This window comes from Macaca fascicularis, chromosome 20 (assembly GCF_037993035.2).
Source record: "Macaca fascicularis isolate 582-1 chromosome 20, T2T-MFA8v1.1".
Classification (NCBI taxonomy): Eukaryota; Metazoa; Chordata; class Mammalia; order Primates; family Cercopithecidae; genus Macaca; species Macaca fascicularis.
Window position 1 is genome coordinate 31,828,585 of NC_088394.1, and position 72,089 is coordinate 31,900,673.

Here is a 72,089-nt window from a genome sequence, read left to right on the forward strand (position 1 = left end):
TGTTATGTATGAATTCATCCCACAGAGTTACACTGATGTTTTCATTGAGCAGTTTGCTAACAGTGTTTTGTTGCAATCTGCAATGGTATATTTCGGAGTGCATTGAAGCTTATGGTGACAAAGGAAATATCCTCAGATAAAAACTAGTAGGAAGCTTTCTGAGAAACTGCTTTGTGATTTATGAATTCATCTCACAGAGTTACACGTTTCTTTTCATGGAGCACTTTGGTAGCACTGTTTTTGGAGAATCTCAGAAGGGATATTTTGGATTGCATTGAAGTCTATGGTGGCGAAGGAAAAACTCTGATAAAAACTAGAAAGATACTTTTTGAGAAAACTGCTTTGGATTTTGTGGATTCATCTCACACATATACGCCTTTCTTTTCATGGAGCAGTTTGCTAACACTGTTTTTGTGGAATCTGCAATGGGATATTCCTTGAGGCCTATAGTGAAAAAGGAAATATCCTCACATAAAAACTAGAAAGAAACTTTAAGAAACAGCTTTGTGATGTGTGAATGTATCTTACAGTGCTACACCATTCTTTTCATTGATCAGTTTGATTACACAGTTTTCGAGGAATCTGCAATAGGATATTTGGAATCACAATGAAACCTATAGTGACAAAGGTATTCTCCTCCGATAAAAACTAGAAAGAAGCTTTCTGAGAAAGTTCCCTGGATGTGTGAATTCATCTCACAGAGTCACACCTTTCCCTTCATGCAGGAGTTTGCTAACACTGCTTTTGGGGAATCTGCAAAGAGATATTTGGGAGCGCATTGAGTATTATACTGGAAAAAATATACCCTCAGATATTAACTACAAAGAAGCTTTCTGAGAAACTATTTTGTGATGTGTGAATTCATCTCTTCGACTTACACGATTCTATTCATGCAGCAGTTTGGTAACACTGTTTTTGGGCAATGTGAGAAGGGATATTTTGGATCATATTGAAGCCTATGGTGACAAAGGAAATATCCTCAGATTAAAAACTAGATAGAAGCTTTCTGAGAAAGTTCTTTGTGATGTGTGATTTCATCTCACAGAGTTACACATTTCCTTTCATGGAGCAGTTTGCTAACACTGTTTTTGTGGAATCTGCAAAGGGATATTTGGGAGAGCATGGAAGCCCATGGTGGAAAAGGAAATATCCTGAGACAAAAACTAGAAAGAATCTTTCTGAGAAATTTCTTTGTGATGGATGAATTCAGCACACAGAGTTACACCTTGGTTTTCTTTGAGCAGCTTTGTAGCACAGTTTTTATGGAATCTTCAAAGTTATATTTGGGAGCTCCTAGAAGCTTATGGTTAAAAAGTAAATACCTTCAGGTAAAAACTGGAGAGAAGCTTTTTGAGAAACGGTTTTGTGTTGTGTGTATTCATCTCATAGAGTTTAACCCTTTTTTTAATGGAGCAATTCAGCATGACTGTTTTTGTGGTACCTGAAAGGGGTTATTTGGGAGTGCATTGAAGCGTTTGGTGACACAGGAAATATCCTCAGATAACAACCAAGAAGAAACTTTCTGTGAAACTGTTTTGTGATGTGTGAATTCATCTCAAAGAGTTTTACCGTTCTTTTCATTGAGAAGTTTGCTAACAATTTTTTCGTTATACTTCAATGGGATATTTGGGAGTGCAATGAGGAATATGGTGAAAAAGGAAATATCCTCAGATAAAAATTAGAAAGATGTTTTCTGAGAAACACCTTTGTGATATGTGAATTCATCTCCCAGAGTCTCATGATTCTTCTTATGGATTAGTTTGGTAGCACTGTTTTTGGGGAATATCAGAAGGGATATTATGGATCGCATTGAAGCCTATGGTAATGAAGAAAATATCCTCAGATTTAAACTAGAAAGAAGCTTTCTGAGAAACTTCTTTGTAATGTGTGAATTCATCCTACAGAGTTATACCATTCTTTTAACTGATCAGTTTGCTAACACTGTTTTCGTGGAACCTGCAAAGGTTGGAGTGCATTCAGACCTATGGTAAGAAAGAAAATAATCTTAGATAAAAAGTAGAAAGAATCTTTCTGAGAAACAGCTTTGTGATGTGTGAGTTAATCTCACAGTATTACACTGTAGTTTTCATTGAGTAGTTTACTAACACTGTTTTCTTGGAATCTGCAATGGGTAATTTTGAAGTGTATTGAAGCTTATGGTGACATAGGAAATACCCTCATATAAAAACTAGAAAGAAGCTTTCTGAGAAACCACTTTATGATGTGTTATTTCATCTCACAGAGTTACATGATCTTGTTCATAGATCAGTTTGGTAACAGTTTTTTGGGGGAATCTGAGAAGGAATATTTTGAATCACATTGAAGCCTATGGTGACAAAGGAAATATCCTCAGATAAAAACTAGAAATAAGCTTTCTGAGAAAGTTCTTTGTGATGTGTGAATTCATCTCAGAAAGTTACACCTTTCTTTTCATGGCACAGTTTATTATCACTGTTTTCAGAAATCTGCAATGGGACATTCTGTAGCACATTGAGGCCTATAGTGAGAAAGTAAATATTCTCATGTAAAAACTAGAAGGAAATTTTCTGATATACAGCTTTGTGATGTGAATTCACCTGACAGAGTTACACCATTCTTTTCACTGAGCAGTTTGATAACACTGATTTCGTGGTATCTGCAATAGGGTATTTGAGAGGCCATTGAAGCCTATGGTGACAAAGGAAATATCCTCAGATAAAAAACAAAAAGAAGCTTTCTGTGAAACTGTTTTGTGATATGTGAATTCATCTCACTGAGTAACATCCTTCTTTTCATTGATAAGTTTGCTAACACTATTTTCGTTTACTCTGAATTTGGACATTCAGGAGTGCCTTGAGGAATATGGTGAAAAAACAATATCCTCAGACAAAAACTAGAAAAAAGTTTTCTGAGAAACTGCTTTGTGATGTGTGAATTCATCTCACAGAGTTACACTGTTCTTTGTATTGAGCAGTTTACTTACACTGTCTTCTTGGTATCTGAAATCTGATATTTCTGAGTGCATTGAAGCTTATGGTGACAAAGTAAATATCCTCATATAAAAACTAGAAAGAAGCGTTCTGAGAATATGCTTTCTGATGTGTTAATTCATTTCACAATTTTACATGATTGTTGTAATGGAGCAGATTGATAGCATTGTTTTTGGTGCATCAGATAAGGGATATTTTGGATTGCATTGAAACCTATGGTGACAAAAGAAATATCCTTAGATAAAAACTAGAAAGAAGCTTTCTGAGAAAGTTATATGAGATGTGTGAATTCGTCTCACAGAGTTACACTTTTCTTTTCATGGAGCAGTTTGCAAACACTGCAATGGGATATTTTCGAGGAATCTGCAAAGGGATATTTTGGAGTGCTTTGAGACCTATGTTGAAAAAGGAAATATCCTCAAATAGAAACTAGAAAAAAGCTTTAGAGAAACTGCTTTGTGAGTGGTGAATTCGTCTCACAGAGTTACACCTTTCTTTTCATTGAGCAGCTTGGTAGCACTCTTTTTGGGGAATTTGCAAAGGAATTTTCTGGAGCTCTTAGAGGCCTATGGTGAAAAAGGAAATATCTTCTGATAGAAACCGGAGAGAAGGTTTTTGAGAAACTGTTTTGTGAGATGTGTATTCACCTCAGAGATAAACCATTTTATTGATTGAACAGTTTTTCATCACTGTTTTTGTGGTGTCTGGGAAGCGATATGTGGGAGCGCATTGAGGCTGATGGTGGAAAAGTAAATATGCAAAGATAAAAACTAGAAAGGAGCTTTCTGAGAAATTTATTTGTAGTGTGTGAATTTATCTCCCAGAGGTAAACCATTGTTTTCCTTGAGCAGTTTGGTAACCCTGTTTTTGTAGTATGTACAAAGGTATATTGAGAGCACAGAGAAGCCTATAGTGAAAAAGGAAATATTGTCAGATAAAAACTAGAATAAATCTTTCTGAGAGACTGTTTTGTTATAGGCGAATTTATCTCACAGAGTTAAATCTTTCTTTTCATTGAGCAGTTTGGAAACACTGTTTTGTGGAATATGCAAGGGATATTCGGGAGCAGATAGAGGCCAATGTCGAAAAAGGAAATATCTTCAGGTAAAAACAGGAAAGAAAGTTTCTGATAACTGCTTTGTGATATGAGCATTCATCTCATAGAGGTAAAGCTTTCTTTTGAGAGAGCAGTTTGGCATCACTGTTTTTGTGGTGTCTGAGAAAGAATATTTGGGAGCACATTTAAGCCGATGGTGTAAAAGTAAATATCCTGAAATAAAACCTAGAAAGAAGTTTTCTGAAACATTTCTTTCAAATCAGTTAATTCATCACACAGAATTACAGGTTTGCTTTCTTTTTTTTTTTTTTTTTTGAGACGGAGTCTCGCTGTGTCCCCCAGGCTGGAGTGCAGTGGCGTGATCTCGGCTCACTGTGAGCTTCGCCTCCCGGGTTCACACCATTCTCCTGCCTCAGCCTCCTGAGTAGCGGGGACTACAGGTGCCCACTACCGCGCCCTGCTAATTTTTTGTATTTTTAGTAGAGACGGGGTTTCACCATGGTCTCGATCTCCTGACCTTGTGATTCGCCCACCTCGGCCTCCCAAAGTGCTAGGATTACAGGCGTGAGCCACCGCACCTGGCCGGTTTGCTTTCTTTGAACAGTTTGGTAGCACTGTTTTTATGGAACCTGCAAAAGGATATTCGGGAACTCCTAGAGGTCTATGGTGAAAAAGGAAAAAACTTCAGATGAAAACTGGAGAGAAGCTCTTCGAGAAGAGGTTTTGTGATGTGTGTATTCGTCGCATAGAATTTAACCTTTTGCTGATTGAGTAGTTCATCATCACTGTTTTAGTGGTATCTGAGAGGAGTTATTTGGAGGCACATTGATGCCTATGGTGAAAAAGGAAGTATCCTCAGATTTAAACTAGAAATAAGATTTATGAGAAACTGCTTTGTGATGGGTGAATTCATCTCACAGAGTTACACCTTTCTTTTCATTGAGCAGATTGGTAACACTGTTTTTGTGGAATCTGCAAAGGGATATTCAGGAGCGCATAGAATAAAATGGCAAAAAAGAGAAATATCTTCAGGTAAAAACTGTAAAGAAGCTTTCAGAGAAACTCCTTTATGATGTGTTCACTCATCTCATAGAGGTAAACGTTTCTGTTGAGGGAGCACTTTGGCATCACTGTTTTTGTGGTATCTGAGAAGGGATATTTTGGAGCACACTGAAGCCTAGGGTGGAAAAAGAAATATCCTCAGATAAAAACTGGAAAGAAGCTTCCTGAGAAACTACTTTGTGATGGGTCAATTTATCTGACAGTGTTACATTATTCTTTTCATGTAGCAGTTCAGTAGCACTGTTTCTGTGGAATCTGCAGAGGGATATTTGGGACCGCATAGAGACCTATGGTAACAAAAGAAAATTCTTCAGGTAAAAACAGGAGAGAAGATTTTGGAGAAATTCCTTTGTGATGTGTGCATTCATCTAATAGAACTAAACGTTTCTGTTGAGGGCGCACTTTGGCATTACTCTTTTTCTGGTGTCTTGGAATGGGTAATTTGGAACGCATTGAAGCCTATGGTGGAAAAGGAAATATCCTCATACAAAAACTAGAAAGAAGCTTTCTGAGAAACGGCTTTGTGATGTTGTAATTCATCTCACAGAGCTACATGATTCTTTCATGGATCAGTTTGGTAGCACTGTTTTTGGGGAATCTGAGAAAGGATATTTTGGATTGCATTGGAGCCTATTGGTGACAAAGGAAATATCCTCAGATTTAAACTAGAAAGAAGCTTTCTGAGAAACATCTCTGTAACGTGTGAATTCATCTTATCTTACAGAGTTACATGGCTCTTCTAATTGAGCAGTTTGCTACCACTGTTTTTGTGGAATCTGCAAGGGGATATATTGGAGCACATTGAGGACTACAATGAAAAAGGAAATATCCTCAGAAAAAAAGTAGAAAGAATCGTTCTGAAAAACTGCTTTGTGATGTGTGAATTCATCTCACAGTGTTACAGTGTTCTTTTCATTCAGCAATTTGCTAACACTGCTTTCTTGGAATCTGCAATGGGATACTTGGGAGTGCATTGAAGCTTACGTTTACATAGGAAATATCCTCAGATAAAATCTAGAAGGAAGCTTTCTAAGTAACATCTTTGTGATGTGTTAATTCACCTGACAGAGTTACAAGATCCTTTTCATGGATCAGTTAGATAGCAGTGTTTTTGTGGAATCTGAGAAGGGATATTTAAAAACGCATTGATTCTATAGTGAAAAAGGAAATATCCTTAGATAAAAACTAGAAAGAGGCATTCTGGGAAAGTTCTTTGAAATGTGTGAATTCATTTCCGAGAGTTACACCTTTCTTTTCATGGAGCAATTTGCAAACACTGTTTTCATGGAATCTGCAAAGGGATATTTCTGAGTGCTCTGAGGCCTATGGTGAATAAGGAAATATCCCCATGTAAAAACTAGAAGGAAACTTTCTGAGAAACAGCTTTGTGATGTGTGAATTCATCTCACAGAATTACACTGTTCTTTTCATTTCCTAGTGTGCTAACACTCTTTTTTTTTTTTGGATTCTGCAATGGGATATTTCCGAGTGCATTGAAGCTTATTGTGAGAAAGGAATTATCCTCATATAAAAACCAGAAAGTAGCATATTGAGAAACTGCTTTTCAATGTGTTAATTCATCTCACAGACTTACATGATTCTTTTCATGGGTCAGTTTGGTATCATTGTTTTTGGGGAATCTGAGAAGGCAAATTTTTGATCACATTGAAGCCTACGGTAACAAAGGAAATATCCTCAGATATAAACCGAAAAAGAAACTTTCTGAAAACCTTCTTTGTGATGTGTGAATTCATCTCATAGAGTTACACCTTTCTTTTCATAGAGGAGTTTACTAATACGGTTTTCCTGGATTCCACAAAGGGATATTTTGGAGCACATTGAGGCCTAGATAATATCCTCAGATAAAAACTAGAAAGAAGTTTTATGATAAAGAAGTTTTCTGTGAATTCAACTCACAGAGTTACACTGTTGTTTTCATTGAGCAGCTTGATAACACCATTTTCGTAGAATCTGCAATAAGATATTGGGGAGCACATTGAAGCTTGTAGTGACAAATTAAATATTCTCAGACTTAAACCAAAAAATAAGCCATCTGAGAAACTGATTTGTGATGTGTGAATTCATCTCACAGATTTACGTATTTATTTTCATGGATAAGTTTCCTAACACTATTTTCGTGGAATCTGCAAAAGGCTGTTCACGAGTGCATTGAGACAAGAGTGAGAGAGGAAATATCCTCAGAGAAACACTATAAAGAAGCTTTCTGAGAAGTTGCTTTATGATTTGTGAATTCATCTCTACAGAGTTGTATGCTTCCTTTCATGGAACAGTTTGGTAGCCCTGTTCTTGGGGAATCTGAAAAGGGATATTTTGGATCACCTTGAAGCCTGTGGTTACAAAGGAAATATTCTCAGATAAAATCTAGAAAGAAACTTTCTGAGAAACTTCTTTGTGGTGTGCAAATTCTTCTCACAGAAACACACTGTTCTTTTCATTTTGAAGTTTGCTAACCTTTTTTTCGTGGAATCTGGGATGCAATATTCCAGAGCGCATTGAGGGATGTGGTGAATAAGGAAATATCCTCAGATGAAAACTAGAAAGAAGGCTTCTGAGAAAGAGCTTTGTGATGTGTGGATTCACCTCACAGGTTTACAGCACTGTTTTCATGGATCAGTTTGGTAGCACTGTTTTTGGGGTATCTGAGAATGGATATTTTGAATCACATTGAAGCCTATGTTGACAAAGGAAATATCCTCAGTAAAAAACTAGAAAGAAGCTTAATGAGAAACTTCTCTGTGATGTGTGAATTCATCTCACAGAGTTGCACCTTTCTTTACATGGAGCAGTGTCCTAAAACTATTTTCGTGGAATCTGCAAAGGGATATTTGGGAGCACATTGAGGCCTATTTAAAAAACTCAATATCCTCAGATAGACCTAGAAAGAAACTTTGTGAGAAACTGCTTTGTGATGTTTGAATTCATTTCACCATGTTACACTGTTCTTTTCACTGAGCACTTTTCTAACACTGTTTTTTATGGAATCTACAAAGGGATATTTGGGAGCATATTGAGGCATATAGTGAAAATGAAAGTATCATCACATAAAAACTATAAAGAAGTTTTCTGAGAAACTGCCTTGTGATGTGTGAATTCATCTCACAGCTTTGCACTGTCCTTTTCATTGAGTAGTTTGCCAACACTGTTTTTGTTGAATCTGCAAAGTTATATTTTGGAGAGCATTTAAGCTTATGGTAACAAAGGGAATATCCTCAGACAAAAACTAGAAAGCGGCTTTCCAAGAAACTTCTTTGTGATTTGTGAATTCATCTCACAGAGTTACATAATTGTTTTAATCGATCACTTTGTTAGAACAGTTTTTGTGGAATCTGAGAAGGGACATTTGGAACAGCATTGAAGCCTATGGTGAAAAAGGATATATCCAAGACAAAAAGCAAAAAGGAGCTTTCGGAGAAACCACTTTGTTATGTGGGAAATCATCTCACAAAGATACACTGTTCCTTTCACTGAGCAGTTTGCTAACACTGTTTCCATGGAATATATAAAGAAATATTTGGGTGTGCATTGAGGCCTAGAGTGAAAAAGAATATATCCTCAAATAAAAACTACAAAGAATCTTTCTGAGAAAGTTCTTTGTGATGCATGAATTCATCTCACAGAGTTACACCGTATTTTCATTAAGCTCTTTGATAGCACTGTTTTCGTGGAAACTCCAATAGGATATTTTGGAGGGCATTGAATCCTATAGTGACAAATGAAATATCCTCAGATAAAAACTAAAAAGAAGCTCACAGAGTTACACGATCCTTTCCATGGAACAGTTTGGTAACAATGATTTTGGGGAATCTGAGAAGGAATAATTTGGATCTTTTTCAAGCCTACAATAAAAAAGGAAATATTCTCAGATAGAAACTAGAATGAAGTTTTCTGAGAAAGTTCTTTGCAATGTGTGAATTCATTTCATAGAGTTACACTGTTCTTTTCATTGAGAAGCTCCCTATCACTGTATTCCTGGGGTCTGTAAAGGGATACTTAAAAATACATTGAGCCTATAGTGGAAAAGGAAATATCCTCAGATAAAAACTAGAAAGAAGCTTTCTGAGAAACTGTTTTGTGATGTGTGAATTCATCTCACAGAGTTACACCATTCCTGTCATTGAGCTGTTGGTTAACACTGTTTTCTTGGAATATGGAATGGGATATTTCAGAGATCATTGAAGCTTAGGGTGACAAAGGAAATATCCTCAGACAAAAAATAGAAAGAAGGTTTCTGAGAAACTGCTTTGGGATTTGTGAATTCATTTCACAGTATTATATGTTTCCTTTCAAGGAGCAGTATGGTAGCAATGTTTTTGGGAAATCTGAGAAGGGATATTTTCAATCACATTGGAGCCTATGGTGACAAAGGAAATATCCTCAAATAAAAAGCATAAATCAGCTTTCTGAGAAGCTTCTTTGTGATGCATGTATTCATCTCACAGAGGAACACCTTTCTTTTCGTGGAGCAGTTTGCTAACACTGTTATCGTGGAATCTGCAAAGGGATATTTGTGAGCACTTTGAGGTGTATAGTGAAAATGGAAATATCCTCAGACTAAATCGATAAAGAAGATTTCTGGGAAACTGTTTTGTAATGTGTGAATTCACCTCACAGAGTTACACTGTTATTTTCACTAAGCAGTTTGGTAAAACTGTTTTCTTGCGATTTGCAATAGGATATTTGGGAGTGCTTTGAAGTCTCTTGTGACAAAGGAAATATCCTCAGATAAAAACCAGAAATAATCTTTCTGTGAAACTGTTTGGTGATGTGTCAATTCACCACACAGTTTTTCACCATTCCTTTCATTGAGAAGTTTGTTAACAGTTTTTTCCTGGAATATGCAATGGGATATTCCAGAGCTCATTGAGGAATATGATGAAAAAGGAAATATTTTCAGATAAAAACTAGAAAGAAGCATTCTGAGAAACCACTTTGTTATGTGTCAATTCATCTCACTGAGTTACACCAGAGAGATAGGGATATTTTGGATAGCATTGAAGCCTATGCTGTCCAAGGAAATATCCTCAGGTAAAAGTTGAAAGAAGCTTTCTGAGAAACTTCTTTGTGATGTATGTATTCATCTCACAGAGTAACACCTTCTTTTCATGGAGCAGTTTGCTAATACTGTTTTCATGGAATCAACAAACGGATATTTGGGAATGAGTTGAGGCCTCTGTTGAAAAAGAAAATATCCTGAGATAAAAACTAGAAAGAAGCTTTCTGAGAAACTGCTTTGTGATGTGTGAATTCATCTCACAGAGCTACACCTTTCCTTTCATGGAACCGTTTTCTCACATTGTTTTCATGGAATCTGCAAATTGATGTTTGGGAGTGCATTGACACCTATGGTGAAAGGGAAATTATCCTCAGATAAAAACCAAAAAGAAGCTTTCTGTGAAACTGCTCTATGAGGTGTGAATTCATCTCACTGAGTTAGCCTGTTCTTTTCATTGAGAAGTTTGCTAACACTTTTTTCGTGGAATCTGCAATGAGTTATCCCGGAGACCATTGAGGAATATGGAGAAAAAGGAAATATCCTCAGATAAAATCTGGAAAGAAGGGGTCTGAGAAACAGCTTTGTGATGTGTGAATTCATCTCACAGAATTACACCCTTCTTTTCATGGAGCAGTTTGGTAGCGCTGTTTTTGGGGATTTGAGAAGGAACATTTTGGATCTCATTGAAGCCTATGCATGACACAGGGAAATATAGTCAGATAAAAGCTACCAAGAAGCTTTCTGAGAAACTTCCTTGTGATGTGAGTATTCATCTCTCAGAGTAACATCTTTCTTTTCATTGAGCAGTTTGCTAACACTATTTTTGTGGAATATACAAGGTTATATTTGAGACTGAGTTGAGACCTATGGTGAAAAGGAAAATATCTTCAGACAAAAACTAGAAGAATTAAAGTCTATGGTGAAAAAGGATATATCCTCAACCATAAAGTAAAAGGAAGATTTCTGAGAAACTGCTTTGTGATTTCTGAATTCATCTCACAGGGCTACACTGTTGTTTCCATTGAACAGTTTGCTAACACTATTTTTGTGGAACCTGGAATTTGATATGTCGGAGCACATTGAAGGTTAGGGTGACAAAGGAAATATCCTCATATAAAAACTAGAAAGAAGCTTTCTGAGAAACCGTTTTGTGATGAGTTAATTCATCTCAGCGAGTTACATGATTCTTTTCATGGATCAGTTTTGTAGCACAGTTTTTGGAGAATCTGAGAAGGATTATTTCCGATTGCAATGAAGCCTATGGTGACAAAGGAAATGTCCTCAGATAAAAACTAGAGAGAAACTTTCTGAGATTTTTTTTTGTAATGTGTGAATTCATCTCACAGAATTACACCTTTCCTTTCATGCAGCAGTTTCCTAACACGGTATTAGAGGAATCTGCAAAGGGATATTTGGGAGCACACTGAGGCCAATACTGAAAAAGGAAATAGCCTCAGATAAAAACTCGAAAGAAATATTCTGAGAAACTGCTTTGTGATTTGTGAATCCATCTTACAGAATTATACCACTCTTTTCATTGAGAAGTTTGGTAACACTGCTTTGGGGAATCTGCCAAGGGATATTTGGGAGAATATGCAGTCCAATGGTGAAAAAGGAAATAACTTCAGGTAAAAACTGGAGAGAAGCTTTCTGAGAAAACCCTTTGCTATGTGTGCATTCATCTCATAGACCTAAACGTTTCTGTTGAGGGAGCACTTTGGCATCACATTTTTTGTGGTGTCAGAGAAGGGATATTTGGGAGCGCATTGAAGCCTATGGTGGAAAAGGAAATAGGCTCATATGAAAACTAAAAAGAAGCTTTCTGAGAAACTGCTTTGTGATGTGTTAATTCATCTCCCAGAGTTATACGATTCTTTTCATGGAGCAGTTTGGTACCAATGTTTTTGGGGAATCTGAGAAGGAATATTTTGGTTCTCATTCAAGCCTATGGTGACAAAGGAAATATCCTCAGATAAAAACTAGAAAGAAGCCCTGTGAGAAAGTTCCTTGTGATGTGTGAATTCATCTCACAGAGGTACACCTTTCTTTTCATGGAATAGTTTGCTATCACTCTATTCCTGGAATCTGCAAAGGGATATTTGGGAATGCATTGAGCCTAGAGTAAAAATGGAAATATCCTCAGATGAAAACTAGAAAGAACCCTTCTGAGAAACTGTTTTATGATGTGTGAATTCATCTCACAGAATTACACCATTACTGTCATTGAACAGTTGGCTTACACTGTTTTATTGGAATATGTAATGGGATATTACAGAGATCATTGTAGTTTGCAGTGACAAAAGAAATATCCTCAGACAAAAGCTAGAAAGAAGGATTCTGAGAAACTGCTTTGAGAGATGTGAATTCATCTCACAGAGTTACACGATTCCTTTCAAGGAGCAGTATTGTAGCACTGTTTTGGGCGAATCTGAGAAGGGATATTTTCGATTGCATTGAAGCCTATGGTGACAAAGGAAATATCCTCAGATAAAAAGTAGAAATCAGCTTTCTGAGAAGCTTCTTTATGATGTATGTATTCATTTCACAGAGTAACACCTTCCTTTTCATGCAGCAGTTTGTTAACACTGTTTTCGTGGAATCTGCAAAGAGATATTTGTGAATGCTTTGGGGCCTATAGTGAAAAAGGAAGTATCCTCAGATAAAAACTAGAAAGAAGTATTCTGAGAAACTTCTTTATGATATGTGAATTCATCTTACAGAGTTACACTTTTCTTTTCATGGAGCAGTTTGCTAACATGTTTTTCGCGGAATATGCAAAGGGATATTTGGGAGCCCACTGAGGCCTATACTGAAAAAGATAATGTCCTCAGATAAAAACTAGAAAGAAGCATTCTGTGAAACTGCTTTGTGATGTGTGAATTCATCTTACAGAATTATACCGTTGTTTTCATTGAGAAGTTTGATAACACTGTTTTCATGGAATCTGCAATAGGATATTTGGGAGCGCATTGAAGCCTATGATTACAAAGGTTGTATCCTCAGATAAAAACCAAAAAGATGCTTTCTGTGAAACTGCTTTGTAATGTGTGAAGTCATCTCACAGCGTTACACCATTATTTTCATTGAGAATTTTTTAACACTTTTTTCCTGGAATCTGCAATGGGATATTCGGAAGCACTTTGAGGAATATGGTGAAAAAGCAAATATCCTCAGAGAAAAACTAGAAAGAAGCTTTCTGAGAAACAGCTTTGTTGTGTGTGAATTCATCTCACAGAGTTACACCATTCTTTTCATGGAGCAATTTGGTGGCACTGTTTTTGGGGAACCTGAGAAGCGATAATTTGGATAGCTTTGAGTAGTATGGTGACAAATGAAATATCATCATATAAAAACTAGAAAGAAGGTTTCTGAGAAAGTTCTTTGTGATGTGTGATTTCATCTCACAGAGTTACACCATTTTTTTCAAGGTGCAGTTTGCTAACACTGTTTTTGTGGAATCTGGAAAGGGATATTTGGGAGCATATTGATTCATTTAGTGAAAAAGGAAATATCCTTAGATAATAAGTAGAAAGAATCTTTCTGAGAAACTGCTTTGTGATGTGTGAATTCATCTCACGGAGTTACACGTTCTTTCCTTAGCAGTCTGATAACACTGGTTTCATGGAATCTGTAATAGGATAATTCGGAGTGCATTGAAACATAAAGTGACAATGGAAATATCCTCATATAGAAACCAAAAGGAAGCTTTCAAGAAACTGCTTTGTGATGGGTGAATTCATGTCAGAGAGTTACACCATTCTTTCCATTGAGAAGTTTGCTAACACTTTTTTTTTGTTAGATCTGCAATGGAATATTTTGTAGCCCATTGAGGACTATGGTAAAATGGGAAATATCCTCACATAAAAACTAGAAAGAAGCTCTCCCAGAAACTGCTTTGCAATGTGTGAATTCATCTGACAGAGTTGCACTGTTCTTTTCATTGAGCAGTTTGATAACACTGTTTTCATGGCATCTGCACTGGGATATTTGGGAGCACATAGAAGCCGATGGTGACAAAGGAAATACCCTCAGATAAAAACGAGAAAGGTTTCTGAAAAATGACTTTGTGATGTGTGATTTCAACTCACAGAGTTATACTGTTTTGTTCATGGATCAATTTGCTAACACCTGTTTTTGTGGAGTCTGCAAAGTAATATTTGGAGTACATTGAGGACTATACTGATAAAGAAAATATCTTCAGAAAAAAAACTAGAAAGAAGCCTTCCTAAAACTTCTTTGTGATGTGTGACTTCATCTCACAGAGTTACACCATTCTTTCGTTGAGCAGTCTGATAATACTGGTTTCATGAAATCTGTAATAGGATACTTGGGAGCACATTGAAGCCTATGGTGACAAAGGAAATATCCTCAGATAAAAACCAAAAAGGAAGCTTTCTGAGTATCTGCTTTGTGGTCTGTGAATCTATCTCACACTGTTACACCGTTCTTTCCATTGTGAAGCGAGCTAACACTTTGTTCGTCTAATCTACAAAGGGGTATTCAGGAGCAAATTGAGGAATATGGTGAAAGAGGAAATATCCTCAGATAATAACTATAAAGAAGTTATCTGAGAAATATCTTTGAGATATGTGAATTCATCTCACAGAGTTACACCATTCTTTTCATAGAACTGTGTCGTAGCACAGTTTTGGTGAATCCGAGAAGGGATATTTTGGATCACATTGAAGCCTATGGTTTCAACCCACAGATTTACACCTTTCGTTTCATGGAGTAGTTTGCTAACACTGTTTTCGTGGACTCTGCAAAGGGATATTCCGGAGCACCTTGCAGCCTGTAGTGAAAAAGGAAATATCCTCAGATAAAAACTAGAAAGAAGCCTTCTTCGAAACAGCTTTGTGATCTGTGAGTTCATCTTACAGTGCTACACTGTTCTTTTCATTGAGCAGTTTGATAACCGTTTTTGAGGAAACTGCAATAGGATATTTGGGAGCACTTTGAAGCCTATAGTGGCAATGGAAATTTCCTCAGATAAAAACTAAAAACAAGCTTTCTGTGAAACTTCTTTGCAATGTGTAAATTCATCTCACAGGTTTACAACTTTCTTTTCATGGAGGAGTTTGCTAACACTATTTTCTGAAATGTTGAAAGGGATATTCACGAGCACATTGAGGGAAATGGTGAAAAAGGATATATCCTCAGACAAAAACTAGAAAGAAGCTTTCTGAGAAACTACTTTGTGATGTGTGAATTAATCTCACAGAGTTACACGATTCTTTTCTTGAAACAGTTTGGTAGCACTCTTTTTGGGGAATCTGAGAAGGGATATCTTGGATCGCATTGAAGCCTATGGTGACAAAGGAAATATTCTCAGAAATACACCAGAAAGAAAATTTCTGAGAAACTTATTTTTGATGTGTGATTCATCTCACAGAGTTACACCAGTATTTTCATTGAGAAGTTTTCTGAAACATTTTTCCTGGAATCTGTGATGGGATATTACAGATCGCATTGAGGAATACGGTGAAAAGGGAAATATCCCCAGAAACAAACTAGAAACAAGCTTTCTGAAAAACAGCTATGTGATGTGTGAATTCATCTCACAGTTACAGTGTTCTTTGCATTGAGTAGTGTGCTTACACTGTTTTCTTGGAATCTGCAATCTGATATTTTGGTGCATATTGAAGGTTACGGAGATGAAGGAAATATCCTCATATCAAAACTAGAAAGAATCATTTTGAGAAACTTCTTTTTCATGTGTGAATTATTTTACACAGAGTTAAACCAGTATTTTCATTGAGAAGATTGCTAACGCTTTTTTTGTGGAATCTGTGATGGGATATTCCAGAGTGCATTGAGGAATATGGTGAAAAAGAAATATCCTCAGATAAAAACTAGAAACAAGCTTTCTGAGAGATTTCTTTGTGATATGTGAATTCATCTCATAGGGTTGCACAATGCTTTTCATGGGTCAGTTTGCTAGTGTTGTTTTTGGGGAATCCGAGAAAGTATATTTTGGATCGCATTGAAGCCAATGGTGACAAAGGACACATCCTTAGATAAAAACTAGAAAGAAGCTTTCTCAGAAAGTTCTTTGGGATATGTGAATTCATCTCACCAAGGTGCACCTTTCTTTTCATGGAGCAGTTTGCTACAACTGTTTTCCTGGAATCTACAGAAGGACATTAGGGAGTGGAATGAGGCCCAAGGTGAAAAAGGAAATATCACCAGATGAAAACTATAAAGGAGATTTGTGATGAACTTTGTGACGTTTGAATTCATCCCACAGTGTTACACTGTTCTTTTCATTGAGCAGTTGTCTAACTCTGTTGTTGTGGAATCTGCAATGGGTTATTTCGTAGCGGATTGAAGCTTAGGGTGACACTGAAATGTCCACAGACAAAGAAAAAAGAAGCTTTCTGAGAAACTGTTTTTTGATCTGTGAATTCATCTCTCAGATTTACAAGATTCCCTTCATGGAGCAGTTTCATAGCACCTTTTTTGGGGAATCTTAGAAGGGATATTTTAGATCCCATTGACACCTACGGTGACAAAGGGAGTATCCTCAAATAAAATCTAGAAAGAAGCATTCTGAGGAACTATTTTGTGATTTCTGAATTCATTTCACAGAATTACATGATTCTTTTCGTGGACAGTTTGGTAGCACTATTTTTGGGGATCTGAGAAGGGACATTTTGGATTGCATTGAAGCCTGTGATGACAAGCAAAATATACTAAATAAAAACCAAAAAGAACTTTCTGAGAAACTGCTTTGTGATTTGTGATTTCATCGTCAGCACCAATCAACTCGTCATCTACATCAGGTATAACTCCCAATGCAATCCCTCCCCCATTCCCCCTTCCCACAATAGACCCCGGTGTGTGATGTTTCCCTTCCCGAGTCCAAGTCGTCTCATTATTCAGTTCCCACCTATGAGTGAGAACATATGGTGTTTGGTTTTCTGTTCTTGTGATAGTTTACTGAGAATGATGGTTTCCAGCTGCATCCATGTCCCTACAAAGGACACAAACTCATCCTTTTTTATGGCTGAATAGTATTCCATGGTATGTATGTGTCACATTTTCTTAATCCAGTCTGTCACTGATGGACATTTGGGTTGATTCCAAGTCTTTGCTATTGTGAATAGTGCCGCAATGAACATACGTGTGCATGTGTCTTTATAGCAGCATGATTTATAATCCTTTGGGTATATATCCAGTAATGGGATGGCTGGGTCATATGGTACTTCTAGTTCTAGATCCTTGAGGAATCGCCATACTGTTTTCCATAATGGTTGAACTAGTTTACAGTCCCACCAACAGTGTAAAAGTATTCCTATTTCTCCACATCCTGTCCAGCACCTGTTGTTTCCTGAGTTTTTAATGATTGCCATTCTAACTGGTGTGAGACGGTATCTCATTGTGGTTTTGATTTGCATTTCTCTGATGGCCAGTGATGATGAGCATTTTTTCATGTGTCTTTTGGCTATATGCGTGTCTTCTTTTGAGAAATGTCTGTTCATATCCCTTGCCAAGTTTTTGATGGGGTTGTTTGTTTTTTTCTTGTAAATTTGTTTGAGTTCTTTGTAGGTTCTGGATATTAGCCCTTTGTCAGATGAGTAGATTGCAAAAATTTTCTCCCATTCTCTAGGTTGCCTGTTCACTCTGATAGTAGTTTCTTTTGCTATGCAGAAGCTCTTTAGTTTAATTAGATCCCATTTGTCAACTTTGGCTTTTGTTGCCATTGCTTTTGGTGTTTTAGACATGAAGTCGTTGCCCATGCTTATATCCTGAATGGTATTACCTAGGTTTTCTTCTAGGGTTTTTATGGTATTAGGTCTAACATTTAAGTCTCTAATCCATCTTGAATTAATTTTTGTATAAGGAGTAAGGAAAGGATCCGGTTTCTGCTTTCCACTTATGGCTAACCAGTTTTCCCAGCACCATTTATTAAATAGGGAATCCTTTCCCCATTTCTCATTTTCCTCAGGTTTGTCAAAGATCAGATGGCTGTAGGTGTGTGGTATTATTTCTGAGGGCTCTGTTCTGTTTCATTGGTCTATATCTCCGTTTTGGTGCCCTTGTCATGCTGTTTTGGTTACTGTGGCCTTGTAGTCTATTTTGAAGTCAGGTAAAGTGATGCCTCCAGCTTTGTTCTTCTGACTTAGGATTGTCTTGGCAATGTGGGCTCTTTTTTGGTTCCATATGAACTTTAAAGCAGTTTTTTCCAATTCTGTGAAGAAACTCATTGGTAGCTTGATGGGGATGGCATTGAATCTATAAATTACCTTGGGCAGTATGGTCATTTTCATGCTATTGATTCTTCCTATCCATAAACATCGTATGTTCTTCCATTTATTTTTGTCCTCTTTTATTTCACTGAGCAGTGGTTTGTAGTTCTCCTTGAAGACGTCCTTTACATCCCTTGTAAGTTGGATTCCTAGGTATTTTATTCTCTTTGAAGCAATTGTAAATGGAATTTCATTCATGATTTGGCTCTCTGTCTGTTACTGGTGTATAGAATGCTGGTGATTTTTGCACATTAATTTTGTATCCTGAGACTTTGCTGAAGTTGCTTATCAGTTTAAGGAGATTTTGGGCTGAGATGATGGGGTTTTCTAAATATACAACCATGTCATCTGCAAACAGCGACAATTTGACTTCTTATTTTCCTAACTTAATATCCTTTATTTCTTTCTCTTGCCTGATTGTCCTAGCCAGAACTTCCAACACTGTGTTGATAGGAGTGTTGAGAGAGGGCATTCCTGTCTTGAGCTAGTTTTCAAGGGAATGCTTCCAGTTTTTGCCCATTCGGTATGATATTGGCTGTGAATTTGTCAAAAATATCTCTAATTATTTTGAGATATGTTCCATCAATACCGAATGTATTGAGAGTTTTTTGCATGAAGGGCTGTTGAATTTTGTCAAAGGCCTTTTCTGCATCTATTGAGATAATCACATGGTTTTTGTCTTTGGTTCTGTTTATATACTGGATTACATTTATTGATTTGCATATGTTGAACCAGCCTTGCATCCCAGGGATGAAGCCCACTTGATCATGGTGGATAAGCTTTTTGATGTGCTACTGGATTCGGTTTGCCAGTATTTTATTGAGGATTTTTGCATCGATGTTCATCAGGGATATTGATCCAAAATTCTCTTTTTTGTTGTGTCTCTGCCAGGCTTTGGTATCAGGATGATGTTGGCCTCATAAAATGAGTTAGGGAGGATTCCCTCTTTTTCTATTGATCAGAATAGTTTCAGAAGAAATGGTACCAGCTCCTGCTTGTACCTCTGGTAGAATTCAGCTGTGAATCCTTCTGGTCCTGGACTTTTTTGGTTGGTAGGCTATTAATTATTGCCTCAATTTCAGAGCCTGCTATTGGTCTATTCAGGGATTCAACTTCTTCCTGGTTTAGTCTTGGAAGAGTGTAAGTGTCCAGGAAAGTATCCATTTCTTCTAGATTTTCTAGTTTATTTGCGTAGAGGTGTTCATAGTATTCTCTGATGGTAGTTTGTATTTCTGTGGGGTCGGTGGTGATATCCCCTTTATCATTTTTATTGATTCTATTTGATTCTACTCTCTTTTCTTCTTTATTCATTTTGCTAATGATCTATCAATTTTGTTGCCTTTTCAAAATCTAACTCCTGGATTCATTGATTTTTCTAAGGTTTTTTGGGGCCTCTATCTCCTTCAGTTCTGCTCTGATCTTAGTTATTTCTTGCCTTCTGCTAGCTTTTGAATATCTTTGCTCTTGCTTCTCTAGTTCTTTTAATTGTGATGTTAGAGTGTCAATTTTAGATCTTTCCAGCTTTCTTTTGTGGGCAATTAGTGCTATAAATTTCCCTCTACACACTGCTATAAATGTGTCCCAGAGATTCTGGTACGTTATGTCTTTGTTCTCATTGATTTCAAAGAACATCTTTATTTCTGCCTTCATTTTGTTATATACCCAGTAGTCATTCAGGAGCAGGTAGTTCAGTTTCCATGTAGTCGAACTGTTTTGATTGAGTTTCTTAGTCCTGAGTTCTAGTTTGATTGCACTGTGGTCTGAGAGACAGTTTGTTATAATTTCTGTTCTTGTACATGTGCTGAGGAATGCTTTACTTCCAATTATGTGGTCAATTTTGGAATAAGTGCGATGTGGTGCTGAGAAGAATGTATATTCTGTTGATTTGGGGTGGAGAGTTCTGTAGATGTCTATTAGGTCTGCTTGCTGCAGAGATGAGTTCAATTCCTGGATATCCTTGTTAACTTTCTGTCTCATTGATCTGTCTAATGTTGACAGTGGAGTATGGAAGTCTCCCATTATGATTATATGGGAATCTAAGTCTCTTTGTATGTCTCTGAGGACTTGCTTTATGAATCTGGGTGCTCCTGTATTGGTTGCATATATATTTAGGATATTTAGGTCTTCCTGTTGAATTGATCCCTTTACCATTATGTAATGGCCTTCTTTGTCTCTTTTGATCTTTGATGGTTTAAAGTCTGTTTTATCAGAGACTAGTACTGCAACCCCTGTTTTTTTTTTTTTTTTGTTCTCCATTTCCTTGGTAGATCTTCCTCCATCCCTTTATTTTGAGCCTATGTTTGTCTCTGCATGTGAGATGGGTCTCCTGAATACAGCAAACTGATGGTTCTTGACTCTTTATCCAGTTTGCCAGTCTGTGTCTTTTTTTTTTAAATTTATTTATTATTATTATACTTTAAGTTGTAGGGTACATGTGCATAACGTGCGGGTTTGTTACATATGTATACTTGTGCCATGTTGGTGTGCTGCACCCATCAACTCGTCATTTACGTCAGGCATAACTCCCAATGCAATCCCTCCCCTCTCCCCCCTCCCCATGATAGGCCCCGGTGTGTGATGTTCCCCTTCCTGAGTCCAAGTGATCTCATTGTTCAGTTCCCACCTATGAGTGAGAACATGCGGTGTTTGGTTTTCTGTTCTTGCGATACTTTGCTAAGAATGATGGTTTCCAGCTGCATCCATGTCCCTACAAAGGACACAAACTCATCCTTTTTGATGGCTGAATAGTATTCCATGGTGTATATGTGCCACATTTTCTTAATCCAATCTGTCACTGATGGACATTTGGGTTGATTCCAAGTCTTTGCTATTGTGAATAGTGCTGCAATAAACATACGTGTGCATGTGTCTTTATAGCAGCATAATTTATAATCCTTTGGGTATATACCCAGTAATGGGATGGCTGGGTCATATGGTACATCTAGTTCTAGATCCTTGAGGAATCGCCATACTGTTTTCCATAACGGTTGAACTAGTTTACAATCCCACCAACAGTGTAAAAGTGTTCCTATTTCTCCACATCCTCTCCAGCACCTGTTGTTTCCTGACTTTTTAATGATCGCCATTCTAACTGGTGTGAGATGGTATCTCATTGTGGTTTTGATTTGCATTTCTCTGATGGCCAGTGATGATGAGCATTTTTTCATGTGTCTGTTGACTGTATGAATGTCTTCTTTTGAGAAATGTCTGTTCATATCCTTTGCCCACTTTTTGATGGGGTTGTTTGTTTTTTTCTTGTAAATTTGTTTGAGTTCTTTGTATGCCTGTTCACTCTGATGGTAGTTTCTTTTGCTGTGCAGAAGCTCTTTAGTTTAATGAGATCCCATTTGTCAATTTTGGCTTTTGCTGCCATTGCTTTTGGTGTTTTAGACGCATCTCCAACACAATCCTAAGTCAAAAGAACAAAGCTGGAGGCATCACACTACCTGACTTCAAACTATACTACAAGGCCACAGTAACTAAAACAGCATGGTACTGGTACCAAAACAGAGATATAGACCAATGGAACAGAACAGAGTCCTCAGAAATAATACCACACATCTACAGCCATCTGATCTTTGACAAACCTGAGAGAAACAAGAAATGGGGAAAGGATTCCCTATTTAATAAATGGTGCTGGGAAAATTGGCTAGCCATAAGTAGAAAGCTGAAACTGGATCCTTTCCTTACTCCTTATACGAAAATTAATTCAAGATGGATTAGAGACTTAAATGTTAGACCTAATACCATAAAAATCCTAGGGGAAAACCTAGGTAGTACCATTCAGGACATAGGCATGGGCAGTCTGTTTCTTTTAATTGAACAATTTAGTCCATTTACATTTAAGGTTAATATTGTTATGTGTGAACTTGATCCTGTCATTATGATGTTAACTGGCTATTTTGCTTGTTAGTTTATGCAGTTTCTTCTTAACATCGATGGTCTTTACATTTTGGCATGTTTTTGCAATGGTTGTTACCGGTTGTTACTTTCTTTGCTTAGTGCTTCCTTCAGGGTCTCTTGTAAGGCAGGCCTGGTGGTGACATAATCTCTAAATATATGCTTATCTGTAAAGGATTTTATTTCTCCTTCATTTATGAAACTTCGTTTGGCTGGATTAGAAATTCTGGGTTGAGAATTCTTTTCTTTAAGGATGTTGAATATTGGCTGCCACTCTCTTTTGGCTTGGGGAGTTTCTGCTGAGGGATCTGCTGTTAGTCTGATGGGCTTCCCTTTGTGTGTAACCTGATCTTTCTCTCTGATGGCCCTTAGCAGTTTTTCCTTCATTTCAACTTTGGTGAATCTGGCAATTATGTGTCTTGGAGTTGCTCTTCTCGAGGAGTATCATTGTGGCATTCTCTGTATTTCCTGAATTTGAATGTTGGCCTGCCTTATTAGGTTGGGGAAGTTCTCCTGGATGATATCCTGAAGAGTGATTTTCAACTTGGTCCCATTTTCCCCTTCAATATCAGGCACCCCAATCAGACGTAGATTTAGTCTTTTCACATAATTCCATACTTCTTTGTTCATTTCTTTTTCCTCCTTTTTCTTTAGACTTCTCTTCTCGCTTCATTTCATTCATTTGATCCTCAATCGCTGATACTCTTTCTTTCAGTTGATCGAGTTGATTACTGAAACTTGTGCATTTGTCACGTATTTCTTGTGTCATGGTTTTTATCTCTCTCAGTTCTTTTATGGCTTTCTCTGCGTTGATTATTCTAGTTATCCATTCTTCCATTCTTTTTTAAAGATTTTTAGTTTCTTTGCACTGGGTACGTAATTCCTCCTGTAGCTCTGAAAAGTTTGATGGACTGAAACCTTCTCTCAACACATCAAAGTCATTCTCCATCCAGGTTTGATCCATTGCTTGTGATGAGCTGTGTTCCTTTGGAGGGGAAGATGTGATCTTATTTTTTGAATTTCCAGCTTTTCTAACCTGTTTTTTCCCCATGTTTGTGGTTTTATCTGCCTTTTGTCTTTGATGATGGTGATGTACTGATGGGGTTTTGGTGTGGGTGTCCTTCCTGTTTATTAGTTTTCCTTCTAACAATCAGGACCCTCAGCTGTAGGTTTGTTGGAGATTACTTGAGGTCCACTCCGGACCCTGTTTGCCTGGATATCAGCAGCAGAGGCTGCAGAAGATAGAATATTGTTGAACAGCGAGTGTACCTGTCTGATTCTTGCTTTGGAAACTTCGTCTCAGGGGTGTACTCCACTGTGTGAGGTGTGGGGTGTCGATCTGCCCCTAGTGGGGGATGTCTCACAATTAGGCCACTCAGGCGTCAGGGATCCACTTGAGCAGGCAGTCTGTCTGTTCTCAGATCTCAACCTCCATGTTGGGAGATCCACTGCTCTCTTCAAAGATGTCAGACAGGGTCGTTTGTGTCTGCAGAGGTTTCTGCTGCTTTTTGTTTGTTTGTTAGTTTAGCTGTGCTCTGTCCCCAGAGGTGGAGTCTACAGAGACAGGCCGACCTCCTTCAGCTGCTGTGGGCTCCATCCACGCAGTTCTATCTTCCCAGTGGCTTTGTTTGCCTACTTAAGCCTCAGCAATGGCAGTTGTCCCTCCCCCAGCCTCACTGCTGCCTTGCCGTTAGATTGCAGACTGCTGTGCTAGCAATGAGGGAGGCTCCGCTGGCATGGGACCCTCCCGGCCAGGTGTGGGATATAATCTCCCGGTGTGCCATTTGCTAAGACCCTTGGTAAAGTGCAATATTGGGGTGGGAGTTACTCAATTTTCCAAGTGTTGTGTGTCTCAGTTCCCCTGGCTAGGAAAAAGGATTCCCTTCCCCCTTGCCCTTCCCAGGTGAGGTGATGCCTCACCCTCTTCAGCTCTTGCTGGTCAGGCTGCAGCAGCTGACCAGCACTGATTGTCCATCACTCCCTAGTAAGATGAAACCCTTACCTTAGTTGAAAATGCAGAAATCACCCATCTTCTGTGTCGCTGGTGGTACGGGCTGGAGACTGGAGCTCTTCCTATTCAACCATCTTGCTCCATCCCTACACATCTTTCTTTTTTTGGAGTAGTTTGGTGGCACTGTTTTTCAGAGTCTGAGAAAGGATATTTCGGATCCCATTGAAGCCTATGGTGACACAGGAAATATCCTCAGATAAAAACTAGAAAGAAGTTTTCTAAGAAAATATTTGTGATGTGTGAATTCATCTCAAAGACTTACACTGTTCTTTTCATTGATCAGATTGATAACACTGTTTTCTTGAAATCCACAATGGGATATTTCAGAGCACATTTGAAGTTTATGGTGAGAAAGGAAATGCCCTCATGTAAAACTGGAAAGAAGCTTTCTGAGAAACAATTTTGTGATGCATTAATTCATTTCAAGAGTAACATGATCTTTTTCATGAGTCAGTTTCGTAGTCCTGTTTTTTGGGGAATCTGAGAAGTGATATTTTTAATCGCATTGAAGCCTGTGGTGAAAAAGTTAATATCCTCAAATGAAAACCAAAAGGAACTTTCGGAGAAACTGCTTTGCAATGTGTGAATTCATCTCACAGAGTTACACTGTTCTTTTCACTGAGCAGTTTGCTAAAATTGTTTTCGTGGAATCTGCAATAGGGTATTTTGGATCGCATTGAAGCTTATGGTGACAAAGGAACTATCCCCAGATTAAAACCATAAAGAAGCCTTCTGTGAAATTGCTTTGTGATGTGTGATTTCATCTCAGAGAGTTACAAGTTTCTTTTAATTGAAAAGTTTGCTAACGCTGTTTTCGTCTAATCAGCAAAGGAATATTTGAGAGTGCATTGAGGCCGATGGTGAAAAAGGAAATATTCTCAGATAAAAACTAGAAAGAAGCTTTCTGAGAAACTGCTTTGAGATTTGTGAATTCTTCTCACAGAATTACACCATATTTTTCATGGAGCACTTTAGTAGCACTGTTTTTGGGAATTGGAGAAGGGATATTATGGATTGCATTGAAGCCTATGATCAAAAAAGGAATATCCACAGTTAAAACTAGAAAGAAGCTTTCTGAGAAAATCCTTCATGATAAGTGTTTTCATCTCACAGTGTAGCACGATTCTTTTCTTGGAGCAGTTTGCTGATATTATTTTCGTGGAATTTGCAACAGGATATTTGGCAGAGCATTGAAGAATATGGTTACAAAGAAAATATCCTCAGACGAAAACCAAAAAGAAGCTTTCTGAGAAACTGCTTTGTCATGTGTGAATTCATCTCACAAATTTACACCTTTCTTTTCATGGAGCTGTTTACTAACACTGTTTTCATGGAATATGCAAAGTTATATGCGTGAGCATGGTGAGGTCTGTGGTCAAAAGGAAAAATCCCCAGACAAACTAGAAAGAAGCTTTCTGAGAAACTGCTTTACAATGTGTGAATTCATGTCAAAGAGTTACACTGTTCTTTTCATTGAGGAGTTTGCTAACACTGTTTTCCTGGAATCTGCAGTGGGATATTTTGGAGTGTATTCTAGATTATGGTGACAAAGTAAATATCCTCATATAAAAACCAGAAGAATTTTTTCTGAGAAACCGCTTTGTGATCTGTTAATTCATCTCACAGAGTTACAGAATTCTTTTCATGGTTCAGTTTGGTAACAGTGTTTTTTGGGAATCTGAGAAGGGAATTTTTGGATCACATTGAAGCATACAGTGACAAAGGAAATATCCTCAGATAAAAATTAGAAACAAACTTTCTGAGAAAGTTCTTTGTGATGTGTGAATTCATCTCACAGAGTTACACCTTTCTTTTCATGGAGCAATTTGCTAACACTGCTTTTGTGAAATCTCTAAAGGGATATTTGGGAACGCATTGGGTCCTATGGTGGAAAAGGAAATATCCTCAGATAAAAACTAGAAAGAAGCTTTCTCAGAAACTTCTATGTGATGTGTGAATTCATCTCAGAGAGTTACAATGTTGTTTTCATTCAGCAGTTTGCTAACACTGTCTTCTCGGAATCTGCAATAGAGTATTCCAGAGTGCATTGAAGCTTATGGTGACAAAAGGGAATATCCTCAGATAAAAACTAGAAAGAAATTTTCTGAGAAAGTCCTTCATGCTGTGTTAATTCATCTCTCAGTGTTACACCATACTTTTTATTGAACAGTTTGATAACTCTGTCTTCCTGGAAACTGCAACAGGATATTTGAGAGCTCATTGAAGCCTATGGTGACAAAGCAAATATCCTCAGAAAAAAACCAAGATTTCTAGCAGACTGCTTTGTGATGTGTGAATTGATCTCACAGATTACAGTGTTCTTTTCATAGAGCAGTTTGCCAATACTGTTTTCTTGGTATCAGCAATGGGATATTTTGGAGTGCATTGAAGCTTATGGTGACAAAGGAAATATCCTCAGGCAAAAAGTAGAAAGAAACTTCCTGAGACTCTGCTATGTGACTTTTGAATTCATCTCACAGAGTTACACCTTTCTTTTCATGGAGTAGTTTGGTAGCACTGCCTTTTAGGAATCAGAGAAGGGACATTTTCGATCGCTTTGAAGCCTATGGTGAGAAAAAAATATCCTCAGATAAAAATTATAAAGAAACTTTCTGAGAAAGAGTTACACCTTTCTCAGAACTGATTTGTGATGTGTGAATTCATCTCAGAGAGTTACAATGTTGTTTTTATTCAGCAGCTTGCAAACACTGTTTTCTTGGAATCTGCAATGGGATATTTTGGAGCGCATTGGATCTTCCGGTGACAAAGGGAATATCCTCAGATAAAAACGAGAAAGAAGTTTTCTGAGAAAGTCCTTCACGAAGTGGGAATTCATCTCTCAGTGTTACACCATACTTTTCTTTGAACGGTTTGACAACACTGTTGTAGTGGAATCTACAAAAGGATATATGGGAACTTATTGAAGCCTATGATGACAAAGGAAGTATCCTCACATATAAGCTGGAAAGAACCTTTCTTAGAAACTACTTTGTGATTTGTGAATTCATCTCATAGAGTTACACTATTGTTTTCATGGATCAGTTTGGTATCCCTGTTTTTGGGAAATCTGAGAATGGATATTTGGGATGACGTGGAAGTCAATGGTTACAAAGGAAATATTCTCAGATAAAAACTAGAAAGAAGCTTTCTCAGAAACTTCTTTGTGATGTGTGAATTCATATCACAGATGTACATAGTTCTTTTCATTGAGCAGTTTGATAACACTGTCTTCCTGGAAACTGCAGCAGGATATTTGGGAGCTCATTGAAGCCTATGGTGACAAAGCAAGTATCCTCAGATAAATACCAAAAGGAAGATTTCTGACAGACTTTGTGATGTGTGAATTGATCTCATGAGTTACACTGTTCTTTTCATAGAGCAGTTTGCTAATACTGCTTTCTTGGTATCTGCAATGAGATATTCCGGAGTGCATTGAAGCTTATGGTGACAAAGGAAGTATCCTCAGACAAAATGTAGAAAGAAACTTTCTGAGAATCTGCTATGTGATTTTTGAATTCATCTCACAGAGATGCACCTTTCTTTTCATGAAGCCGTTTGGTAGCACTGTTTGGGGGAATCTGAGAAGGGATATTTTTAACGTCTTTGTAGCATATGGTGACAAAGAATATTTCCTCAGATAAAAACTAGAAAGAAGTTCTCTGACAAACTTATTTGTGATATGTGAATTCACTTCACAAAGTTACACCTTTCTTTCCATGTTGCAGTATGCTAACACTGTTTTCATGGAATCTGAAAACGGATATTTGGGAGTGCATTGAGGCCCATTGTGAAAAGGGAAATATCCTCAGATAAAAATTAGAAAGAAGCTTTCTGAGAAACGGTTTTCTCATATGTTAGTTCATCTCAATGAGTTGCATGGTACTTCTGATTGAGCAGTTTGAGAAAACAGTTTTCATGTAATCTACAAAGGGATATTTTGGAGCGCATTGAAGCTTCTGGTGACAAAGGAAATATCATCATATAAAAACCAGAGGCCAGGTGTGGTGGCTCAAGCCTGTAATCTCAGCACTTTGGGAGGCCGAGATGAGTGGATCATGAGGTCACAAGATCAAGACCATTCTGGCCAACACAGTGAAACCCCGTGTCTACTAAAAAATACAAAAAAAAAAAAAAACTAACCAGGCGAGGTGGTGGGTGCCTGTAGTTCCAGCTACTTGGGAGGCTGAGACAGGAGAATGACGTGAACCCAGGAGGCGAAGTTTGCAGTGAACTGAGATCTGGCCACTGCACTCCAGGCTGGGTGACAGAGCGAGACTCCATCACAAAAAAAAAACCAAAACAAAACAAAAAACTAGAAGAAGTTTTCTGATGAAATGCTCTCTGATGTGTTAATTCATCTCACAGTGTTACACTATTCATTTCTTGGAGCAGTTTGGTATCACTGTTTTTGTGGAATCTGATTAGGGATATTTTGGATCAAATTGAAGACTATGGTGACAAAGTAAATATCCTCAGATTAAAACTAGAAGGAAGCTTTCTGAGAAAGTTCTTTGTGCTCTGTGAATTCATCTCACAGAGTTACACCTTTCTTTTCATGGAGCCATTTGCTAACACTGTATTTGTGGAATCTGCAAAGGGATATTTGGGAGCACATTGAGGTCTATGGTGAAAAATTAATTTTCCTCAGTTGAAAACTAGAAATAAGCTTTATGAGAAACTACTTTCTGATGTGGGAATTCACCTCACAGAGGTACACCATTCTTTTCATTGATCTGTTTGATAACACTGTTTTCATATAATATGCAATAGGATATTTGGGAGCGCATTGATGCATATGGCAACAAAGGACATATCCTCAGATAAAACCCAAAAACAAGTTTTCTGAGAAATTGCTTTTTGATTTGTGAGTTCGTCTCACAGAGTTACACCTTACCTTTCATGCAGTAGTTTCGTAAGGCTGTTTTTGGTGAATCTCAGAAGGGATATCTTGAATTGCATTGAAGCCTGTGGTGACATAGAAAATAACCTGAGATGAAAACTAGAAAGAAGCTTTCTGAGAAACTTCTTTGTGATCTGTCAATTCACGTCACAGAGTTACACCTTTTTTTTCATGGAGTGGTTTGGTAACACTGTTTACGTGGAAGCTGCAAAGGGATATTTGGGCACACATTGAGGCCTATGTTGGAAAAGGAAATATCATCAGAGATAAACCAGAAAGAAAGTTTCTGGGAAACAGGTTTGTGATGTATGAATTCATCTCCCAGAGTTACACTGTTCTTTTCATTGAGCAGTTTGCTAACACTGTTTTCTTGGAATATGCACTGGGATATTTCGGAACACATTGCAGCTTATGGTGACAAAGGAAATATTCTCAGATGGTAACGAGAAAGAAGCTTTCTGAGAAACTGCTGTGTGATTTGTGAATTCTTCTCACAGAGTTTCAGGATTCTTTTCATGCAACAGTTTGGTAGCACTGTTTTTAGGGAATCTGAGAAGGGATATTTTGGATCGCATTGAAGTCTATGGTGACAAAATAAATATCCTCAGATAAAAACTAGAAAGAAGGTTTCTGAAGGATTTCTTGTGATGTGTGAATTCATCTCACAGAGTTACAGTGTACTTCTCATTGAGTAGTTTGCTAACACTGTTTTGCTGGAAACTGCCAAGGGGTATTTGGGAGCACCTTCACGCCTAGAGTGAAAAGGGAAATATCCTCAGATTAAAAAGTAGAAAGAAGTTTGTGAGAAACCTCCTTGTGTTGTATGAAATCATCTAACAGAGCTACACCTTTCTTTCATGGAACAGTTTGCTACCACTCTTTTCGTGGAATCTGTAAAGGAATAGTTCGAAGCACATTAAGGCCTATAGTGAAAAAGGAAGTATCCTCAGATAAAAACTAGAAAGAAACGTTCTGAGAAACTGTTTTGTGATATGTGATGTGCAAATTCATTTCAGAGAATTACACTGTTCTTTTCATTGAGCAGTTTGATAACACTGTTTTCGTGGACTCTGCAATAGGATATTTGGGAGTGTATTTAACCCCCTGGTGACAAAGTATATATCCTCAGATAAAAAACAAAAAGAAGCTTTCTGAGAAACTGCTTTGTGATGTGTGAATTCATCTCACATAGTTACACTGTTCTTTTCATTGAGCAGTTTGCCAACACTGTTTTCTTGGTATCCACAATGTGATGTTTTGGAGAGCATTGAAGCTTATGGTGACAAAGGAAATATCCTCAGACAAAAACTAGAAAGAAGCTTTCTGAGAAATTGCTTTCTGATTTGTGAATTCATCTCACAAAATTACACCTTTCTTTTCATGGAGGAGTTTGATAGCACTGTTTTTGGGGAATCTGAGAAGGGATATTTTGGATTGCATTTAAGCCTATGGTGACAAAAGAAATATCCTCAGATGAAAACTAGAAGGAAGTTTTCTAAGAAAATTATTTTTGATGTGAGAATTCCTCTCACAGAGTTATACTGTTCCTTTCATTGAGCAGTTTGCTAACACTGTTTTCTTGGAATCTGCAATGGAATATTTCGGAGCACATTTTAAGGTTATGGTGACAAAGGAAATACTCTCATATGAAACCTAGAAAGAATATTTCTGAGAAACCATTTTGTGATGTGTTCATTAATCTCACAGAGTTACACGAGTCTCTTCATGGCTCAGTTTGGAAGCACTGTTTTTGGGAAATTTGAGAAGTGATATTTTGGATATCATCAAAGGCTACGGTGGTAAAAGTTAAAAACAGATAAAAACCAAAAATATTTTTCTAAGAAACTGCTTTGTGATGTGTGAATTGATCTTACAGAGTTACACTGTTCTTTCCATTGACAAGTTTGCTAACACTGTCTTCTTGGAATCTGCAATGGGATATTTCAGAGTGCTTTGAAGCTTATGGTGACAAAGGAAATACCCTCATATAAAAACCATAAAGAAGATTTCAGAGAAACTGTTTTGTGAGATTCTAAGTCATCTCAAAGGGTTAGATGGTACTTTTCATGGAAAACTTTAGTAGCACTGTTTTTGGGGTATCTCAGAAGGGATATTTTGGATCACATTGTTGCATATGGTGACAAAGGAAATATCCTCAGATGAAAACTACAAAGCTGATTTCTGAGAAAGTTTTCTGTGATGTGTGAATTAATGTCACATAGAGTTACACCTTTCTTTTCATGGAGCAGTTTGGTAACACTGTTTTTGTGGAAACTGCAAAAGGATATTTGGGAGCGCATTGAGGTCTACAGAGAAAAAGGAAATATGCTCAGATAAAAACCATAAAGAAACTTTCTGAGAAAGTTCTTCACTTTGTGTGAATTCGTCTCAGAGAGCTACACCTTTCTTACATGGAGCAGTTTGCTAACACTGTGTTAGTGGAATTTGCAAAGGGATACTAGGAAGTACATTAAGGCCTATAGTGAAAGAGGAAATATCCCCAGATAAAAACTAGAAATAAGCTTTCTGAGACTGCTTTGTGATGTGTAAATTCATCTCACAGAGTTACACCATTCTTTTCATTGAGCAGTTTGATAAAACTGTTTTCGTGGAATCTGCAATAGGATATTTGAAAGCGTATTGAAGCCTATGATGACAAAGGATATATCCTCAGATTAAACTCAAAAAGATATCTTCTGAGAAACTCTTTTGTGATGTGTGAATTGATCTCACAGAGTTACACTGTTCTTTTCATTGAGCAGTTTGCTAACACTGTTTTCTTGGAATCCGCAATGCAATAATTCAGAGCGCAATTTCAGCTTACAGTGACAAAGGAAAAACCCTCATATAAAAACTAGAAAGAACCTTTCTGAGAAACCATTTTATGATGAGTTAATTCATCTCACCGTGTTACACTATTCTTTTCATGGATCAGTTTTGTAACACTGTTTTTGAGGAACCTGAGAAGGGAGATTTTGTATTGCATTGAAGCCTATGGTCACAAACGAAATATCTTCAAATAAAAACAAAACAAAAAAAACTTTCTGAGAAACTGCTTTGTTATGTGTGAATTCATCTCATAGAGTTATACTCTACTTTTCAGTAAACAGTTTGCCAACACTTTTTTCTTGGAATCTGCAATGGGAAATTTCAGAGTGCATTGAAGCTTATGATGACAAAGTGAATGCCCTCATATAAAAACTAGAAAGAAGCTCTCTGAGAAATTGTTTTGTGATGAGATAATTCATCTCACGGAGTTACATGACACTTCTCATGGAGCAGTTTAGTAGCACTGTTTTTGGGGAATCTCAGAATTGATATTTTTGATCACATTGAGGCCTATGGTGAAAAAGGATATATCTTCAGATAAAAACTTTGAAGCAGCTTTCTGAGAAAGTTCTTTGTGATGTCTGAATTTATGTCACAGAGTTACACCTTTCATTTCATGGAGCAGTTTGCTAACCCTGTTTTCATGAAAACGGCAAACCGATATTTACGAGTGCCTTCAGGCCTGTAGTGAAAAAGTAAATATCCTCAGATAAATACTAGAAAGAAGATTTCTGAGAAAGTTCTTTGAGTTGTGTCAATTCTTCTCACAGAACTACACCTTTCTTTCTTGGAGCAGTTTCCTAACACTGTTTTCATGGAATCTGCAAAGGGATATTTGGAAGCACATTTATTTCTTTAGTGAAAAAGGAAATATCCTAAGATAAAAACTGAACGAAGCTTTCTGAGAAACTGTTTTGTGATGTGTAAATTCATCTCACAGAGTTACATCATTGTTTTCACTGAGCAGTTTGATAACACTATTTTCATCACATCTGCAACAGGATATTTGGGAGCGTATTGAAGCTGATGGTGACAAAGGAAATATCCCCAGATAAAAACCAACAAGAAGCCTTGTGAGAAACTGTTTTCTGATACATGAATTCACCTCACAGGGTTACACTCTTCTTTTCATTGTCCAGTTTGTTAACACTGTGTTTTTGGAATCTGCAATGAGATGTTTCGGAGCTCATTGAAGCTTATACTGATAAAGGAAATATCCTCAGACAAAAACTATAAAGAAGCTTTCTGAGAAACTGGTTTCTGATGTGTGAATTCATCTCACAGAGTTACACCTTTATTTTCATGAAGCAGTTTGTTAGCACTGTTTTTGGGGATTCTTGGAAGGGATATTTAGGGTCGCATTGCAGCCTACGGTGACAAAGAAAATATCCTCAGTTAAAAAATAGATGGAAGCTTTCTAAGAAAATTTTTTGTGATGTGTGAATTCATCTCACAGAGTTATACTGTAATTTTCATTGAACAACTTGCTAATATTGTTTTCTTGGAATCCACAATAGAATATTTCAGAGCACATTTTAAGTTTATGGTGACAAAAGAAATATCCTCATATAAAAACTAGAAAGAATCTTTCTCATAAATCATTTCGTGATGTGTTATCTCATCTCACATAGTTACACGAATCTTTTCATGGATCAGTTTTGTAGCACTGTTTTTGGACAATCTGAGAAGGGAAATTTTGGATCACATTGAAGCCTATGGTGACAAAAGATGTATCCTGAAATAAAACCATAAAGAACTTTCTGAGAAACTGCTTTGTGATGTGTGAATCCATCTCACACAGTTACACTGTTTTTTTCATTGAGCATTTTGCTAACACTGTTTTCTTGGAATCTGTAATGGGATATTTCAGAGTGCATTGAAGCTTTTGATGACAAAGGAAATACCTTGATATAAAAACTAGAAAGAAGATTTCTGAGAAACTGCTTTGTGATGTGATAATTCATCTCACAGAGATACAACTTCCTTTCATGGAGCAGTTTGATAACATTGTTTTCTTGGAATCTGTAAACGGATATTTTGGGAGTGCATTGAGGCTCATGGTGAAATAGGAAATATCTTCAGATAAAAACTGGAAGGAGTCTTTCTGAGAAACTGCTTTCTGATGTGTGAATTTATCTTACAGAGTCACACCGTTCTTTTCATTGAGCAGTTGATAACACTGTGTAGTGGAATCTGCAATAGGATATTTTGGAGCACATTGAAGCCTGTTGTAACAAATAAATATCCTCAGATAGAAACCAAAAAGAAGCTTTCTGTGAAACTCATTGTGATGTGTGAATTCATCTCACAGAGTTAAACTGCTCTTTTCATTGAGAAGTTTGCTAACACTTTTTTCGTGAAATCTGCAATGGGATATTTTGGAGAGAATTGAAGTTTATGGTGACAAAGGAAATATCCTCAGACAAAAATTATAAAGAAGTTTTGTGGAAAACTGTTATATGATTTCTGAATTCATCTCACACAGTTACACGGAGCAGTTTGGTAGCACTGTTTTTTTCTTTTCTTTTTTTGAGACAGAGTCTTGCTCAATCGCCCAGGCTGGAGTGCAGTGGCGTGTTCTCGGTTTACTGCATGCTCTGCCTCCTGGGTTCACGCCATTCTCCTGCCTCAGCCTTCTAAGTAGCTGGGACTACAGGCGCCCGTCACCAGGCTTGGCTAATTTTTTTTTTTTTTTGTATTCTTAGTAGAGATGGGGTTTCACTGTTTTTCCAGGATGGTCTCGATCTCCTGACCTCATGATCCACTCCTCTTGGCCTCCCAATGTGCTGGGATTACAGGTGTAAGCCACCATGCGTGGCAGTTGCACTGTTTTTGGGGAACCTGAGAAGGGAAATTTTGGATCGTGTTGTAGCCCATGTTGACAAAGGAAATATCCTCAGATAAAAACTAGAAAGTAGGTTTCTGAGAAAGTTCTTTGGAATGGTTGACTTCATCTCACAGAGTTACACCTTTCTTTTCATGGAGCTGTTTTCTAACACTGTTTTCATGGAATCTGCAAAAAATTATTTGGTAGCACATGCAGGCTTAGTGTGAAAAAGGAAATATCCTCAGATAAAAACTAGAAAGAAGCTTTCTGAGAAACTTTCTGATGTGTGATTTCATCTCACAGAGCTACACTGTTCTTTTCACTGAGCTATTAGATTACACTGTTTTTAGTATGGCGATTCCTCAAGGATCTAGAACTAGATGTACCATATGACCCAGCCATCCCATTACTGGGGATATACCCAAAGGATTATAAATCATGCTGCTATAAAAACACATGCACATGTATGTTCATTGCTGCACTATTCACAATAGCAAAGACTTGGAATCAACCCAAATGTCCATCAGTGACAGACTGGATTAAGAAAATGTGGCACATATACACCATGGAATACTATGCAGCCATAAAAAAGGATGAGTTTGTGTCCTTTGTAGGGACATGGATGCAGCTGGAAACCATCATTCTTAGCAAACTATCACAAGAACATAAAACCAAACACTGCATGTTCTCACTCATAGGTGGGAACTGAACAATGAGATCACTTGGACTCGGGAAGGGGGACATCACACACTGGGGCCTATTATGGGGAGGGGGAGGGGGAGGGGGGAGCGATTGCATTGGGAGTTATACCTGATGTAAATGACGAGTAGTTGGGTGCTGACGAGTTGATGGGTGCAGCACAGCAACATGGCACAAGTATACATATGTAACAAACCTGCACATTATGCTCATGTACCCTAGAACTTAAAGTATAATAATAAAAAAAAAGAAAAAAAAGATAACACTGTTTTTGTGGAATCTGCAATTGGATATTTGGGTACGAATTGAAGCCTATGGTGACAAAGGAAATATTCTCAGAGAAAAAACAAAAAGAAAGTTTCTGAGAAACTTCTTTGTGATGTGTGAATTCATCACACAGTGTTACACTGTTGTTTTCATTGAGCAGATTCCTAACACTGTTTTCTTGAAACCTGCAATGGGATATTTCTGATTGAATTGAAGCTTATGGTGACATAGGAAATATCCTCTCTTTTCATGGAGCAGTTTGCTGACAGTGTTTTCATGGAATCTGCAATGTTGTATTTCAGAGCACATTGAGGCCTACAGTGAAAAAGGAAATATCTTCATATAAAAACTAGAAAGAAGCTATCGGAGGAACTGCTTTTGTGATATGTTCGATTCTTTTCATGGATCAATTTGGTAGCACTGTCTTGGTAGTGTCCTAGAAGCAATATTTGGGAGTGTATGGACGCCGAAGGTGGAAAAATAAATATCTTGAGAAAAAAATTAGAAATATGTGTTCTGAGAAATTTCTTTGTGATGGGTGAATTCATCATACTGAGTAACACCTTTTTTTCTTTGAGTAGTTTTGTAGCAGTGTTTTTGTGGAATCTGCAAAGAGATATTCGGGAGCTCCTAGAGGCCTATGGTGAAAATGGAAAAACTTCAGATAGAAACTGGAGAGATGCTTTTAGTGAAATGGTTTTGTGATGTGTGTATTCATCTCATAGTTTGAACTATTTGTGATTTAGCAGTTCGGCATCACTGTTTTTGTGTTATCTGAGAGGAAATATTTGGAAGCACTTTGAAGCCTATGGTGAAAAAGGAAATATCCTCAGATTTAAACTAGAAAGAGACTTTCTGAGAAACTGCTTTGTGATGGATGAATTCATCTCACAGAGTTACACATTTCTGTTTATTGAGCAGTTTGTTAACACTGTTTTTGTGGAATCTGACAAGGGATATTTGCGAGCCCATAGAGTCCAATGGCAAAAAAGGAAATATCTTCAGGTAAAAACTAGAAAGAAGCTTTCTGAGAAATTCCTTTGTGATGTGTGCATTCAACTCACAGAGTTACACTGTTCTTTTGATTGACAAGTTTGTTAACACTGTTTTCTTGGAATCTGCAATGGGATATTTTGGAATGCATTGAAGCTTATGGTGACAAAGGAAATATGCTCTGACAAAAACCAAAAAGAAGCTTTCTGAGAAACTACTTTGTGATGCGTGAATTCATCCAACAGATTTACACCTTTCTTTTTATGGAGCAGATTGGTAGCACTGTTTTTGATTAATGTCAGAAGGGATAGTTTGAATCACATTGAAGCCTAGGATGACAAAGGTATTATCCTCATATAAAAACTAGAAAGAAGCTTTCTGAGAAACTTCCTTGTGATGCGTGAATTTATTTCAGAAAGTTACATGATTTTTTTCATGGAAGAGTTTGCTAACACCGTTTTCATGTAATTGCAAAAGGATATTTTGGAGTGCATTTAAGCCTATTGTGAAAAAGAAAATATCCTCAGATAAAAATTAGAAGTTTTCTGAGAGACATCTTGGTGATACATGAATTCATCTCACAGAGTTATACCATTCGTCTCATGGAACAGTTTGGTATCACTGTTTTTGGGGAGTCTGAGAAGGGACATTTTGGGTTGCATTGAAGACTTTGGTGACAAAATAAATAACTTCAGATAAAAATTACAAAGAAGCTTTCTGAGAAACTTCTTTGTGATGTATGAATTCATCTCACAGAGTTACACTACTCTTTTGTTGGAGCAGTTTGCTAACACAGTTTTCATGCAATTTACAATAAGATATTTGGGAATGCATTGAAGACTGTGGTGACAAAGGTCTGAGAAGGGATTTTTGGGAGCACATGAAGCCTGTATTGGAAAAGGATATATCCTCAAATGAAAACTAGAAGGAAGCTTTCTGAGGAAGTTGTTTGCGATGTCTGTATTTATCTTACGGAATTACACCTTACTTTTCACTGAGCAGTTAGCTAACACTGTTTTCGTGGAACCTACAAAGGGATATTTGGTAACGAGTTGAGGCCTATGGTGATAAAGGAAATTTCCTCAGGAAAAAAAAAAACAGAAATAAGCTTCCTGAGAAACTGCTTTGTGTTGTGTGAATTCATTTCACAGAATTACACCATTCTTTTCATTGAGCAGTTTGGTAGCACTGTTTTAGGGGAATTTGAGAAGGGATATTTTGGATTGCATTGAAGCCTATGGTGAAAACTGAATATACTCCAATCAATCCTGGAAAAATCTTTCTGAGAAACTTCTTTGTGATGTGTGAATTCATCACACAGTGTTACCCTTTATCATCATGAAGCAGTTTGCTAACACTGTTTTCATGGAATCTTCAAAGTGATATTTTGGAACACATTGAGGCCTATGGTGAAAAAGAAAATATCCTTAGATAAAAACTAGAAAGAAGTTTTCTGAGAAACTGCATTGTGGTGGGTGAATGCATCTCACAAGGTTACACTGTTCTTTTGATTGAGCAGTTTGCTAACACTGTTTTCTTGGAATCTGCAATGGGATATTTCTTAGTGCAGTGAAGCTTATGGAGACAAAGGAAATATCTTCAGATAATAATTGGAAAGAATCTTTCTGAGAAACTTCTTTGTGTTGTGTGAATTCATCTCACAGAGTTACACCTTTCTCTTTATGAAGCCGTTTGCTAGCATTGTTTTCGTGGAATCTGCAAGGGGATTTTTTTAGCGCATTGAGGCCAATGGTGAAAAAGGAAATATCCTCAGATAAAAAAAAGAAAGAAGCAAGAGTTACATTGTTCTTTTCATACAGGAGTTTGCTAAGACTGTTTTTGTGGAAAATGCAAGAGGGTGTTTGGGAGTGCTTTGAAGCCTATGGTGACAAAGGAAATATCCTCAGATAAAAAACAAAAAGAAGCCTTTTGAGAAACTGCCTTTTGATGTGTGAATACATTTCACAGAGTTACAATGTTATCTTAATTAAGCAGTCTGCTAACACTGTTTGCTTGGGGTCTGCAAAAATATATTTCATAGTGCATTGAAGCTTAAGGTGACATAGGAAATATCCTCAGAGAAAAACTAAAAAGAAGGTTTCTGAGAAACTGCTTTCTGATGTGTGAATTCATCTCACACATTACACTTTCCTTTCATAGAGCAGTCTGCTACCACTGTTTTTGGGGAATCTGAGAAGGGATAATTTGATTGCATTGAAGCCAATACTGACAAAGGATATATCCTCAAATAAAAACTAGAGAGAAGCTCTCTGAGAAACTTCTTTGTGATGTGTGAATTCATCTCACAGAGTTACACCTTTCTATTCATGAAGCAGTTTGCTAACACGGTATTCATGGATTTTGCAAAGTGATATTTGGGAGCACATTGAGGCCGATGGTGAAAAAGGAAATATTCTCAGATAAAAACTGGAAAGAAGCTTTCTGAAAAAGTTCTTTGTGATGTGCCAATTCTTATCACTGAGTTCCATCTTTCTTTTCATGGAGCAGTTTGCTAACACTGTTTTTGTGGAATCAGCCAAGGGATATTTGGCAGCACTTTGTGGCCTGTAGTGAAAAAGAAAATATCCTCAGATAAAACTGGAAAGAAGCTTTCTGAGAAACGGCTTTTTGATGGGTTAATTCAACTCACAGTGTTACACCATTCTCTTCATACAGCAGTCTTCTAACACTGTTTTCATAGAATGTGCATTAGGATATTTGGGAGTGCCTTGCAGCCTATGGTAAGAAAGGATATAACCTCAGTTAAAAATCAAAAATAAACCTTCTGAGAAACTGCTTTGTTATGTGTGAATACATCTCACAGAGCTACAGTGTTCTGTTCATGGATCAGTTTGCTAACACTGTGTTCTTAGAATCTGCAATGCAATATTTCCTAGCGCAATGATGCTTATGGTGACAAAGGAAATATCCTCAGATAATAAATAGGAAGTAGCTTTCTGAGAAACTATTTTGTGATGGGTTAATTTATCTCAAAGAGTTATGCCGTTCTTTTCACTGAGCAGTCTGCTAATCGTGTTTTCATGAAATCTGCGTTAGGATATTTGGGAGATATCTGAGGAACTGTTTTGTTATTTGTGAATTCATCTCAAAGGGCTACATCACACTTTTTATTGAGAAGTTTCCTATCAGTATTTTCGCAGAATCTGCAATGAGATACACAGGAGTGCATGGAAGCCTGAAATATCCTCAGAGAAAAACAAGAAAGAAGCTTTTTGAGTAACTGCTTTGTGATATGTGAATTCATCTCACAGTCTCACAGGGTTATACTACTCTTTCATGGAACTGTTTGCTAGCACTGTTTTTGTGGCATCTGAGAAGGGATATTTTTGATTGCTTTGAAGTCTGTGGTGACAAGGGAAATATCCTCAGATAGAATCCAGAAAGAATCTTTCTGAGAATCTGTTTTGTGATGTGTGAATTCATCTCACACTGTTACACAACTCTTTCATGGAGCCCTTTGTTAGCACTGTTTTTGTGGAATCTGAGAAGGGATATTTTGGATCGCTTTGAAGCCTATGGTGAAAAAGGAAATAAACTTAGATAAAAACCAGAAAGAAACTTTCCAAGAAAGGGCTTCGTGATTTGTGAATTCATCTCAAAGAATTACACCACAATTTCATGGAACTGTTGGCTAGCACTGTTTTTGTGGAATTTGAGAAGGTATATTTTTGATCGCTTTGAAGCCTATGGTGACAAAGGAAATATCCTCAGATAAAAACCAGAAAGAAGCTTTATGAGAAACTGTTTTGGGAAGTGTGAATTAGTCTCACAGAGTTACACTACGCTTTCATGGAGACGGTTGCTAGTACTGTTTTTGTGGAATCTGAGAAGGGATATTTTGGATCACTTTGAAGACTATGGTGACAAAGGAAATATCCTCAGATAAAAACTAGAAAGAAACTTTCTGAGAAACTGCTTTATGATGTGTGAATTAATCTCACAGTGTTACACCAGTCTTTCATGGAAGAATTTGCTAGCACTATTTTTGTGGAACCACAGAAGTGATATTTTGGATAGCATGGAATCCTAGGGTGACAAATGGAATATCCTCAGATAAAAACTGGAGAAAAGGCTTCTCAGAAACTGCTTTTTGGTGTGTGAATTCATCTCACAGTATTACACCGTTGCTTTCATTGCAAAGTTTGCTAACACTGTTTTTGCAGAATCTGCAATGAGATATACGGGAGTGCCTTGACACCCGTGTTTAAAAAGGAAATATCTTCAGATAAAAAGAAGAAAGAAGATTTCTGAGAAGTTGTTTTATGATGCAACAATTCATCACATAGAGTTACACTACTCTTTCATGGAGCAGTTTGCTAGCATTGTATTTGTGGAATCTGAGAAGGGACATTTTGGATCACTTTGAAGCCTAGTGTAAGAAAGGAAATATCCTCAGATAAAAACTAGAAATAAGATTTCTGAGAAACTGCTTCATGACATGTGAATTCATCTCACAAATTTTCACCACTCTTTCATGGAGGAGTTTGTTAACACTCTTTTTGTGGAATCACAGAAGTGATATTTTGGAAAGCATTGAATCCCATGGTGAAAAATGAAATTTCCACAGATAAAAACTGGAGAGAAGCCTTCTCAGAAACTGCTTTGTGGTGTGTGAATTCATCTCACAGAGCTACAACACTGCATTCATTGAGAAGTTTGCTAACACTGTTTTTGCAAAATCAGCAATGAGATATACGGGAGGGCACTGAGGCCTGAAATATCCTCAGATAAAAACAAGAAAGAATCTTTCTGAGAAACTACTTTGTGATGTGTGAATTCATCTCACAGAGATACTTTTCATTTCATTGAGCAATTTGATAACACTGTTTTTGTGGAATCTGTCATGGGTTATTCCGAGGGCATTGAGTCCTATGGAGAAAAATTAGATATCTTTAGCTAAAAAGTGGAAAGAAGCCTTCTGAGAAACTGCTTTGTGATGTGTGCATTCATGTCACAAAGCTACACCACACTTGTCATTGAGAAGTTTTCTAACAATATTTTCGAGGGATCTGCAATGAGATTTATGGTAGCGCATTGAGGCCTGTGTTTAAATACAAAATATCCTCAGATAAAATCAAGAAGGAAGCTTTCTGAGAAACTGCTTTGTATATGTGAATCTTCACACAGAGTTATATTACTCTTTCATGGAGAAGTTTGCTAGCACTGTACTTGTGGAACCTGAGAGGGGATATTTTGGATCGCTTTGAAGCCTATCCTCAGACAGACAACAGAATGAAGCTTTCTGAGAAACTGCTTTGTGATTTGTGAATTCATCTCACAGTGGTACACAACTCTTTCATGGAGCAGTTTGCTAGCACTGTTTTTATGAAATCTGAGAAGGGATAGTTTTGATTGCTTTGAAGCATATGATGACAAAGGAAATATTCTCAGATAAAAACTAGAAAGAAGTTTTCTGTGAAACTGTTTTGTGACACGTGAATTCATCTCACAGAGTTACACCGTTGTTTTCATTGAGAAGTTTGCCAACAATTTTTTCATTTAAACTGCAACGGGATATTCCAGAGGGCATTGAGAAATATGGAGATAAAGGAAACATCCTATGATACAAAGTAGAAAGAAGTTCTCTGAGAAACTAGTTTCTGATGTGTGTATTCCCCTAACAGAGTTATACTTTTCTTTTCATGGAGCAGTTTGCTAACACTGTTTTCGTGGAATCTACAAAGGGATATTTGGGAGTGCATTCAGGCCTATAGTGAAAAAGGAAATATGCTTAGATAAAAACTAGAAAGAAGCTTTCTGAGAAACTGCTTTGTGACGTGTGAATTCATCTCACACAGATACACTGTTCTTTTCATTTAGCAGTCTACTAACACTGTTTCCTTGGAACCTGCCATGGAATATTTTAGAGTACATTGAAGCTTATGGTGACAAAGAAAATATCTTCATATAAAAACTAGAAAGAAGCTTTCTGAGAAACCACTTTGTGATGTGTTAATTCATCTCACAGAGTTACACAATTGTTTTCATGTATCAGGTTGGTAGTACTATTTTTGAGGAAACTAAGAAGGAATATTTTCAGTCACAATGAAGCCTTTCGTGACTGAGGAAAAACACTCGGGTAAAAACTAGAACAAACGTTTCTGAAAAAGTTCTTTTTGATGTGCGAATTCACCTCACCCTGTGACATCTTTCTTTTCAGTGGTCTGTTTGCAGGCACTGTTTTCGTTGAATGAGGAAAGGGATATTTGGGAACGCATTGTGGCCTAAAGTGAAAAAGGCAATATCCTCAGATAAAAATTAGAAAGAAGCTTTCTGAGAAACTGCTTTGTGATGTGTGAATTCATCACAAAGATCTATACCGTTCTTTTCATTGAGCAGTTTGATAACACTTTCTTGTGGAATCTGCAATAGGACATTTTGGCATGAATCGAGGCCTATTGTGGCAAAGGAATTACCCTCAGATGAAAACCATGCAGAAGCTTTCTGAGAAACTGCTTTGTCATGTGTTAATTCATCTCACTGCATTACACGTATCTTTTCATGGATTAGTGTGTTAATGCTGTTTTTGTGGAATCTGAAAAAGGATATTTTGCATCGCCTTGAAGCCTATGTTGACAATGGAAATATCCTCAGATAAAAACTAGAAAGAAGATTTCTGAGAACGTTCTCCATGATGTGGGAGTTCATGTCACAGGGATATACTTTTCTTTTCATGGGGCAGTTTGCTAACAACGGTTTTCGTGGAATCTGCAGGGGGATATTTGGGAGCTCATTGAGGCCTGCAGTGAAAATAGAAACATCCCCATAGAAAAACTAGAAAGAAACTTTCTGAGAAAGTACTTTGTGATGAATGAATTCATCTTACAGAGTTACACTGTTCTTTTTATTCAGCAGTTTGATAACACTGTTTACTTGGTATCTACAATGGCATATTTTACAGCATATTGAGCTTATGGTGAAAAATTAAATATCCTCAGACAAAAACAGGAGAGAAGCTTTCTGAGAAATCGTTTTGTGTGGTGTTAATTCATCTCACAGGCATACACTATTCTTTTCATGGAACAGTTTGGTAGCACTGTTTTTGGAGAATCTGAGAAGGGATATTTTGGATCGCATTGAAGTCTGTGGTGACTAAGGAAATATCCTCAGATAAAAATGAGAAAGAAGCTTTCTGAGTAAGTTCTTTATGATGTGTCAATTCATCTCACAGAGCTATACCTTTATTTTCATGGAGCAGATTGCTAACACAGTTTTAATTTAATCTGGAAAAGGAAATTTGGAAGTCCATTGAGGCCTGTAGTAAAAAAGGAAATATCCTCAAACAAAAACTAGATAGAAGCTTTCTAAGAAACTGCTTTGTGATGTGAGAATTCATCTCACAGAGATACACCCTACTTTTACTTGAGAAGTTTGCTAACACTGTTTTCATGGAATCTGCAACAGGATATTTGGGAGTGCATTGAGGCCTAGAGTGAAAAAGGAAATATTCTCAGATTAAAAAACAAAAAGAAGCTTTCTGAGAAACTGTTTTGTGATGTGTGAAGTTATCTCACAGAGTTACACTGTTCACTTCTCTGAGCAGTTTGCTAACATGTTTTCATGGAATCTGCAATGTGATATTTCAGAGTGTATGGAAGCTTATGGTGATGAAGGAAAATCCTCAGACAAAAACTAGAAAGAAGGTTTCTGAAACTCTGATATCTGATGTGTGATTTCATCTCACAGAGCTACACTTTCCTACCATGGAGAAGTTTTTTAACACTATTTTTTTGGAATCTGAGATGGGATATTTTGGATTGCATTGAAGCCTATGCTGACAAAGGAAATATCCTCAGATAAAAAGGAGAAAGCAGCTTTCTGAGAAACTGCTTTGTGATGTGTGAATTCATCTCACAGAGTTACACTGTTCTTTTCATTGAGCAGTTTGCTAACTATGTTTTCTTGGATTCTGCAATTGGATTTTGGAGCACATTGTAGCTTATGGTGACAAAGGAAATATCCTCATTAAGAAACTAGAAGGAAGCATTCTAAGAAACCACTTTGTGATGTGCTAATTCATCTCACAGAATTCATGATTCTTTTCATGGAACAGTTTGGTAGCACTGTTTTCGGGGAATCTGAGAAGGGATATTTTTAATCGCATTGAAGTCTATGGTGACTAAGGAAATATCCTCAGATAATTACTTGAAAGAAGCTTTGTGACAAACTTGTTTCTGACGTGTATATTCACCTCACAGAGATACGACTTCCTTTCAAGGAGCAGTTTCCAGCAGTGTTTTTGGGAAATTTGAGAAGAGATATTTTGAATTGCATTGAAGCCTGTGGTGACAAAGGAAATATCCTCAGATAATAACTAGAAAGAAGCTTTCTGAGAAACTGCTCTGTAATATGTGAATACATCTCACAGAGTTACACTGTACTTTTCATAAGGCAGTTTGCTAACACTATTTTGTTCAAAATGCAAGAGGATGTTTGGGAGCACATTGAAGCCTATGGTGACAGAGGAAATATCCTCTGATGAAAAGCAAAAGGACGCTTTCTGAGAAACCTCTTTGTGATGTGTGAATACATCTCACAGAGTTACAAGGTTATTTTCATTGAGCAGTCTGCTGACACTGTTTTCTTGGAATCTGTAAAGGGATATTTCACAGTGCATTGAAGCTTATGGTGACAAAGCATATATCCTCAGAGAAAAACTAGAAAGAAGTTTTCTGAGAAACTGCTTTCTGATGTGTGAATTCATCTGACAGAGTACAAGTTTCTTTCCATGGAGCACTTTGCTAACACTATCTTCATGATATCTGCAAAGGGATATTGGGGAGCACCTTGAGGCTTATGGTGAAAAGGAAATATCCTCAGATAAAAACTAGAAAGAAATTTTCAGAGAAACTGCTTTGTGATATGCGTATTCATCTCTCAGAGTTACACTGTTCTTTTCATTAAGGAGTTTGATGACACTCTTTTCTCGGAATCTGCAATGGGATATTTTGGAGTGCTCTGAAGCTTATTTTGACAAAGGGAATATCTTCAGGCAAAAATAAAAAGAATGTTTCTGAGGAACATCTTTGTGTTGTGTGAGTTCATCTCACAGAGTTACACCACTGTTTTCATGGAGAAGTTTGGTAGCACTGTTTTTGGGGTATCTGAGCAAGGATATTTTGAATCACCTTAAAGCCTATGGTGACAAAGGAAATATCTTCAGAAAAAAACTAGAAAGAAGCTTTCTAAGAAACTTTTATGTGATGTGTGAATTCATCTCACCGAGGTACACCATTCTTTTCATGTAGCAGTTTGCTAAAACTGTTTTCTTGGAATCTGCAAAGGGATATTTTGGAGCACATTGAGGACTACAGTGAAAAAGGAAATATCCTCAGATAAAAACTGGAAAGAATTTGTCTGAGACACTGCTTTGTGATGGGTGAATTCATCTCACAGAGTTACACCATACTTTTCATTGGGCTGTCTGATAACACTGGTTTTGTGTAATCTGTAATAGGATACTTGAGAGCACATTGAAGCCTATGGTGCCAAAGGAAATATCCTCAGATAAAAACTGAAAAGAGACTTTCTGAGAATCTGCTTTGTGATGTGTGAACTCATCTCACAGATTTACACCATTCTTTTCATTGAGTAGTATGCTACCACTCTTTTTGTGGAATCTGCAATAGGATATTTTGGAGCACATTGAAGCCTATGGTGAAAAATGAAATATCTTGAAATAATAACTAGAAAATAGCTTTCTGAGAAACTGCTTAGTGATGTTTCAATTCATCTCACAGAGTTACACTGTTGTTTTGATTGAGCAGCTTGCTACCACTGTTTTCTTGGGATCTGCAATGGGATATTTCAGAGCACATTGAAGCTTATTTTGACAAAAGAAATATCCTCAGACAAAAACTAGAAAGAAAGATTCAGAGAAACATATTTGTGATGTATGAGTTCATCTCACAGATTTACACCACTGTTTTCATGGAGAAGTTTGGTAGCACTGTTTTTGGGGAATCTGCGAAGGGATATTTTGAATCACCTTGAAGCCTATGGTGACAAAGGAAATATCTTACAAAAAAAACTAGAAAGAAGTCTTCTAAGAAACTTTTTTGTGATGTGTGAATTCATCTCACCAAGGTACACCATTCTTTCCATGTAGTAGTTTGCTAACACTGTTTTCATGGAATATGCAAAGGGATATTTGGGAGCACTTTGAGGACTATAGTGAAAAAGGAAATATCCTCAGATAAAAACTAGAAAGAAATTTTCTGAGAAGCTGCTTTGTGACGTGTGAATTAATTGCACAGAGTTACACTGTACTTTTCATTGGACAGTCTGATAACACTGGCTTCATGGAATCTGTAATAGGATACTTGGGAGCACATTGAATCCTATGGTGACAAAGGAAATATCTCCAGATAAAAACAGAATAGAAGCTTTCTGAGAATCTACTTTGTGATGTGTGAATTCATCTCACAGAATTACACCGTTCTTTTCATTAAGCAGTATGCTAACACTCTTTTCATGGAATGTGCAATAGGATATTTTGGAGCACTTTGAGGCCTGTAGTGAAAAAGGAAATATCCTCAGACAAAAACTAGAAAGAAGCTTTCTGAGAAACTACTTTGTGATATGTGAACTCACCACACAGAGTTACACTGTTCTATTCATTGAGCTGTTTGATAACACTGTTTTCATGGAATCTGCAATAGGATATTTGGGAGGGCGTTGAATACTATGGTGAAAAAGGAAACATCCTCAGATAAAAAGCAAAAGGAAGCTTTTTGCGATACTTCTTTTTGATGTCTGAATTCATCTCACAGACTTACACTGCTCTTTCCGTTTAGCAGTTTGGTAACACTGTTTTTTTGGAATCTGCAATGGGATATTTTGGAGCACACAGAAGCTTATGGTAACAAAGAAAATATCCTCTTATAAAAAGCCAAAAGAAGATTTCTGAGAAACCACTTTGTGATGAGTCAAGTTATCTCAAAGAGTTACTTGATTCTTCTCATTTAGGAGTTTGGTTGCACTGTTTTTGGGAAATCTGAGAGGGGATATTTGGGATCGCATTGAAGCCTATGGTGACAAAGTAAATATCCTCAGATAAAACCTAGAAAGAAGGTTTCTGAGAAACTTCGTTGTGATGTGTGAATTCATCTAATAGACTTACACTGTTCTTTACATTGAGCAGTTTGATAACCCTGTTTTCATGGAATCTGCAACAGGATATTTGGGAGCACATTGAATCTTTTGGTGACAAAGGAAATATCCTCAGATAATAAACCAAAAAGAAGCTTTCTGAGAGATTGCTTTGGGATGTATGAATTGATAGCACAGAGTTACACTGTTCTTTTCATTGAGCAGTTTACTAACACTGTTTTCTTGGAATCTGCAATAGGATATTTGGGAGAACATTGAAACCTATGGTGACAAAGAAATATCCTCAGATAAAAACGAAAAAGATGCTTTTTGAGAAACTGTTTTTGATGTGTGAATTCATCTCACAGAGTTACACTGTTTTTTTCAATGAGCAGTTTGAAAACACTGTTTTCATGGAATATGCAATAGGATATTTTTAGCACATTGAAGCCTATGTTGACAAAGGAAATATCCTCAGAAAAAAAACTAGAAGGAAGCTTTATATGAAACTGCTTTGTGATGTGTGAATTCATCTCCCAGAGTGACACTGTTCTTGTCATTGAACAGTTTGCTGAAACTTTTCTTAGAATCTGCAATGGGATATATCAGAGCGCATTGAAGCTTATGGTCACAAAGGAAATATTCTCAGATAAAAACCAGAAAGAAGCTATCTGAGATGTTTATTTGTGATGTGTGAATTCAACTCACAGAGTTTCAGTGTTCCTTTCTTGGAGCAGTTTGCTAGCACTGTCTTCGTGGAATCTACAAAGGGATATTTGAGAGTGCATTGAAGCTTATGGTGAGAAAGAAAATATCCTCAGATAAAAACCAAAAAGAAGATTTCGGAGAGATTGCTTTGTGATGTGTCAAGTGATCTCACAGATTTACACTGTTCTTTTCATTAAGAAGTTTACTAACACTGTTTTCTTGGAATATACAGTGAGATATTTCAGAGCACATTGAAACATAGGGTGACAAAAGAAATATCCTCATGTAAAAACTAGAAAGAAGGTTTCTGAGGAAATGCTTTGTGATGTGTGAATTGATCTCACAGAGTTACAGGATTCTTTTCATGGAGCAGTTTGGTAGCACTGTTTTGGGGGAATCTGAGAGGAGATATTTTGGATTGCATTGAAGCCTATGGAGACAAAGGAAATATCCTCAGATGAAAACTAGAAGGAAGCTCTCTGAGAAAGTTCTTTGTGTTGCCTGAAGTGTTCTCAAGGAGTTACAGCTTTCTTTTCATCGTGGAGTTTGCCAACACTGTTTTCATGGAAACTGCAAGGGGATATTTGGGAGCATATTGAGACCTACCTTGAGAAAGGAAACATCCATAGATAAAAACTGGAAAGAAGCATTTTGAGAAACTGGTTTGTGTTGTGTGAATTTTTCTAACAGAGTTACACATCTCTTTGCATACAGTAGTTTGCTAACACTGTTTTCGTTGAATCTGCAAAGGGATATACGGGGGCGACTTGAGGCCTATGGTGAAAAAGGAAATATCCTCAGATACAAAGCAAAAAGAAGCTTTGGGATGTGTGAATTCATCTCACATAGTTTCACGGTTCTCAATGAATAGTTTGCTAACACTGCTTTCATGGAATCTGCAAAGGTATATTTGGGAAAGCATTGAAGCCTATATTGTAAAAGGAAATATCCTCAGATAAAAACCAAAAAGACGCTTTCTGAGAAACTACTTTGTGATGTGTGACTTCATCTCACGGACTTATGCTGTTCTTTTCATTTATCACTTTGCTAACACTCTTTTCTTGGATTCTGCAAAGGGATATTTCTGAGCGCATTGAATCTTATGGTGACAAAGGAAATATCCTCATATAAAAATGGAAAGAAGCATATTGAGAAACCACTTTATGATATGTTAATTCATCTCAGAGTTACACAATTCTTTTCATGGATCAGTTTGGTAGCACTGTTTTTGGGCAATCTGAGAAGGGATAGTTTTGATCACCTTGAAGCCTATGGTGACAAAGGAAATATGCTCAGATAAAAACTAGAAAGAAGCTTTCTGAGAAAGGTTTTTGTGATGTGTGAATTCATCTCACAGTTACATCTTTCTTTTCATGGAGGACTTTGCTAATACTGTTTTCGTGAAATCTGCAAAGGGATATTTGGGAGCGAATTGAGGACTAGGAAATATCCTCAAATAAAAACTAGAAAGAAGCTTTACGAGAAACAATTTTGTGATATGTGAATTCACATCACAGAGTTACACCACTCTTTTCATGGAGCAGTTTATTAACACTGCTTTGGGGGAATCTGAGAAGGGATATTCTGGACTGCATTGAACTATAAGTTCACAAAGGAAATACCATCAGATAAAACCTAGAAAGTAGCTTTCTGCAAAAGTTGATATGTGAATTCATCTCACAGAGTTACACTTTTCTTTTCGTGGAGCATTTTACTAACTCTGTTTTCGTTGAATTTGAAAAGGGATATTTGGGAGCACATTGAGGACTATAGTGTAAAAGAAAATATCCTCAGATAAAAATTAGAAAGAGTCTTTCTGAGAAACTCCTTTGTGATGTGTGAATTCATATCACAGAGATACACTGATCTTTTCATTGAGAAGTTTGCTCACACTGTTTTTGTGGAATCTGTAATAGGATATTTGGGAGTGCACTGAAGCCTATGATGACAAAGGAAATATCCTCAGCTAAAAAACCAAAAAGAAGTTTTTTGAGAAACTGCTTTGTGATGAGGGAATCCATCTCACAGAGTTGCACTGTTGTTTTCATTAAGCTGTTTGCTAGCACAGTTTTCTTGGAATTTTCGATGGTATATTTCATAGTGCATTGAAGCTTTTGTTGACAAAGGAAATACTATCATATAAGAACTAGAAAAAAGCTTTCTGAGAAACCGATTTGTGATGTGCTAATTCATCTAAGAGGGTTACACGATTCTTTTCATGAATCAGTTTTGTAGCACTGTTTATGGGTAATCTGAGAAGGAATATTTTGGATCGCATTGAAGCCTATGGTGACAAAAGAAATATCTTCAAGTAAAAACTAGAAAGAAAATAAGTTCTTTATGATGTGCTAATTCATCTCCAAGAGTTACACCTTTCTTTTCATAGAGTAGTTTGCTAACACTGCTTAACTGGGTTCTGCAAAGGGACATTTGGGAGTACATTGAGGCCTAAGGTGAAAAAGGGAATTTCCTCTGATAAAAACTAGAAAGAAGCTTTCTGAGAAACTGCTTTCTGATGTGTGAATTCATCTCACAGTGTTACACTGTTCTTTTCATCGAGCAATTTGTGAACACTCTTTTCTTAGAGTGCATTGAAGCTTACGATGATAAAGGAAATATCCTCATATAAAAACTAGAAAGAATTGTTCTGAGACACTGCTGTGTGATGTGCTAATTCATCTCAAAATGTTACATGATCCCTTTCAATCACCATTTTGGTAGCAGTGTTTTGGGGGAGTATGAGAAGGGCTATATTGTATCATATTGAAGCCTAGGGTGAGAAAGGAAATAACATCAGAAGAAAACTAGAAAGAAGCTTTCTGAGAAAGTATCTTCTGATGTGTTAATTCATCTCACAGAGTTACACCTTTATTTTCATGGAGCAGCTTGCAAACACTGTTTCCCTGGAATCTACAAAGTGATATTTGTGAACACATTAAGGCCTACAGTGAAAAAAGAAATATCCTCAGATATAAACTAGAACGAATCTTTCTGAGAGACTGCTTTGTGATGTTTGAGTTCATCTCACAGAGTTACACCATTTTTTTTCATGGAACAGTTTGGTAGAACTGTTTTTGGGGATTCTGAGAATGGATATTTTGGATTGCATTGAAGTCTAAGGTGACAAAGGAAATATCCTCAGATAAAAATTGGAAAGAAGCTTTCTGAGACAGTTCTTTGTGACGTGTGAATTCATCTTACAGATTTACAACTTTCTTTTAATTAGGCAGTTTGCTAACACTGTTTTTGCTTACTCTGCACAGGTATATTTGGGAGTGAATTGAGGCCTATAGAGAAAAACTAAATATTCTCAGATAAAAACTAGGAAGAAGAATCTTTCTGAAAAACTGTTTTATTATGTGTGAATTCATCTTACAATGTTATGCCATTCTTTTAATTGAGCAGTTTGCTCACACTGGTTTCAGAGAATTTGAAAGGGGATTTTTGGCAGTGCATTGAAGCCTATGTTCACAGAGGAAATAAGTTTTCTGAGAAACCGCTTTGTAATGTGCTTGTTCAACTCACTGTGTTACACGATTCTTCTCATGGATCAGTTGGCTAGCACTGTTTTTAGGTTATCTGAGAAGGGATATTTTGGATCACATTGAAGCCTATGGTGGCAAAGGAAATATCCACAGATAAAAACTAGATAAAAGCTTTCTGAGAATGTTCTTTGTGACGTGTGAATTTATCTCACAGTTACACTGTTTTTTTCATTGAGCAGTTTACTAACACTGCTTTGGTGGAATCTGCAAAGAGATATTTGGGAGCACGTTGAAGTCTATGGTGTAAAAGGGAGTATCCTCAGATAAAAACTAGAAAGAAGCATTCTGAGAAACTGCTTTGTGATGTGTGAATTCTTCTCACAGAGATACATTGTTGTTTTCACTGAGCAGTTTGCTAACACTGTTTCATGGTATCTACAATGGGATATTTGGGATCGCATTGAAGCCTATGGTGACAAAGGAAATATCCTCAGATAAAAACCAAAAAGAAGTTTTCTGAGAAATTGACTTGTGATGTGTGAATTCAACTCACAGAGTTACACTTCTTTTCATTGAACAGTAGGCTAACACTGTTTTATTGGAATCTGCATTGGGATATTTCAGAGTGCATTGGAGCTTATGGTGACAAAGGAAATTTCGTCATATAAAAACAAAGAGGAAGATTTCTGAGAAGCTGCTTTGTGATGCTTTAATTCCTCTCACAGAGTTAAACGATCCTTTTCATGGTTTAGTTTGGTAGCACTGTTTTTGGGGAATCTGAGAAGAGATATTTTGGATCACACTGAAGCCTATGGTGACAAAGCTATATCCTCATATAAAAACTAGAAAGAAGCTTTCTGAGAAAGTTCATTGTGATGTGTGAATTCATCTCACAGAGTTACACCTTTCTTTTCATGGAGCACCTTGTAAACACTGTTTTCATGGAATCTGCAATGGGATATTCCAGAGGGCATTGAGGCCTATAGTGAAAAAGGAAATATCTTCAGATAAAAACTAGAAAGAAACTTTCTGAGAAAAAGTTTTGTGATATTTGAATTCATCTTACAGAATTACACCGTTGCTTTCATTGAACAGTTTACTAACACTGTTTTCCTGGAATCTTCAATAGGATATTTGGGAGTGCTTTGAAGCCTATGGTAACAAAGGAAATCTCCTCAGACAAAAACCAAAAAGAAACTTTGTGAGAAACTACTCTGTGATGTGTGAATTCATCTCATAGATTTACACCTTTCTTTTCATGGGGCAGTTTGTTAACACTATTTTCCTGGAATCTGCAAAGGGATGTCCACGAGTGCTTTGAGGCAAAAGGTGAAAAAAGAAATATCCTCACACAAAAACTAGAGAGATGCTTCTTGAGAAACTGCTTTATGATATGTGAGTTCATCTCACAAAGTTACATAATTCTTTTCATGGAGCAGTTTGGTAGCACTGTTTTTGGGAATTCTGAGAATGGATATTTTGGATCGAACTGAAGCCTATGGTGAAAAAGGAAATAATCTCAGATAAAAACCAGAAAGAAACTTTCTGATAAACTGCTTTGTGATGTGTGAATTCATCTCACAGAGTTACACTGCTCTGGGAATTGAATAGTTTGGTTAGACTCTTTTCTTGGAATTTGCAATCTGATATTTTGAAGTGCATTGAAGCTTATGGAGACAAAGCAAATATCCTCATTTAAAAACTAGAAAGAAACTTTCTGAGAAACTGCTTTGTGTTTTGTCAATACATCTCACAGAGTTACACGATTCCTTTCGTGGATCAATTTGGTAACACTGTTTTTGGTGAATCTGAGGGAGGATATTTTGGATCTCATTGAAGCCAATGGTGACAAAGGAAACATCCTTAGATAAAAACTAGAAAGAAGCTTTCTGAGAAAGTTGTTTGTGATGTGTGAATTCATCTAAAAGAGCTACACCTTTCTTTTCATGGAACAGTTTGCTAACACTGTTTTTGTGGAATCTGCAAAGAGACATTTGGGAGCATAATGAGGCCTATAGTGAAAAAGGAAACATCCTCAGAAAAAAACTAGAAAGAAGCTTTCTGAGAAACTTCTTTATGATGTGTGAATTCATTTCACAGAGTTACACATTTCTTTTCATGCAGCAGCTTGTTAATACTGTTTTCCTGTAATCCGCAAAGGGATCTTTAGGAGTGCATTGAGGCTAATGGTGACAAAGGAAACATCCTCCTGAAAAAACTAGAAAGAAGCTGTCTAAGAAACTGCTTTATGATGTATGAATTCGTCTCACAGAGTAACACTGTTATTTTCATTGATCAGTTTGCTATCACTGCTTTTTTTTCAATCTTCAATGGGATATTTCAGAGCCCATTGAAGCATATGGTGAAAATGGAAATATCCTCATATAAAAACTAGAAAGATTTTCTTGAGAAACTGCTTTGTGATTTGTAAATTATTCTCAGACAGATACACGATTTTTTTCATAGATCAGTATGGTACCACTGATTTTGGGGAGTTTGACAAGTGATGTTTTGCATCGCATTGAAGCATAGGGTAACAAAGGAAATACACTCAGATAAAAACTAGAAAGAAACTTTCTGAGAAAGTTCTTTGTGATGTGTTTTTTCATGTCACAGGGTTATGCCTTTCTATTCATGGAACAGTTTAGTAACACTGTTTTCGTGGAATCTGCAAAGGTACATTTGGGAGCGCATTGATGCCTATAGTGAGAAGAGAAGTATCCTCTGATAAAAACCAAAAAGAAGCTTTCTGAGACACTTGTTTGTGATGTGGGAATTCATCTCACAGATTTATACTCTTCTTTTCATTGAGCAGTTTGCTCACCCAGTATTATTGGAGTCTGCAATGGGATATTTTGGAGCACATTGAAGCTTATAGTAACAAAGGAAATATCCTCATATAAAAACTAGAAAAAAGCATTCTGAGACACAGTGTTGTCATGTGTTAATTCATCTCTCAGAGTTACAAGAGTCTTTTCACGTAGCAATGTGGTAGCAAAGTATTTGGGGAATCTGAGAAGGGATATTTTGGATCACATTGAAGCCTAAGGTGACATGGAAATATCTTGAGATAAAAATGAAAAAGAAGCTATCCAATAAGCTGCTTTGTGATGTGTTAATTCATCTCACAGGGATACACTGTTCTGTTCATTGAGCAGTTTGTTCACACTGTATGCTTGGAATATTCAATGGGTTATTTCGGAGCTTATTGAAGCTTATGGTGGCAAAGGAAATATCCTCAGACAAAACCTAGAAAGAAACTTTCTGAGAAACTGCTTTGTGATTTGCAAATTCATCTCACAGAGTTACACCTTTCTTTTCATGGATTAGTGTGGTAGCACTGTTTTTGGGGAATCTGAAAAGTGATATTTTGCCTCGCTTCAAAGCCTATGGTGACAAGGAAATACTCTAGATAAAATCTATAAAGAAGTTTTCTGAGGAACTTCTTTGTGATGTGTGAATTCATCTCACAATGTTACACCTTTCTTTTCATGGAGAAGTTTGGTCGCACTCTTTCTGGGGAATCTGAGAAGGGATATTTTGAATTATATTCAAGCCTATGGTGACAAAAGAAATATCCTCAGAGAAGTAATAGAAAGAAGCTTTGTGAGAAACTGTTTTGTGAAGTGTGAATTCATCTCACAGTTACACAATTCTTTCCTTGAAACAGTCTAGTAACACTGTTTTGTGGAATCTTCAAAGGGATATATGGGAGCACATTGAAGCCTATGGTGACAAAGGAAATATCCTGAGTTAAAAACCAACAAGAAGCTTTCTGATAAGCTGCTTTGTGATGTGAGAATTCATCTCACAGAGTTACACTCTTATTTTTATTGAGTAGTTTTCTCACACTGTATTCTTGTAATCTGCAATGGGATGTATCAGAGAACATTGAAGCTTGTGGTGACAAAGGAAATATCTTCAGACAAAAACTCTAAAGAAACTTTCTAATAAACTATTTTGTGCTTTGTGAATTCATTGAACAGAGGTACACAATTCTTTTCATGGAGAAGTTTGGTAGAACTGTTTTTCGGGAATCTGAGAAAGGATATTTTGAATTGCATTGAAGCCTATGGTGACAAAGGAAATATTATCACATAAAAACTAGAAAGAAGCTTTCTGAGAAACTTCTTCATGATGCGTAAATTCATCTCACAGAGTTACAACTTTCTTTTCATGGAGCAGTTTACTAACACTGTTTCCTTGGAATCTACAAAAGGTTATTTGGGATTGCATTGAAGCCTATGGTGACAAAGGAAATATCTCCAGATAAAAACCAAAAATAAGCTTTCTGAGAAACTGCTTTGTGATGCATGATTTCATCTCACTGAGTTACACCATGTTTTTCATTGAGAAGTTTGCTAACACTTTTCTCATTTAATCTGCAATGGGATATTCAGACAAACATTCAGGGATATAGTGAAAAAGGAAATATCCTCAGATAAAAATTAGAAAGAAACTTTCTGAGAAAATTTTTTGTGATGTGTGAATTCATCTCACGGAGCTTCAGCTTTCTTTTCATGGTGCAATTTGCTAACACTGTTTCTGTGGAATCTCCAAAGGGATATTTGTAAGTGCATTGAGGCCTATCGTGAAAAAGGGAGTATCCACAGATAAAAAGTAGAAAAAAGCTTTCTGAGAAACTGATTTGTGATGTATGAATTCATCTCACAGAGTTACACCATTTATTTTATTGAGTATTTTGCTAACACTGTTTTCGTGGAACCTGCAAAAGGATATTTGAGAGTGCATCGAAGTCTATGATAACAAAGGTAATATCCTCAGATACAAACTAAAAAAGAAGCTTTCTGGGAGACTGCTTCATGATGTGTGAATTGAATTCACAGAGTTACACTGTTGTTTTCATTGAGCAGTTTGTTGACACTGTTTTCTTGGAATTTGCAATGAGATATATCATAGTTTATTGAAGCTTATGGTAACAAAGTAAATATCCTCAGACAAAAACTAGAAAGAAGCCTCTTGAGAAACTACTTCATGATTTATGAATTCATCTCAGAGAGTTACACCTTTCTTTTCACGGATTAGTTTGGTAGCACTTTTTTGGGGGAATCTGAGAAGGTATATTTTGGATTACATTGAAACCTATATTGACAAAGGAAATGCCCTCAGATAAAAAATAGAAAGAAACTTTCTGGAAAACTCCTTCATTATGTGTGAATTCATCTCACCAAGTTACACGTTTCTTTTCATGGAGCAGTTTGCTAACACTGTTTTCGTGGAATCTGCAAAGGGATATTTGTTAGTTCCTTGAGATCGAAGGTGAAAAAGTAAATATTCTGAGATAAAAACTAGAAAGCCATTTTCTGAGAAACTGCTTTGTGATGTGTGAATTAATCTCACAGAGTTACATCACTGTTTTAATGGAGCAGTTTGGTAGCACTGTTTTGGGGGAATCTGAGAAAGGATATTTTGAATTGCATTGAAGTCTATGGTGACAAAGGAAATATCCTCAGACAAAAACTAGAAAGAAGTTTTCTGAGAAAGATTTTGTGATGTATGAATGTATGTCACAGAGATACACCTTTCTTTTCATGGAACAGTTTTCTAACACTGTTTATGTGGAATCTGCCATGGGATATTTTTGAGCGCATTGAGGCCTATAGTGAGAAAGGAAATATACTCAGATAAAAACGAGAAAGCAGCATTCTGAGAAACCGCTTTGTGATGTGTTAGTTCATCTCACAGAGTTGCACCAATCCTTTCAAGGATCATTTGGTAACACTGTTTTTGGGGAATCTGAGAAGGCATATTTTGGATCGCATTGAAGCCTGTGTTGACAAAAGAAATATCCTCAGAATTAACTAGAAATAATTTTTCTGAGAATGTAGTTTGTGATATGTGATTTCATTTCACAGAGTTACACAGTTCTTTTCATTGATCAGTTTGATAACACTGTATTTGTGGAATCTGTAATAAGATATTTGGGATCTCATTAAAGCCTGTGGTGACATGGGAAATATCCTGAGATAAAAACCGAAAAGAAGCTTTCTGAGAAACTGTTTTGTGATGTGTGAATTCATCTCACAGAGTTACACTGCTTTTTTCATTGAGCAGTCTCCTAACACTCTTTTTGTGGAATCTGCAAAGGGATATTTTGGAGCAAATTGAGGCCTATGTTGAAAAAGGAATTATCCTTGGACAGAAACTAGAAGGAAGCTTTCTGAGAAACTGATTTGTGATGTGTGAATTTATCTTATGGAGTTACTTTGTACTTTTCACTCAGCAGTTTGCTAACACTGTTTTCTTGGAACCTGCAGTGGGATATATTGGAACACATTGAAGATTGTGGTGACAAAGGGAATATCCTCAGATAGAAACCAGAAATAAGCTTTCTGAAAAAAATGTTTTGTGATGTATGAATTCATCTCACAGAGTTACACCGTTCTTTTCATTGAGAAGTCTGCTAACACTTTTCTCGTTTAATCTACAATCTGATATAAGGGCGCGCATTCAGGAATATAGTGACAAAGGAAATATCCTCAGATAAAAACTAGAAAGAAGTTTTCTGAGAAAGTTTTTTGTGATGTCTGAATTCATCTCACACAGTTAAACCTTTCTTTTCATTGAGCAGTTTGCTAACACTGTTTTCATAGAGCCAGCAAAGGGATATTTGGGAGCGCATTGAGGCCTATGGTAAAAAGGAAATACCCTCAGATAAAAACTAGAAAGAAACTTTCTGAGAAAATTCTTTCTGATGTTGAATTTATCTCAGAAAGTTACACTTTTCTTTTCATGGAAGTTTGCTAACACTGTTTTCATGGAATCTGCAATGGGATATTCCAGAGTGCATTGAGGTCTATAGTGAAAAAGTAAATAACCCTAAGTAAAATCTAGAAGGAAGCTTTCTGAAATACACCTTTGTGTTGTGTGAATTCATCTTACAAAGTTACACCATTCTTTGCTATTGTGAATAGTGCTGCAATAAACATACATGTGCATGTGTCTTTATAGCAGCATAATTTATAATCCTTTGGGTATATACCCAGTAATGGGATGGCTGGGTCATATGGTACATCTAGTTCTAGATCCTTGAGGAATCGCCATACTGTTTTCCATAATGGTTGAACTAGTTTACAATCCCACCAACAGTGTAAAAGTGTTCCTATTTCTCCACATCCTCTCCAGCACCTGTTGTTTCCTGACTTTTTAATGATCGTCATTCTAACTGGTGTGAGATGGTATCTCATTGTGGTTTTGATTTGCATTTCTCCGATGGCCAGTGATGATGAGCATTTTTTCATGTGTCTGTTGGCTGTATGAATGTCTTCTTTTGAGAAATGTCTGTTCATATCCTTTGCCCACTTTTTGATGGGGTTGTTTGTTTTTTTCTTGTAAATTTGTTTGAGTTCTTTGTAGGTTCTGGATATTAGCCCTTTGTCAGATGAGTAGATTGCAAAAATTTTCTCCCATTCTGTAGGTTGCCTGTTCACTCTGATGGTAGTTTCTTTTGCTGTGCAGAAGCTCTTTAGTTTAATGAGATCCCATTTGTCAATTTTGGCTTTTGCTGCCGTTGCTTTTGGTGTTTTAGACATGAAGTCTTTGCCCATGCCTATGTCCTGAATGGTACTACCTAGAATCAACCCAAATGTCCATCAGTGACAGATTGGATTAAGAAAATGTGGCACATATACACCATGGAATACTATGCAGCCATCAAAAAGGATGAGTTTGTGTCCTTTGTAGGGACATGGATGCAGCTGGAAACCATCATTCTTAGCAAACTATCACAAGAACAGAAAACCAAACACCGCATGTTCTCACTCATAGGTGGGAACTGAACAATGAGATCACTTGGACTCAGGAAGGGGAACATCACACACAGGGGCCTATCATGGGGAGGGGGGAGGGGGGAGGGATTGCATTGGGAGTTATACCTGATGTAAATGACGAGTTGATGGGTGCAGCACACCAACATGGCACAAGTACACATATGTAACAAACCTGCACGTTATGCACATGTACCCTACAACTTAAAGTATAATAATAATAAATAAATTTAAAAAAAAAACCAAAAAAACAAAGTTACACCATTCTTTGCATTGAGCAGTTTGATAACTCTGTTTTTGTGGAATCTGCAATAGGGTGTTTAGGAGTGCATTGAAGCCTACATTGACAAAAGATATATCCTCGGATAAAAACCTAAAAGAAGCTTTCGGTGAAACTGCTTTTTGATGTGTGAATTCATCTCACCGAGTAACACCGTTTTTTCTTTGAGAAGTTTGCTAACACTTTTTTCATTTAATCTGCCATTAATGCCAGGAGTGCATTGAGCAATGTGGTGAAAAAGGAAATATCCTCAGATAAAACTAGAAAGAAACTTTCTGAGAAATGGCTTTGTGATGTGTGAATTCACCTCACAGAGTTACACTGTTCTTTGCCTTGAGCAGTTTCCTTACACTATTTTCTTGGAATCTGCAATCTGATATTTCTGAGCACATTGAAGTTTATGGTGACAAAGCAAATGTCTTCATACAAAAGCTAGAAAGAAACTTTCTTAGAAGATTCCTTCCAATGTGTTAATTCATCTCACAAATTTACACGATTCTTTTCATGGAGCAGTTCAGTAGCACTGTTTTCGGTGCATCTGAGAAGAGATATTTTGGATCACATTGAAACCTATGGTGACAAGGGAAGTATCCTCAGATAAAAACTAGAAAGACGCTTTCTGAGAAAGTCCTTTATGATGTCTGAATTCATCTCACAGATTTACACCTTTCTTTTCATGGAACAGTTTGCAAACACTGTTTTCGTGGGATCTGCAAAGGGATATTTCTGAGTGCTCTGAGGCCTATGGTGAATAAGGACATATCCTCAGATGAAAACTAGAAAGAAGCTTTCAGAGTTACATTGTTCTTTTCATTTACCAGTTTGTTAACACTCTTTTCTTGGATTCTGCAATGGGCTATTTCCGAGCATATTGAAGCTTATGATGACAAAGGAAATATCCTCATATAAAAATTAGAAAGAAGCATATTGAGAAACCACTTTTTGTTGTGTTAATTCAGCTCACAGTGTTACATGATTCGTTTGTTGGATCAGTTTGGTAGCACTGTTTTTGGGGAATTGCAGAAGGGATATTTTTGATTGAATTGAAACCTACGGTGTCATAGGAAATATCCTCAGATAAAAACTAGAAAGAAACTTTCTGAGAAAGTTTTTTGTGATGTGTGATTTCGTCTCAGAGAGTTAACCCTTTCTTTTCATGGAGGAGTTTGCTAATACTGTTTTCATTGAATCTGCAATGGGATATTTGGGATCACATTGAGGCCTTGGAAATATCCTCAGATAAAAACTAGAAAGAAGATGTCTGAGAAAGAAGGTTTCTGTGAATTCATCTCACAGAGTTACACTGTTGTTTTCATTGACCAGTTTGATAAGACTGTTTTTGTGGAATCTGCAATAAGATACTTGAGAGTGAATTGAAGCCTGTGGTGACAAATTAAATTTCCTCACAGCAAAACCAAAAAGAAGCTTTCTGAGAAATAGCTTTGTAATGTGAGAATTCATCTCACAAATTTACACAATTATTTTCATGGAGCAGTTTGCTAACACTATTTTTGTGGAATCTGCAAAGGGCTGTTCACGAGTGCATTGAGGCAAATGATGAAAAAGGAAATATCCTCAGATAAAAACTAGAAAGATTCTTTCTGAGAAACTACTTTGTGATTTGTGAATTCATCTCACAGAGTTACACGATTCTTTTCATGGAGCAGTTTGGTAGCTTTGTTTTTGGGGAATCTGAGAAGGGATATTATGAATCGCTGAATCCCATAGTGACAAAGAAATAAGTCCTTTGTGATGTGTGAATTCATTTCACAGAGTTACACTTTTCTTTTCATGGAGGAGTTTGCTAACAATGTTTTCTTGGAATCTGCAAAGTGATATTTGGGAGCGCTTTGAGGCCTATAGTGAAAAAGGAAATATCCGCAGATTAAAACTAGAAAGAAACTTTCAGAGAAACTGCTTTGTGATGTGTAAATTCATCTCACAGAATTATACCATTCATTTCATTGAGCAGTTTGATAACACTCTTTTGGTGAAATATGCAATATTATATTTGGGAGCACATTGAAGCCTATGGTGTCAAAGGAAATATCCTCAGATAATAAACAAAAGGAAGCTTTCTGAGAAACTCCTTTGTGATGTGTGAATTCATCTCACAGGGTAACACTGTTCTTTTCATGGAACAGTTTGCAAACACTGTTTTCTTGGAATATGCAATGGGCTATTTCAGAGTGCATTGAAGCTTTTGGTGACAGAGGAACTATCCTCACACAAAAAATATAAAAATGCTTTCTGAGAAACTTCTTGGTGATTTGTGAATTCAACTCATGGAGTTACACCTTTCTTTTCAGGGAGCAGCTTGACAGCACTGTTCTTGGGGAATCTGAAAAGGGATACTTTGGATCACATTGAAGTCTAATGTGACAAGGGAAATATCCATAGATAAAAACTAGAAAGAAACTTTCTGAGAAAGTTCTTTGTGATGTGTGAATTCATCTCACAGAGTTACATCTCTCTTCTCATGGAGCAGTTTGATAACACTGTTATCATGGAATCTGCAATAGGATATTTCAGAGCACATTGAAACCTCTAGTGAAAAAAGACATATCCTAAGATAAAAACAAAAAGAAGCTTTCTGAGAATCTGCTTTGTGATGTGTGAATTCATCTCACAGAGTTACATTGTTATTTTCATGGAGCAGTTTGCTAACACTGTTTTCTTGAAACCTGCAATGGGATATTTCAGAGCACATTGAAGTTTATGTTGACAAACGAAATATCCTCAGACAAAAACTAGAAAGACGCTTTCTGAGAAACTACTTTGTGATTTGTGAATTCATCTCACGGAGTTGCACCTTTATTTTTTTGGAGCACTTTACTAACACTGATTTCATGGAATCTGCATAGGGATATTTGGGAGGACCTTGAGGTCCATGGTGAAATAGGAAATATCCTCAGATAAAAGTAGAAAGAAGCTTTCTGAGAAACCACTTTGATACACATGAGTTCATCTCACAGAGTTGCACTGTTCTTTTCGTTGAGCAGTTTGCCAATCCTGTTTTCGAGGTATCTGCAAAGGGATAATTGGAAGTGCATTGAGGCATACAACAAAGGAAATATCCTCAGAAAAAAAAATACACAGAAACTTTCTGAGAAACTGCTTTGGGGTGGGTTAATTTATCTCACAGAGTTACATCATTCTTTTCTTGGAGGTGTTCGTTAGCACGTTTTTTGTGGAATCTGCAGAGGTATATTTTGGAGCACGTAGGGGACTGAGGAGAAGAAAGAAATTTCTTCAGGTAACAACTGGAGAGGAGCTTTTGGAGAAACTCCTTTGTGATGTGAGCATTCGTCTCAGAGAGCTCTCCGTTTCGAGTGAGGGAGAATTTTGGCATCACTGTTTTTGTGGTGTCTGAGAAGGGATATTTAGAAGCCCATTGAGGCTTATGGTGAAAAATGAAATATCCTCAGACAAAAACTAGAAAGAAGCTTTCTGACAAACTGCTTTGTGATGTGCTAATTCATCTCAAACAGCTGCATGATCCTTTTCTAGGATCAGTTTGGTAGCACTGAATTGGGGAATCTGAGAAGGGACATTTTATAACACATTGAAGCCTATGGTGAAAAAGGAAATATCCTCAGACAAAAACCAAAAAGAAATTTTCTGAGAAACTGCTTTGTGATGTGTGAATTCATCTCACAGAGTTACATGGTTCTTTTCATCGAGCAGTTTGGTAACACTGTTTTTGTCAAATCTGCAAAGGGATATTCGGGAGTGCATAGCATCGAGTGGCAAAAAAGGAAATATCTTCAGATAAGAACTAGAAAGAAGTTTTCAGAGAAACAGGTTTGTGAAGACTGAATTCATCACACAGAGTTACACCATTCTTTTCATGCAACACTTTGGTAGCACTGTTTTTGGGGAATATGAGAAGGGATACTTTGGATCCCATTGAAGCCTATAGTGAAAAAGGGAATATTCTCACATAAAAACTAAAAAGAAGCATTCTGAGAAACTGCTTTGTGATGTGTGTATTCATCTCACAGAGTTGCAGGATTCATTTCTTGCAGCAGTTAGCTAACGCTATTTTCATGGAATCTGCAATAGGATATTTGGGAGCACATTGAAACCTATGGTGACAAAGGAAATATCCTCAGGCAAAAACCAAAAAAAAGCTTTCTGAGAAACTGCTAGTGATTTGTGAATTCATCTCACAGATTCACACTTTTATTTTCAGGGAGCAGTTTGCTAACATTACTTTCATTTAATATGAAAAGAGATATTTGCGAGTGCATTGAGGCCTACAGTGAAAAAGGAAATATCCTCATAACAGAACTAGAAAGAAGATTTCTGAGAAACTGCTTTGTGATTTATGAATTCATCTCACAGAGTTACGTGATTCTTTCATGGAGTAGTTGGTAGCACTAGTTTTGGGGAATCTGAGAAAGTATATTGTAGATTGCCTTGAAGCCTTTAGTTACAAAGGAAATATTCTCAGATAAAATCTAGAAAGAAACATTCTGAGAATCTTAGTTTTGATGTGTGAATTCACTTCACAGAGTTACACCAATCTTTTCATTGAGAAGTTTGCTAACAGTTTCTCGTAGTATCTGCAATGGAATATTCGGGAGCGCATTGAGGTATATGGTGAAAAAGTAAATCTCATCAGATAAAAACTAGAACGAAGCTTTCTGAGAAACCGCTTTGTGATGTGTTAATTCGTCTCACAGAGTTACAAGATTCTTTTCATGCATCTTTTTGATAGCACTCTTTTTGGGGTATCTGAGAGGGGATACTTTGGATCGCCTTGAAGCCTATGGGGACAAAGAAAATATCCTCAGACAAAAACCAAAAGCAGTTTTCTGAGAAACTGCTTTGTGATGTGTGAATTCATCTCACAGGGTTGCACAATTCTTTTCATGGAGCAGTTTGTTGACTCTGTTCTCGTGGAATCTACAAAGTGATATTTGTGTGCTAGTTGAGACCTATGTTGAAAAAGGAAATATCCTCAGATGAAAACTAGAAAGAAGCTTTCTGATAAACTGCCTTGTGATGTGTGAATACATCTCAAAGAGGTACACCTTTGTTTACATGGAGAAGTTTGATAACACTGTTTTTGTGGAATCTGCAAAGGGATATTTGGGAGCATATTGAGGCCTATGGTGAAATAGGAAATATCCTCAGATAAAAATTAGAAGGAAGATTTCTGAAAAACTGCATTGTGATATATGAATTAATCTTACAGAGATACACCGTTCTTCTCATTGAGCAGTGTGCTACGACTGTTTTTGTGGAATCTGCAATATTATATTTTGGAGCACAATAAAGCCTATCGTGACAAAGTAAATATCCTCAGATAAAAACCAAAAGAAGCTTTCTGAGAAACTCCTTTGTGATGTGTGAATTCATCTCACAGAGTTGCACTGTTCTTTTCATTGAGCAGTATGCTAACACTGTTTTCTGGGAATCTGCAATGGGATATTTCGGCGTGCACTAAAGCTTATGGTGACAAATGAAATATCCTCAGACAAAAACTAGAAAGAAGCTTCCTGAGAAACTTCTCTGTGGTGTGTTAATTCATCTCAAAGAGTTACAAGATTCTTTTCATAGATCAGTTTGGTAGCATTATTATTGAGAAATCTGAGAGGGATATTTTAGATCACATTGGAGTCTATGGTGACAAAGATAATATCCACAGAATAAAACTAGAAAGAAGTTTTCTGAGAAAATTCTTTGTCATGTGTGATTTCATCTCAGAGAGCTAAACCTTTCTTTCCATGGAGAAGTTTGCTATAACTGTTTTCTTGGAATCTGCCAAGGGATATTTGGGAGTGCATTGAGGCCTACAGTGAAAAAGGAATTATCCTCAGAAAAAAACACTAGAAAGAAGGTTTCTGAGAAACTGCTTTGTGACGTGTGAATTCATCTCACAGACTTATACCATTCTTTTCTTTGAGGAGTTTGATAACACAGTTCTCATGGAATCTGCAATAGGATATTTGGGAGTGCATTGAAGCCTACAGTGACAAAGGAAATATCCTCAGATAAAAACCAGAAAGAAGCTTTCTGAGAAAGTTCCTTTTGATGTGTGATTTCTTCTCACTGAGTAACACCTTTCTTTTCATGGAGCAGTTTGCTAACACTGTTTTTGTGGAATCTGCAATAGGATATGTGGGAGCACATTGAAGCCTATGGTGAAAAGGAAATATACTCAGATAAAAACCAAAAAGAATCTTTCTGAGAAACTGCTTTCTGATGTGTGAATTCATCTTACAGAGTAACAATGTTCTTTTCATTGAGCAGTTTGCTAACACTGTTTTCTTGGAATCTGCGATGGGATATTTTGAAGCGAATTAAAACTTATGGTGACAAAGGAAATATCCTCAGAAAAAACTAGAAAGAAGATTTCTGAGAAACTGCTTTGTGATTTGTGAATTCATCTCACAGAGTTACAGGATTCTTTTCATGGAGCAGCTTGGGTACACTGTTTTTGGGGAATCTGAGAAGGGATAATTTGGATCACATTGAAGCGTATGGTGACAAAGGATATATTCTCAGATAAAAACTAGAAAGAAGCTTTCTGAGAAAGTTATTTGAGATGTGTGAATTCATCTCACACAGGTACACATTTCTTTTCATGGAGCAGTTGATAACAATGTGTTCATGGTATCTGCAAAGGGATATTTGGGAGCACATTGGGGCCTATAAAAACTAGAAAGAAGCCTTCTGAGAAATGGCTTTGAGAAGTGTGAACTCATCATACAGAATTAAACCATTCTTCTCATTAAGCAGTTTGATAACACTGTTTTCATGTAATCTACAGTAGGATATTTGGGAGCACATTGAAGCCTATGGTGCCAAAGGAATTATCATCAGATGGAAACAAAAAGAAGCTTTCTGTGAAACGTCTTTGTGATGTGTGAATTCACCTCATACAGTTACACTATTCATTGAGAAGTATGGCTAATAATTTTTAAAATTTATTCTGCAATGGGATATTTGAGAGTGCCTTGAGGAATATGGTGAAATTGGAAATATCCTCAGATAAAAACTAGAAAGAAGTTTTGTGAGAAACGGCATTGTGATATGTGAATTCATCTCACAGAGTTATACCTTTCTTTTCATGGAGCAGTTTGGCAGCACTGTTTTTGGAAAATGTGAGAAGAGATATTTGTGAGCACATTGAAGTCTATAGTGAAAAAGGAAATATCCTCAAATAAAAGGTAGAATAAATCTTTCTGAGAGAATGCCTTGTGGTGGGTGAATTCATCTCACAGAATTTCTACGTTCTTTTCACTGACCAATTTGCTAGAAATGTTGTCACGGTATCTGCAATAGGATATTTGGGAGTGCATTGAAGCCTATGGTGTCAAAGGAAATATCCTCAGATAAAAACCAAAAGGAAGCTTTCTGAGAAACTACTTTGTGATGACTGAGTTCGTTCTACAGAGTTATACTGTTGTTTTCATTGAGAAGTTTGCTAACACTGTTTTCTTGGAATCTGCAATGGGATATTTCGGAGTGCATTGACGCTTATGGTGACAAAGGAAATATCCTCAGAAAAACTAGAAAGAAGCTTTCTGAGAAACAGCTTTGTGATTTGTGAATTCATCTCACACAGTTACCCGATTCTCTTCATGGAGAAGTTTGGTAGCACTGCTTTTGGGGAATCTGATGAGAGATATTTTGGATCACGTTGAAGCCTATGGTGACAAAATAAACGTCCTCTCATAAAAACTAAAAAGAAGCTTTCTGAGAAACCACTTTGTGATGTGTGAATTCATCTCACAGAGTTACACTCTTCATTTCATTGATCAGTATGCTCACACTGTTTTCTTGGAATCTCCAATAGGATATTTTGGAGTGCATTGAAGCTTATGGTGAGAAAGAAATGTCCTCAGACTATGAAATATCCTCATATAAAAACGAGAAAGAGGCTTTCTGAGAAACCGCTTTGCGATGTGTTAATTCATCTCACAGCGTTACACAAAAATTCATCATGGATCAGTGTGTTAGCACAGTTTTCGTGTAATCAGAGAAAGGATATTTTGGATCGCATTGAAGTCCATCGTGAAAAGGAAACTGTCCTCATATAAAACTAGAAAGAAGCTTTCTGAGAAAGTTCTCCGCACTGTGTGAATTAATCTCACAGAGTTACACCTTTCTTTTCATGGAGCAGTTTGGTAACAGAGTTTTTGTGGAAACTGAAAAAGGATATTTGGGAGCACATTGAGGCCTACAGTGAAAAAAGAAGTATCCTCAGATAAAAACAAGAAAAAAGCTTTATAAGAAACTGCTTTGTGATTTCTGAGTTCATCTCACAGAGTTACACCATTATTTTCATTGAGCAGTTTGATAAAACTGTTATCTTAGAATCTGCAAAAGGATATTTGGGAGTGCATTGAAGCCTATGGTGACAAAGGAAATATCCTCAGATAAAAACAATAAAGAAGCTTTTTGAGAAACTGCTTCGAGATGTGTGAATTCATCTCACTGAGTTACACTGTTCTTTTCATTGAGCAGTTTGTTAACACTGTTTACTTGGTATCTGCAATGGGATAATTTAGAGTGCATTGAAGATTATTATGACAAAGGAAATATCCTCATATAGAAACTAGAAAGAAACTTTCTTAGAAACTGCTTTGTGATGTGTTAATTCTTCTCAGAGAGTTATATGATTCTTTTCATGGATCAGTTTGGTAGCACTGTTTTTGGGCAATCTGAGAGGGGATACTTTTGATTGCATTGAAGCCTATGGTGTCTAAGGAAATATCCTCATATAAAAACTAGAAAGAATCTTTCTGAGACAGTTATTTGTGATGTGTAAAATTATCTCACAGAGTTAAACCTTTCTTTTCATGGGGGCAGTTTGCTAACAGAATTTTCGTGGAATATTCAAAGGAATATTTGGGAGTGCTTTGAGGCCTATAGTGAAAAAGGAAATACCCTCAGATAAAAACGATAAACATGCTTTCTGAGAAACTGCTTTGTGATGTGTGAAATCATCTCACAGAATTGTACCATTCTATTCATTGTGCAGGGTGAAAACACTGTCTTCATGGAATCTGCAACAGGATATATGTGAGTGCATTGCAGCCTATGGTGACAAAGGAAATATCCTCACAACAAAACCTAAAAGAAGCTTTCTGAGAAAAGTCTTTGTGTTGTGTGAATTCAAGTCACAGAGTTACACTGTTCTTTTCATTGAGCAATTTGTTAACGCTGTTTTCTTGGAATCTGAAATGGCATATTTCAGAGAACACTGACGCTTATTTTAAAAAAGGAAATATCCTCAGACAAATCTAGAAAGAAGCTTTCTGAGTCTTCTTTGTGATGTGTAGTATCATGTCAGAGAGTTACACTGTTCTTTTCATTGAGCAGTTTGCTAACACTGCTTTCTTGGAACCTGCAATGGGATATTTTGGAGCTCATTCAAGGTTATGGTGACTAAGGAAATATCCACATATAAAAAGTAGAAAGAAACTGTCTGTTAAACCACTTTGTGATGTGTTAATTCTTCTCACAGAGTTACATGATACTTTTCACGGATCAGTTAAGTAGCATGGTTTTTGGAGGATCTGAGAAGGGATACTTTGGATGACATTGAAGCCTATGGTGACTAAGGAAATATGCTCAGATTGAAACTAGAAAGAAACTTTCTGAGAAAGTTCTTTGTGATGTGTGAATTCATATCACAGAGGTATACCGTTCTTTTCTTGAAGCAATTTGCTAACACTGCTTTCATGGAATCTGCAAAGGGATATTTGGCAAATGAAATATCCTAAAGGAAAAACTAGAAAGAAGATTTCTGAGAAAGTTCTCTGTGATGTGTGAATTCATCTCACAGAGTTACACATTCCTTTTCATGGAGCAGTTTGCTAACTCTGCTTTTGTGGAATCTGCAAAGGGATATTTGGGAGCACATAGAGGCCAATAGTGAAAAAGAAATATCCTCAGATAAACACTAGAAAGAAACCTTCTGAGAAAATTATTTGTGATGTGAATTTGTCTGACATAGTACACTGTTCTTTTCATTGAGCAGTTTGTTAACACTGTTTTCTTGGAATCTGCAATCGGATATTTCAGAGTGCATAGAAGCTTATGTTGACAAAGGAAATATCCACATATAAAAGCTAGAAAGAACGATTCTAAGAAACCACTTTGTGGAGTGTTAATTTATCCACAGAGTTACATGATTCTTTTCACAGATCAGTTTTTAGTGCTCTTCTTGGTGAATCTGAAAAGGGACATTTTGGATGACATAGAAGCCTATGGTGTATAAGGAAATATCTTCAGATAAATACGAGAAAGAAGTTGTCTGAGAAAGTTCTTTGTGATGTGTGAATTCATCTAAAGAGTTACATCTTTCATTTCATGGAGCACTTTGCTAACAGAATTTTTGTGGAATCTGCAAAGGGATATTTGGGAGCACATTGAGGCCTATAGTGAAAAAGGAAATATCCTCATAGAAAACCTAAAAAGAATATTTGTGAGAAACCACTTTTTGATGTATGAATTCAACTCACAGGATTACAGTGTTCTTTTCATTGGGAAGATTTCTAACACTGTTTTCTTGGAGTGTGCGATGGGATATTTCAGAGTGCATTTGAAGCCTATTGTGAAAAAGGAAATACCCTCAAACAAAAACTAGAAAGAAACTTTCTGAGGAACTCCTTGGTGATTTGTAAATTCATCTCACAGAGTTACAGGATTCTTTTCATGGATTAGTTTGATAGCAGTTTTTGGGAAATCTGAGAATGTATATTTTGGATCGCATTGAAGTCTATGGTAACAAAGGAAATATCCTTAGATAAAAACTACAAAAAAGGTTTCTGAGAAACTGCTGTGTGAAGAGTTAACTCATCTCACAGAGTTACAATATTCTTTTCATGGATCAGTTTGGTAGCACTGTTTTTTGGCAACCTAAAAAGGGATAATTTGGATCTCATTGGAGCCTATGATGACAAAGGAAATATACACAGATAAAAACTAGAAAGAAGATTTCTCAGAAAGTTATTTTTGATGTGTGAATTCATCTCACAAAGATACACCTTTCTTTTCACGGAGAAGTTTGCTAACACCGTTTTCATGCAATCTGCAAAGGGATATTTGGGAGTGAGTTGAGGCCAATAGTAAAAAAGGAAATATCCTCAGACAAAAATGAAAAAGAAGCTTTCTGAGAAAGTTCTTTGTGATGTGAAAATTCATCTCACAGAGTTACACCTTTCTTTTCATGGAGCAGTTTTCCCACACTCTTTTTGTACAATCTGGAAAGAGATACTTGGGAGTGCTTTGAGTCCTATGGTGATAAAGGTAATATTCTCAGATAAAAACTAGAAAGAATCTTTCTGAGTAACTGCTTTCTGATTTGTGAATTCATTTCACAGAGTTACACTGTTCTTTTCATTGAGCAGTTTGTAAAAATTGTGTTCTTGCCATCTGCAAAGGAATATTTCAGAGCACATTGAAGCTTGTGATGACAAAGGAAACATTCTCATTTAGAAAGAAGAAAGATGCTTTCTGAGAAAACGTTTTGTGATATGTTAATTCATTTCAAAGAGCTACACGATTCTTTTCATGGATCATTTTGGTAGCAGTATTTTGAGGTAGCAGGGTTTTGAGGAATCTGAGAAGGCATATTTTTGATTGCATTGAAGGCTATGGTGACAAAGGAAATATCCTCATATAAAAACTGCAAACCAACTTTCTGAGAAACTGTTTCATGATGTGTTAATTCATCTCACTGAGTTAATGTTTTTTTTTTTCATGGAGATGTGTGTTAACAGTATGTTCATGGAATTTGCACAGGGATATTTTGGAGTGCAAAGTTTCCAATAGTGAAAATGGAAATATCCTCCAAAAAAAAACTAGAAAGAAGCTTTCTGTGAATGTGCTTTGTGATGTGTGAATTCATCTCACATCTGTACACCCTTCTTTTCATTGCCCAGTTTGCTGTCACTATTTTCGTGGAATCTGCAATAC